Source organism: Mixophyes fleayi, chromosome 3 (assembly GCF_038048845.1).
Source record: "Mixophyes fleayi isolate aMixFle1 chromosome 3, aMixFle1.hap1, whole genome shotgun sequence".
In the NCBI taxonomy this organism is placed as follows: Eukaryota; Metazoa; Chordata; class Amphibia; order Anura; family Limnodynastidae; genus Mixophyes; species Mixophyes fleayi.
Genome location: NC_134404.1, coordinates 240,877,797 through 240,949,885, shown reverse-complemented (window position 1 = coordinate 240,949,885; position 72,089 = coordinate 240,877,797).

The window sequence follows — 72,089 nt, the reverse complement described above, 5'->3', positions numbered from 1 at the left end:
TGTAGATAGGGGGCCTTTATTACAGAGAGGGATGAGAGAGAGGGGCCTTTATTATAGATAGAGGGGGGAGAGATACATTTTTTTTTTTTGAGAGGGGCCTTTATTACAGTGAGGGGAGAGAGAGGGAGGGACCTTTATTACAGAGAGGGGGGGAGAGAGGGGCCTTTATTATAGATAGAGGAGAGTAAGAGGGCCTTTATTAAAGAGAGGGAGGGGTTTTTATTACAGAGGGGAGAGAAAGGGGGGCTTTTATTACAGAAAGTGGAGAGAGGGGCCTTTATTATAGATATGGAAGAGAGGAGGGGGCCTTTATTATACAGAGGAGAGAGAGAGAGGCCTTTATTTCAGAGGGGGAAGAGAGAGGGGCCTTAATTACAGAGGGGGGAGAGGGAGGGGGGGGGTCTTTATTGCAGAGAGAGGGGGAGAGACATAAAGGGAGGGGGCAATTTTATTATAGACATGGGAGTATGATAAAGTGGGGAGAAAGTGAGAGACCTTGACTACAGAGAAGAGAAACCGAGAGATTGGCTTTTTTTACAGTGAAGGGAGAGCGAGCAGTGCCTTTATCACATAGGGTGGGGGGGCCTTTATTGCAGAAATCATAGAGAGAAATAGAGAATGGCCTTTATTACAGAGAGGGAGTGCATCTTTACTTGAGAGGGAGAAAGAAATCTCCAGTGCTTGAGTCCAGATTCGTTAATTAACGTGACTTTAACAGTTTTCAGTTTTTGTCTTCACTAGATTTCTTGAACATTGAAAGAAAAAAAATGTTGCAGTAAATACACTTTAAGTTTAAAGTAGTTCACTTTGTCAGCTGTATTCAGCAGCTCACAAGTAGATAGTTTAGAATCATTAATGTAGGCTTATCTTGTGCCACAAGGTGGTAGAAATGTATTAATAATTTGCTGCTTATCTTACCATCAATTTGAAGTTCTTAATTTAAGAATTGGATGATTTATTTTAACTAAGTATGATATATGTAGGTTAAATTAACCTGGTTAATTGGCTTCTGATTGAAATTTAAACAGAAGCCAATTAACCTACATTCCCTATTATATGGATACACACACTAGGATGGTTAATTTAAACTTTAACTACAGGTTGAGATGGTCCCGCCCAATGGGCGGAGCTGGTCCCGCCCAGTGGGCGGAGATGGTCCCGGCCAGTGGGTGGAGCTGGCCACACCCATGGGCGGAGTTGGTCCCGCCCACAATGGTTTTTACAATCTCCCTTAAATGAATTTTCAAAAGTTGGCAAGTATGTTCTTACCCCACTTTGTAACTGTCTCTGAGTCCCCCCTGCCCTGTCTCTTCTCCCCTCTTGTGTTTTCCTCTATGTATGTGTGGTTCTGCCCCCCCCCTTTCTGTGTCTGTTCATCTGTGTCTTTCTCTTTCTTACCCCCACTTTTTGTCTATCTTTAATTTTGTTGAACTCTGTGTCCCCTGTTGTGTTTTCTTCTCTGTCTGCAGTTTTGTATGTGTGTCTGTGCATCTCTCTTATCTGTCTGTGCATATCTTACCCCCATTTTGTGTCTGTCTTTAATTTTGTGCAACTCTGTCTCCCCCTGTGTTACTTTGCCCACCCTTTGTTTTATCTATCTCCCCACCTTCTACCATTTTCCCCAACACCCACTTTTTCTCTGTGCCCCTCACAGCTACCCCTTCTTCTCCCATCTTACCTTCTTCGTCCTCTTCTGCTGATGTTGATGGAATCCTGGTGGCTGCCGATTGGAAGAGACATGGACAAACTTGAGTATGGCAGGTAGGCACAATCTTCTTATTATAATAATTTTTTTGTACATTATGAGGCATATTCAATTGTTTAAAAGTTCGGCTGCGTTAAAACTAGTACAGTTAATACGGTATATTAACTGTTTTTCCGCGCACGATTACTGTAATAACAGTAATCGTGCGCGACAACAATTGAATATGCCCCTATGTGGCAGATTCAATTACCCGCTATGTTTTGAGGAACATTGCGGCTGTGCATTTTTAATGTTACTACAGTAATTGCTCAGCTGACTTTTCCTTACACCTCAATGGGGGCGTGAGAAAAAAATCAGCGGATATTTCTTGTAAAAATTCTGCGGCCGCAATGTTCTGAGCAACATGGCGGCTAAATGAATTTACATAGCATATTTACTTTGTATAGTGATACAAGCTTCCCACATGAATGGACTACACTCCCCTGCACTGCTCTGTAGAAGCTACAGAGGAGAAGCAGACACGCCAGAATACCAGCTGCAAAGTAAGTGGGCCTTCAGTCAATGACTTTTATAGGTGCCTCTGGCTCTTCAGTGTTGTGGAACTACAAAGCACAGCATGCCCTACCAGAGGGCAATCTGGAACTTGTCGTTCGACAAAAGCTGAAGAACCATAGTTAACACTGTATTCAGCCAGCCACATAATACACTTGTGGAACTGTCATCACAGAGATGAGCCGCTGGTTGTGCAGGCTTGTTTTGTGATTGCTAACATTATTTGTTGTTAGAAAGTTTTTTGTGTTTTTCTTGTTTTGTTTTTATCTATTATACAAATTGGGTTTGTAACTAGAGCACTGTGATCTCCCAGGGCGCAATGCCGAGCTTTCGTCACGGCTGGGAGAGACCACTTACACCTACCAGGGTAAGGAGTAAAATTCCTAGTTACGGCTCTGGGCCCTACACACACACACACAAATATATACATGGCCCCACACACACACACACACACACACACACACTAATATATACATAGCCCCACACACACACACACACACACACACACACACACACACACACTAATATATACATAGCCCCAAACACAAACTAATATATACATGCCCCCCCACACACACAGTAATAAATACATGCCCCCCACACACACACTGATATATACATGGCCCCACACACACTAATATATATATATATATATATATATATATATATATATATATATGTTAGGTCCAGACTCCACACGATGTACTGATACACACACAATTGCCAGCCAGACACACAGCCCCCCCCAATGAGACACAGCCACCCCCCTGCCCAGTGAGAGACACACTTACCTTGTCACCTTGCTGCTCGGCGGACAGTTTCCATGTGATGTGCGGCCAGAAGTGTCCGATGGCCAATCCGGCCCTGTTATGAGGTTACACATGATTCCAGTGGTCAATCTTTTTCATGCTTATTAGAAAGGTTATAGATTTGCAGAATTGCCCTTAAACAGCACTCAAACATCCGCACATACTCGGTTCTGCCACCATCAGTTGAATAAGGGCACAGGGACCAATATAATGTTCCATACTGGCACACATTGCTTGTTACACACTTGTTAGCACTGCCCGTGGCAGCAATCAAAGGGTTCCCACATAATAGCTCAGGACTTTGTTACACAAATGTACTCGCTGGACCCCATGCCTTAATAATTTTCTTGCCAGCATTTCAAGGGTTCACTTGGTGAAGCAATGCTCTTCATTCTAGATTCGTAGAGTGTCCGGGACAGAACTTATTGTACAGTAGATCTGATATACAAAGGTACAGGGCATTTGGGTATGGTAACATATAAATACCTATTGACATGCCAACTTAACTTACGTATGGTAATCTGTGTGCCTGGGCCAGCAGTAGAATTGGACAGTCCTTCAATTGGAATGAGACTCATGAGTTGACGTCATCATGGGAGTGGTCTCCTCTGTTAAAGATTCTTTGCACCTTTTCCCTCCCTCAAGAGTTGGTCTTTGGGGAGACCTGTGGCACAGTGTCGCAACCCCAATTTGCATCTTCCCTATTTTCCCCCTAATGCTCAACTGTAACATATTGTCACACATTAGACCCGCTGATCTCCGCTGTTGCTCACCTTTTTACCGGCTGCTGTACTTCACTGGGACAGACACCATGGCTCTCCTGACGGGACGCCATCTTGTCGGGTGAACTGCGCATGCTCAAACCGGCATTTCATTCCCTCCAGGCAATCGGCTGCCTGCTTTCACTATTTAAACACACATCTTACCTGTGTAGGTTACCAGATCTTCATGTCTCATCTCCTGTTCAGACATACTGTACCCTGGCTACTGTTTGCTTACCTGTCATCTGAATCTCCAGCATATTGGTCCGCAGACCATCGCAGCCTCTGTGCCTACTCCACTGTCTTGATGGTAAACACTCCGCAGATCATCGCTACCTGCCTACTGAGTCTCCAGCATACTGCTCTTCAGACTATCACACCCTGTGTATCTACCACACTGTCCCTCGTGAAAACGACCTCTAAGGTACTCAGTTATTCCTATTCAACTTATCTGTGGTATCCTCTTTTGCAGTCTTTGGTTCTCATCACAGACCTGCTCATCACTTCCTAAGAGAACCACGACCTGCAGTCTGGGAGCCGGGAAGTTCAAAGTCTCTGTGAAAACCTCCCTCTCCACTAGACTTCACGCCTCTTGGGAGGTAGTACCAATTTGAACAGACAGTACGGGCAGTCCTATGACCTTAGTGGACGTGACACATACTTTCTGGGAAGAGTCACGCAGACCTAATCTTATCATTCTGATATCCGATAAGAATTTCTGTTACTGAGCGGAGATCGGTCACAGGGTTTAGTTGAGCTCATGTGCCTTTCCCCTCATTCTCTGTGGAACAGACAGCATGCTTCGAAGTATGATATGCCCTTCCTTCTCCTAGTCATGAATATCAGTTTGATCACTAGTTATATTGATGGCAAGGGTATTTTGGAGCTGGAATTTTAATGTCTATATAAATTCAGCAAGCCATCATATGGTCGGTTTCTTGTAGTGTCATCAGTTGCCAATGACCCTCCAGTAGCTCACCCTCAGACATTGCTCACCCTCGGTAGCCTTTGAGGCTGCTCCGTCCCCACTACATGTGGCATTGTTATCTTGTAGTCATTGGGTCTGCAGAGCCACGGTATAAACACAGTCCAGTATTTCTGGCCTCATATTTAAAGATTGGGTGAGGTCATTAACCCTGTGAGAGTGAGCTTGGCTTTAAGTCATTGGCCTGCACCCTAGCCTGCACCCTAGTTTGAATTCACTTGTTATACAGTATTCAGAATGCAGTCCCCTTTGGCGCTGCAGTTCCTTAGGATTTCTGCTTTGTGCACTACAGTAGTGTTGTTTGATGCACAGTTTTTACGCCACTGTCCCTTAAGGTTGTGCTTTATTTCCTGCAGGCATACTAAGGGTAATCCTTTTGGCAGTTCTTAATTCAGCACCCATTCCTTCAGGATTGGGGCCGCCATGTTCTCAGCGGTTGCTGGTGCTTCTGTATATTAAGCAGCGGGTCAGATGGAAAACTAATGTTTACAAGCATTGTGTGTGGCCTTCTCTTCTTGCTTTCTCTCTCTGCTGTGGTGACACAGGGTTTCGGCTGCTTGTTGCCTTTGGAGGCAACAAGAAGGGTCAATTTTTTCCTCTAAAATGTGGGCTTGATTAGTACTTGGCACCACAAGATTTTATGGTTTTACCTTCGCTTATGTCTTCCACTCCCCCCCTTTCTTTCCTCTTTTGCTTAGTAAATGTGTGTGCCTCTGGTATGTTACTTGCTGGGTGTCTCAGGTTCTCCACTGTCCTAACTATTCTTTTCTTTTTCTTTCCATTTAAATTCTCGCGCATCCTCTACCCCGAGTCCCTGTTCCTCCTGTTAATTTGCCGCTGTTTATGTATGCTAACATTTGTTGCTTTCCTTCCGCTGCAACTTTGGGTACTGGAACACTCATATCTCCATGGGGCTGCATTGTATAGGGCAGCTGGGACACCTCTTCTTTCCCGGGGTCAATAGTGGTCTCTTGGATAGGTCATAGGGGTTTACGATGGCCCGGGTTTAGGGAGCATCTCCTGGCTGAAATAGCTAGGTGAAGGGTGCCTCATATATTGGTGATACATTTGGGGGAAAATGATTTTTGCCACTGTAAATCGTGGACCTGATTTTATTGAATCTATCCAGCCTAGCTTGAGTCCATGCGTTCTGGCCTGCCCTTCTTCTCTACTGGTCCGATGTAGTGCCTAGGAGGGTCTGGCACTCCTTCCCTGAGGGTTGTGTAACGGATGAGGTCCAGAAGAATTCCGTGGAGTCCAGGTTCATGCGCCCTTTAGGTGGATTACAGTTTGAGCACCTGAAAATTAGATTCCAGGGGCCCTTCCTCTTTAGGTGGATTGGAGTTCACATTAACGATGAGGGCATGTCTTTGTTTATAGGAGATGTCTATAGGAATTTAGCATTGGTAGGTGTAGGTATGGTGGCGTTTTCAGGCCAGGCCCGGGTCCTCAAGGCCCGAGGCCTGGCCTGAAAATGCAGTGCAGTCGATAGCGCACATTACGGTAGTGGGCACGCTGAATTTGCCTCTCTACGATGAATCGGCTATAGTCTTCATCATCATCATCATCATCATTTATTTATATAGCGCCACTAATTCCGCAGAGCTGTAAAGAGAACTCACTCACATCAGTCCCTGCCCCATTGGAGCTTACAGTCTAAATTCCCTAACATACACACACACACACAGACAGAGAGAGGCACACACAGACTAGGGTCAATTTGTTAGCAGCCAATTAACCTACCAGTATGTTTTTTGGAGTCTTGGTCCAAGTACTGCCCCTGTGGGTTGGCTTGTGGTTGCGTTCCTCTGGCCTAGAAGGGTCCTGTAGTGCCCAGGAGAGTTGGTCCCGGTAAGGTAGATATGTGCGCCCGGAGTTTTGGTTGTCCTTCCATTTGCGGATGTCCCATGGCTAATACTGGGCCATCCTGGTTGCCTGGAAGGTACTAACTGCTCTTTTCTCCACCACCATATTTGCAAAGAAACTCCTTTTAATTTTGCCACATTTATTATATTTTCAATCATTTAAAGTAGTTAAATAAGTATTAAGAGGTTAATGTAAAGTAAGGGATATCAGATGTTAAGCATTTTAATGTAGTAACAGGCTGCAGTAGGTGAAGTTGGATACTGGCAGGCATCAGGTTGTTCCCTGTTTGTTCATCTCTGCCATTTAACTGTGCATTTTTTAACCATTTGTGATGAAAACCACTTAGGGTCTGATTAATTTTTCGCATTACTGAAGCAGGACTCAAGACTCAAATGCAAAGTATAGTACCATTACTTTACAATAACAACAAATCATGTTAAAAGATCTCCAGAATTATTTGTATGTTTGGTTTCATATTGCTAATCTTTTGTATTTTCTCTTTCTTGTCACCCTTAATAGGAGACAACATGCACCCTTTCTGCCCTTGGTTTCTCGCTACACTTTTAAACACACACACACAGTGCAGGAAGTCACTTAGAAATCATATTGCCACCAGATCAGTTGTGTAGAGGGCATTAGGCCTTTTAAAGGCAAGATTTAGGTGCCTTGACCGGTCTGGTAGCAATCTAATGTATGCGCCTAGGACTGTATTGTTATGGCAATAGGGTTTCTGAGATCCGTCTCAGGACCCTTGGGACTAGCTGTGGCAGGAATGTAGTTGAAACTGGGAGGCTGATGAATGTCTTCTCAAAGTAGTTACTCTATTCCTCTATACTGGACATTAGGAGTAGGAATGCTGGACTGGACTCCATACTGAAATAGATGCCTGGAATCTGGACCTGATATACTGGAACCTTGATGTGGGAACAGGGAGGACCTGAACTCACGACCAGAGACTCAGTACCTCCAAGAACTCAGAAACTCACACAAATATAGTACCACAACTGGGACTTTGGAAGACTCAAAACTCAGGCAGTGGATATACAGGGGTGGCAACCTCCTGAACAGAATAAGCCTGGAACTGGCCCTGGACATTTCTGAACTCAAAACCTGGGGTAGGCCTGGATCTGGAAGTCAGTACCCTGAGACACAGAGATGGCTCCAGAACATGGATGACTCAGAACAACAACCTACTACCCGAGATAGCCAATAGGAGAGACAGGAAGAGATTGAAGAGAGGAAGATCCAAACGGAAGGTAACAGCTGGAATCTGTACACTAGCAGATAAAATGAAGTTATATCCACATGTGGAATTAATAGCCAAAGTCTTTATTTCAGCAAACAGGAGGAATCTCAACTCACTCAGAGGGTTAATGGTGAAAGTCTGTATCACAGCAAACTGGATGAATCTAAACTCACTCAGAGGGTAAATGGTTAAAGTCTGTATCGCAACAAACAGGATGAATCTCAACTCACTTGGAGGGTAAATGGTTAAAGTCTGTATCATAGCAAACAGGATGAAGCAGCAACAGTGGTGAACTGGAACCAGGAAGTGTTGCACTGACAATTAACTGAGTATAGGAGGAGACTCTTATAGTCTGCAGAGGAAGTTAATTGGTGGATGAGATCAGCTGTTCTAACGCAGCAGGATGTTTAGCAAACAGCTGGAGCCTGCCATCTCACTCATGATGGCAGCCTCCAGTGCAGCAGACAGAAGTTACACTTTGTCCCAGGATTTAGAATGCTGCATTCTGATAGAAGGGAGATGCACCATGTTATGATACCACTGAGTGGCGGAAACAGGACTAAAACCCTGATTCATGACATGTATGCAACATTATTGCTCTCTATGTGGTATGGCATTAGGAGTGGGTTTCCTTGGATGGAAGAGGCCAAGGTTGCTGGCCAGGAGAGAGGAAGACGTGTACCCCAAGCCTTTTCCGAAATGGTGGATATTGTAGTATTTAAAGAATATGTCCTTTCCACCTACTTTTAACGTAAGTAATTTTAGGATATTATCAAAAATCTAAGCCTTAAAATAAATGTACAAAAGCAGTAGAGAAATTTTTGCTGGATTCTAAAAAAATTGTCTACTATTGCAAACACAATCCAAACCACACGTGCAATAACTTTTAAATACAAACAAAACAAAACATCTTTTTCGGGCTCTCTTGGCCCTTGGTCCTAATGTCAATGTTATTTTAAGCCAGACCTGGCTTCTAGTTACCCATGAAGTGGAAGACAACAGTGGGGAAGAAGCAGAGGGCAGTGGGTCATCAGTGGGTGAAGGTACAGCAGAGAGTGGAGGTGCAACAGACGACAGTGGGGAAGAAGCAGTGGGCAGTGGTATAGCAGCGGGTGAAGGTGCATTAGACAGTGGAGATGCAGCAGAGAATGGAGGTGCCTCAGACAAAGATTTTGTTGCAAAGGTGGCTAGGGGGGCAGAGTGGCTAGGATGACTGAGGTGGCTAAGGGGGCTGAGGTTTGTTGGACAAAATATATTGGTTGGTTAAAAGTGTGTTGTTTGGAAAAAGGGATTATGACCGAAAGGGGGTTGTTAGGAAAAAGTTTGTTGTTGGACCAAAAAGTGGTTTTGGGAAAAATAGTTAATTTGGGTTGAAGAGGGTAGTGGGGCAGCATGGTAAAATTGAGCAGTGTTATGTGTCGATGGTCTTGTATGGGAAAGTTTTGACGATTGACAGGACTGAGGAATTGTGTTAATGGGAAAGGAGAATAAACTTGTGACAATAGGGCAGGAGGCTTATTATTTACATATTGGGCAAGAAAGTTGGTGATATGGGACAGGATATTTTGAATGTCGGTGAAACTGTGATTCATTGTGGTGAAGGAAGTATCCAACTTGTGTTCAGTACGTGTGAGTGAAGTGCTCAACTCCTCTGTTGAGTTTTTTAGTGTAGTGTTGGAACCGTAAAGTTTGCTATTAAAAGTGCATAGTTCCTGCTGGGATCTGACCCATGCTTCCTCTTCCATCTCAGTCTCTTCCACAACACAGACCTACTACACCAGTTCCACCCAAGCATCACCCGTATTTGCATCATCATCTAAAAATTAAAAAAAATAAGAAAAATTACTTAATCAATGTCAAAACGTGTTAGATCGCTTTTTGGCACCCAATTTGGTGTGTATTTGTGTTGAAATATTACCTCCATATTTTGTTAAAAGTTCAGATAGCACTGTATCATCCAGCATATATGATGTGTGTCTGTTAACTATGCATCATTTTGAAATCGCAAATTGATCTTGGCAGAAAATAATCTTTAATCTTGAACACCATGATCTGATTGCACACTAGGATTATGTTGCAGAATAAGTGCCTGTGGCGATTATGTTTTGCACCTAATCACTGATTACTACTTTCCCATGAATATTCATGTATGACAATGTGTATATTGTATGTAACTTTGTAATCTAAAGTGTGCTTTACTGATTGACACCAGTGACCTATTCAAGTGTCAAGAGTCTTTTGAAAGTAACCAGGCTAGACAGGCTAGATAGATACAATGTCTGAGAAGCTCCAGAGTTGTTCAAATAGTCCGGCCAGGAGAGCATAGGTGAAAATCATGCTCTCTAAGATGCCAGACATTTATCTCAGGGATAGATAACTCAATTGGAAAGCCCTGTGTCATTTTGGGAATCAACCTGCAATGACATTGAAAGAGCAAAGTTGGGGTGGGAGCAGTGTAAGAAGTTAAATCTGTTGCCTGACCTGATAATGTTGTCCATTTCTCTGAGGAGACCTAAGTATCTAGGATGAAGTGTGCCATTCTTCTCAAAGTGTACTCCTCTAATGCCAAGTCTAAAATTAGTAAGTCACTGACTCTCTCATTTCCTATTTTATTTCTGTAACTTGTTTGCGCAACTTATTTTGTCTTGTTATTAACTGTTCTGTAATTAAACCTTGGAAACATTTTTCGGATTAAATACATTTAACCTAGCATATTCTCTGTAATTCTTTATGAATTTACGACGCCAAGTGAAGCTCATGCTTCATGTCAATAAAAAGAGGTAAAGAAAAGTGGCAGCGCTGATGAATCTTTAAAACAACATGTTTATTACATATAAAATTTTCATGAACGCATAGCGGGCAAATAAAGCAGCACCTAAACAATAAAATTATAAAAGTAGGAAAAGAGCACTATTATTGACAGCTGTAAAAACCCAATGTCTAATGATGACATATGATACAGGAGAATGTCCAGCAAAGAACCCCTAGGTACAAATATATTGTGAGTGCACCCACACAATTGCGACCTTAGTAAGGAATGATTCCAGCGATAGTGAGCTGCATATATGGAGCTCGAGCACACTATGTATGCCAAAATATCTCCTCTTCAACAAACAAACATCTGCTGCACCTTACAGGGACTGATGAGTATTCCTGGTATTCTCCTTAGAGTCCGTAAACGAATTTTTAGGGTTAAATGTAGCTGCAAGCATATAGTGCAAAGTAGGGATGAGCGCGCTCGGATTTCTGAAATCCGAGCCCACCCGAACGTTGCGGATCCGAGTCGGATCCTAGACAGATCCGGGTATTGGCGCCAAATTCAAAAGTGAAACTGAGGCTCTGACTCATAATCCCGTTGTCGGATCTCGCGATACTCGGATCCTATAAATTCCCCGCTAGTCGCCGCCATCTTCACTCGGGCATTGATCAGGGTAGAGGGAGGGTGTGTTAGGTGGTCCTCTGTGCTGTTTAGTTCTGTGCTGTTTAGTTCTGTGCTGTTTAGTTCTGTGCTGTGCTGTGCTGTTTAGTGCTGTGCTGTGCTGTGCTGTGCTGTGCTGTGCTGTGTTCTGCAGTATCAGTCCAGTGGTGCTGTGTGCTGTGCTCTGTCCTTCTGAGGTCAGTGGTGCTGCTGGGTCCTGTGCTGTGTCCTGTTCAGTCCAGTGGTGCTGTGTCCTGTGCTCTGTGCTTCTAAGGGCATAGTTATTTCCCCAATATTCCCCTGTGTTTAAAAAAATAAAAAAAAGTTTTTTTAAAAAATACCAAAAACTACTTTAATATTTTTTAATTACCACAAAATTTTCACAACCAATCCTGCAGTATAAGCCCATTGGTACTGCAATATTACCAAGTTCACACATTCAGCAGTAAAAGTCCAGTGGTACTGCAATATTACAAAGTTTACACATTCTGCAGTATCAGTCCAGTGGTGCTGTGTCCTGTGCTCTGTCCTGCTGAGTTCCGTAGTGCTGCTGGGTCCTGTGCCGTGTCCTGTTCAGTCCAGTGGTGCTGTGTCCTGTGCTCTGTGCTTCTAAGGGCATAGTTATTTCCCCATTATTCCCAAGTTTTTAAAAAATAAAAAAAAAGTAAAAAATAATAAAAAATTTAAAAAAAAAAAAATATATAATAATTATAACCAAATTTGCAAAACCAATCCAGCATTATAAGTCCATTGGTACTGCAATATTACCAAGTTCACACATTCTGCAGTATCAGTCCAGTGGTGCTGTGTCCTGTGCTCTGTCCTGCTGAGTTCCGTAGTGCTGCTGGGTCCTGTGCCGTGTCCTGTTCAGTCCAGTGGTGCTGTGTCCTGTGCTCTGTGCTTCTAAGGGCATAGTTATTTCCCCATTATTCCCAAGTTTTTAAAAAATAAAAAAAAAGTAAAAAATAATAAAAAATTTAAAAAAAAATAAATATATAATAATTATAACCAAATTTGCAAAACCAATCCAGCATTATAAGTCCATTGGTACTGCAATATTACCAAGTTCACACATTCTGCAGTATCAGTCCAGTGGTGCTGTGTCCTGTGCTCTGTCCTGCTGAGTTCCGTAGTGCTGCTGGGTCCTGTGCCGTGTCCTGTTCAGTCCAGTGGTGCTGTGTCCTGTGCTCTGTGCTTCTAAGGGCATAGTTATTTCCCCACTATTCCCAAGTTTTTTAAAAAAAAAAAAAAAGTAAAAAAAAATAAAAAAAAAATAAAAAAAAAAATATATAATAATTATAACCAAATTTGCAAAACCAATCCAGCAGTATAAGTCCATTGGTACTGCAACATTACCAAGTTCACACATTCTGCAGTATCTTGTGCTACATATAATGGAGACCAAAAATTTGGAGGATAAAGTAGGGAAAGATCAAGACCCACTTCCTCCTAATGCTGAAGCTGCTGCCACTAGTCATGACATAGACGATGAAATGCCATCAACGTCGTCTTCCAAGCCCGATGCCCAATCTCGTAGTACCGGGCATGTAAAATCCAAAAAGCCCAAGTTAAGAAAAAGTAGCAAAAAGAGAAACTTAAAATCATCTGAGGAGAAACGTAAAGTTGCCAATATGCCATTTACGACACGGAGTGGCAAGGAACGGCTTAGGCCCTGGCCCGTGTTCATGACTAGTGGTTCAGCTTCACCCACGGATCTTAGCCCTCCTCCTCCTCCCCCCCCTACAAAAAATTGAAGAGAGTTATGCTGTCAGCAAAAAAACAGCAAACAACTCTGCCTTCTAAAGAGAAATTATCACAAATCCCCAAGGCGAGTCCAAGGGTGTTGGTGGTTGTCAAGCCTGACCTTCCCATCACTGTACGGGAAGAGGTGGCTCGGGAGGAGGCTATTGATGATGTAGCTGGCGCTGTGGAGGAACTTGATGATGAGGATGGTGATGTGGTTATTGTAAATGAGGCACCAGGGGGGGAAACAGCTGATGTCCATGGGATGAAAAAGCCCATCGTCATGCCTGGTCAGAAGACCAAAAAATGCACCTCTTCGGTCTGGAGTTATTTTTATCCAAATCCAGACAACCAATGTATGGCAATATGTAGCTTATGTAAAGCTCAAATAAGCAGGGGTAAGGATCTTGCCCACCTAGGAACATCCTCCCTTATATGTCACCTGAATAACCTTCATAGTTCAGTGGTTAGTTCAGGAACTGGGGCTAGGACCCTCATCGGTACAGGGACACCTAAATCCCGTGGTCCAGTTGGATACACACCAGCAACACCCTCCTCGTCAACTTCCTCCACAATCTCCATCAGATTCAGTCCTGCAGCCCAAGTCACCAGCCAGACTGAGTCCTCCTCAATACGGGATTCATCCGAGGAATCCTGCAGCGGTACGCCTACTACTGCCACTGCTGCTGTTGCTGCTGTTAGTCGGTCATCTTCCCAGAGGGGAAGTCGTAAGACCGCTAAGTCTTTCACCAAACAATTGACCGTCCAACAGTCGTTTGCCATGACCACCAAATACGATAGTAGTCACCCTATTGCAAAGCGTATAACTGCGGCTGTAACTGCAATGTTGGTGTTAGACGTGCGCCCGGTGTCCGCCATCAGTGGAGTGGGATTTAGAGGGTTGATGGAGGTATTGTGTCCCCGGTACCAAATCCCCTCGAGATTCCACTTCACTAGGCAGGCGATACCAAAAATGTACAGAGAAGTACGATCAAGTGTCCTCAGTGCTCTTAAAAATGCGGTTGTACCCACTGTCCACTTAACCACGGACATGTGGACAAGTGGTTCTGGGCAAACGAAGGACTATATGACTGTGACAGCCCACTGGGTAGATGCATCCCCTTCCGCAGCAACAGCAACAGCTGCATCAGTAGCAGCATCTACAAAATGGCTGCTCATGCAAAGGCAGGCAACATTGTGCATTACAGGCTTTAATAAGAGGCACAACGCTGACAACATATTAGAGAAAATGAGGGAAATTATCTCCCAGTGGCTTACCCCACTTAGACTCTCATGGGGATTTGTGGTGTCAGACAATGCCAGTAACATTGTGCGGGCATTAAATATGGGCAATTTCCAGCACGTCCCATGTTTTGCCCACACCATTAATTTGGTGGTGCAGCATTACCTCAAGAGTGACAGGGGTGTGCAGGAGATGCTTGCGGTGGCCCGCAAAATTGCTGGACACTTTCGGCATTCAGCCAGTGCCTACCGCAGACTAGAGGCACATCAAAAAAGCTTGAACCTGCCCTGCCATCACCTCAAACAAGAGGTTGTGACGCGCTGGAACTCCACCCTCTATATGCTGCAGAGGATGGAGGAGCAGCAAAAGGCCATTCAGGCCTACACAGCCACCTACGACATAGGCAAAGGAGTGGGGATGCGCCTGAGTCAAGCGCAGTGGAGACTGATTTCCGTGTTGTGCAAGGTTCTGCAGCCATTTGAACTTGCCACACGAGAAGTCAGTTCCGACACTGCCAGCTTGAGTCAGGTCATTCCCCTGATCAGGCTGTTGCAGAAGCAGCTGGAGAAAGTGAGGGAGGAGCTGGTAAGCCATTGCGATTACAGCAAGCATGTAGCTCTTGTGGATGTAGCCCTTCGTACGCTTTGCCAGGATCCGAGGGTGGTCACTCTTTTAAAGTCAGAGGAATACATTCTGGCCACCGTGCTCGATCCTCGGTTTAAAGCGTATGTTGTGTCTCTGTTTCCGGCGGACACAAATCTACAGCGGTGCAAAGACCTGCTGGTCAGGAGATTGTCCTCTGAAGAGGACCGTGACATGCCAACAGCTCCACCCTCATTTTCTTCCACATCTATGGCTGCGAGGAAAAAGCTCAGTTTTCCCAAAAGAGGCACTGGCGGGGATGCTGATAACAACTGGTCCGGACTGAAGGACCTGCCAACCATTGCAGACATGTCTACTCTCGCTGCATTGGATGCTGTGACAATAGAAAAAATTGTGGATGATTACTTTGCTGACACCATCCAAGTAGACATGTCAGACAGTCCATATTGTTACTGGCAGGAAAAAAAGGCAGTTTGGAAGCCCCTGTACAAACTGGCTCTATTTTACCTGAGTTGTCCCCCCTCCAGTGTGTACTCGGAAAGAGTTTTTAGTGCAGCGGGGAACCTGGTCAGTGAGCGGCGAAGGAGGTTGCTTCCTCACAACGTTGAAAAAATGATGTTTATAAAAATGAATAATCAATTCCTCAATGAAGTACAGCACTGCCCTCCAGATACTACAGAGGGACCTGTGGTTGTGGAGTCCAGCGGGGACGAATTGATAATGTGTGATGAGGAGGAAGTACACACTGTAGGGGGAGAGGAATCAGAGGTTGAGGATGAGGACGACATCTTGCCTCAGTAGAGCCTGTTTAGTCTGTACAGGGAGAGATGAATAGCTTTTTTGGTGTGGGGGCCCAAACAAACCAATCATTTCAGTCAAAGTTGTTTGGTAGGCCCTGTCGCTGAAATGATTGGTTTGTTAAAGTGTGCATGTCCTATTTCAACAACAGACCTCTCAACTGCAGCTCATCCCTCCTCTGCGGGGATAATGTCTCCTGTGCTCTGACACGTCACTCTGTGTACTCTCAGCCTCAGGATCTGACACTACAGCTACCATGCCTCTTGTAGCAGCCCTCACTCCAGGGCCTCTTCCATGTGCAGTGTCCCCCTCTCTCTTGGGTTCACTATAGTGGCATGGAGTTCTCCCCCTCATCCAGGGCACACATTCCTTGCCCTGGCTCAGTCACCACGCTCAGACTTCCAGGCAATGCTGGGGGAGCCTGGGAGCTTCCACCCCAGGTCCCCAGCTACAACTCTCCTCTCCTGTGTCTTCTCTCTCTTTCTGACACTTTAAAGATCGTGCCTTTAAATGAAAAAGTCAGTCTTCATTGCACGACTATGTGCAAGTGCAACAGGGACATTTTTTTGGGTTTACAAAGTCAAACAATAACACTACGACCCTGTCTGTCTGGGGTCTGTCAATGACGAATTGTCTGGAGCATGTTTTGAGGAGGTATTGTGGCCCCGGTATCAAATTGGGTACTGGGGCCACCCCACTATGCAGTCCAGATACTTGTTTGGTGGAATTCCGACACGTGGAGGGTTTTTTAATTATATTGTGGCCTCGGTACCAAATTGTGTACCGGGGCCACCACACTACGCAGTCAAGATACTTGTTTGGTGGAATTCAGACCAGTTGAGGGTTTTATTATTATATTGTGTGGACCACTCTATCTATACCACACTACAACTCTATACCACTCTATTTCCTACTTTAATTCTATTTAATTCTATTTCCTACTTTAATTCTATTACTAATTAATTAACATAAAGAGGAACAAAAAAAACCAATTTTACCAAAAGTATAATATGACTTAGACTTACAAACACTACACTTGAAAGATCGTGCCTTTAAATGAAAAAGTAAGTCTTCATTGCACGACTATGTGCAACAGGGACAGTTTTTTTCTTTACAAAGTCAACTAATAACACTTGGACCCTGTCTGTCTTTAACATACTTGATGGGATCTCAATGACGAATTGTCTGTAGCATGTTTGGAGGAGGTATTGTGGCCCCGGTATCAAGTTGGGTACCGGGGCCACCCCACTACGCAGTCCAGATACTTGTTTGGTGGAATTCTGACACGTGGAGGGTGTATTTATTTTATTGTGGCCCCGGTATCAAATTGGGTACCGGGGCCACCCCACTACGCAGTCCAGATACTTGTTTGGTGGAATTCTGACACGTGGAGGGTGTATTTATTTTATTGTGGCCCCGGTATCAAATTGGGTACCGGGGCCACCCCACTACGCAGTCCAGATACTTGTTTGGTGGAATTCTGACACGTGGAGGGTGTATTTATTTTATTGTGGCCCCGGTATCAAATTGGGTACCGGGGCCACCCCACTACGCAGTCCAGATACTTGTTTGGTGGAATTCTGACACGTGGAGGGTTTTTTAATTATATTGTGGCCTCGGTACCAAATTGTGTACCGGGGCCACCACACTACGCAGTCAAGATAGATAGATGCGTATCATAGATAAAGTACATTCAGTGGTGTGGGGCAAATTGAAAAATATTCAAAATGCACTGACATTATCAAAAACAAGAGGTTGTCACACGCTAAAACTCCAACATGTATATGATGGAGAGGATGGAGGAGCAGCCGTATGTGTAGTGTAATGCAGACCTGTTGAAGGTTTTTTATATATTTTATTGTGGTGCCCAGTGCCCACTCCTCTAGGCAGTCCAGGTACATTTATTGGTGCGATTCATAAAAGTTCAGGGTTTTTAATATATTGTGGTGACCCACTCCTCTACGCAGTCCAGGTACATTTATTGGTGCGAATCATAAAAGTTCAGGGTTTTTAATATATCTTGTGGTGACCCACTCCTCTACGCAGTCCAGGTACATTTATTGGTGCGAATCAAACAAGTTGATGGTTTTCTTATTATATATATTGTGGTGACCCACTCCTCTACGCAGTCCAGGTACATTTATTGGTGCGAATCAAACAAGTTGATGGTTTTCTTATTATATATATTGTGGTGACCCACTCCTCTACGCAGTCCAGGTACATTTATTGGTGCGATTCATAAAAGTTCAGGGTTTTTAATATATTGTGGTGACCCACTCCTCTACGCAGTCCAGGTACATTTATTGGTGCGAATCAAACAAGTTGATGGTTTTCTTATTATATATATTGTGGTGACCCACTCCTCTACGCAGTCCAGGTACATTTATTGGTGCGAATCAAACAAGTTGATGGTTTTCTTATTATATATATTGTGGTGACCCACTCCTCTACGCAGTCCAGGTACATTTATTGGTGCGATTCATAAAAGTTCAGGGTTTTTAATATATTGTGGTGACCCACTCCTCTACGCAGTCCAGGTACAATTATTGGTGCGAATCATAAAAGTTCAGGGTTTTTAAGATATTGTGGTGACCCACTCCTCTACGCAGTCCAGGTACAATTATTGGTGCGAATCATAAAAGTTCAGGGTTTTTAAGATATTGTGGTGACCCACTCCTCTACGCAGTCCAGGTACAATTATTGGTGCGAATCATAAAAGTTCAGGGTTTTTAATATATTGTGGTGACCCACTCCTCTACGCAGTCCAGGTACAATTATTGGTGCGAATCATAAAAGTTCAGGGTTTTTAAGATATTGTGGTGACCCACTCCTCTACGCAGTCCAGGTACAATTATTGGTGCGAATCATAAAAGTTCAGGGTTTTTAAGATATTGTGGTGACCCACTCCTCTACGCAGTCCAGGTACAATTATTGGTGCGAATCATAAAAGTTCAGGGTTTTTAAGATATTGTGGTGACCCACTCCTCTACGCAGTCCAGGTACAATTATTGGTGCGAATCATAAAAGTTCAGGGTTTTTAAGATATATTGTGGTGACCCACTCCTCTACGCAGTCCAGAAAGATACCTTTTTGCAACGTTTTGGACTAATAACTATATTGTGAGGTGTTCAGAATACACTGTAAATTAGTGGAAATGCTTGTTATTGAATGTTATTGAGGTTAATAATAGCCTAGGAGTGAAAATAAGCCCAAAAACTTGATTTTTAAACTTTTTATGTTTTTTTCAAAAAAAATCCGAATCCAATACCTTAAATCCGAACCGAGACCTTTCGTCAAGTGTTTTGCGAGACAAATCCGAACCTCAAAAATAACGAAAATCCGGATCCAAAACACAAAACACGAGACCTCAAAAGTCGCCGGTGCACATCCCTAGTGCAAAGGAGATATAATGCTCCAATTCGTTGTAATGCCTCAGTAAAAAAAAAGTATATACACGGAAAAGAAAACAAGGACCATCTGTGCTCGCTGGTGTCTTCCTGACACGTATCTCCGCTCCTTGAATGGGCGGTTTCATCATAGGTGTCTGACATCATGGACCTAATACATACCTCCCAACCGTCCCGTTTCCAGTAGGATAGTCCCGATTTCAGTGGACTATCCCGCTGTCCAGCCCGACTTACAGTTTGTCCCGATATTGGAGAGTGTTTTTCTTTTTTCTTCAGTGTAGCTGCTGCTTATCAACGTCCCTGTGACATCACCAGGGCCGGATTTACCACTAGGCAACCTAGGGCCCAGTGGTTGCCAGGGGGCCTGGCTGGTGGTGAAGGCGCGGGCAAACAAAAAATAATATTGTGTCCAAGGGAGGGAAAAAAAATAAAATAAAATCACGATTGCAGTGGCCCCCGGCAGCCTCCTCTCCTCCTTCCTGCTCAGCTGTGTTCCACTAAATCACGCCCAACTGATATTCACTGAAGACTCTGAGAACCAGTCTCTTGCTTAGGGCACCATGAGGTCTAAATCCGGCTCTAGATATCACCAGGTCATGTAGCTGCAGCAGTGTCACATGGTACACAGTGCAGACAGACTGCTGAAACTCTTATTGTTCCTGTGTAACTGGAACTGTTACTTGTAAAGAAAAAGGTAAGAAGAAGGGTAATGTAATGAGGAGGGAGTATGTGTGTATAAAGTATGTGTGCACAGGGTGTATGTATGTGCAATGCATGTGGGCAGAGGGGGCATGTTTGTAAAATATGTGGGCAGAGCTGGCATGTCTGTAAAATATGTGGGCATAGGGGGCATGTGTGTGATGGATGTGGGCAGACGGGGCATGTGTGTAATACATGTGGGCATAGGGTGTAAAATATGTGGCCAGAGGGGTCATATGTAATACAGGTGGATGAAGGGGGCGCTCTCACTGGTCCACCCACCCTCCCGCCTGCCAATCAGCGCCACTTCCAGCCCACGCCGCAGAGCATGTAGTCCTGACCCAGCTGCACAGGGACCCAATGTATCCCACCCCTCGCTATATCCCCTGTACCCCATCTAAATATATTCTGTACACCTAATCTATCCAACCCCTGCTTTATCCCCCTGTAACCCTCATCCTGTACCTACTAAATATATTTTGTACTCCTAATGTATCCCATGCTACATACTCCTGTACCCCTATTATATCCCTCTATACTCCTAATAAATATGTCCTGTACTCCTAATGTATCCCACTCCCTGCTACATCCCCCTGTACCCCATCTAAATATATTCTCTATTCCTAATGTATTCCCTTCTAAATACCCTTGTACCCCTATAAATGCCTCCCGACTGTCCCGATTTTGGTGGGCAAACCTGATTTGCATGAAAGTGTGTGGAGCTTTATGGAAATATACCATTTGTGGGTGGAGTTTGTGTAGACCGGGCGGGGCTTATTTTGTCCCTCTTTTGGGATCCTAAATGTTGGGAGGTATGCTAATAAGTGTTTGTTGCCAAGCAACTCCCCCAACCCCCCCACCAACCAATATATATCTCCATGTGCCTCCACAAAGTAGGAGTCCTCTAGCAACTATTGTGCTCAGTTTCACGTGAACCTTTGTAAAGAGTTGCTGTTAATATATCACTTCAAAACTCTGATGAGCTTTGAAAATATGTAAAAAAAGTACAACCATTCAGAAAGAAAATGTTTTATGAATGTACCAAGAGAGACAATTTTAAAAATGTTTTTTTTTTTGCCAGCTAACAAAGAGATCTTCAACCTGGCCAGCACCATAGCCCCAATTGACATCGCCCCAGTGCGAGTTGTCATTTCTCAAGATTTACATTCCATCCCTCCTGCCCATATGTTATTTTAAAAAATAAAAACATAGAAGAAAAATAGAGAAACAATATAGAATTACAAGGCATTATTTTCAAATCTATTTTTTTTTTAAATTAATGTTTCAATTTTGGTTATGTCTATGATTAAAAAAACTTACATTCACAAAAAAAATTGGTTGTGTGTATTTATTTTCGCCACCAACTGGGGCTGGTGGCATTACAGTAGGGGGACCCTCTGCATGAGGTTCCCCTGCCATAATGGCAATCAACCTCAGACTGGTCAGCATGGGTCTGGATTCCCTAGGAGATGGGGTTCGCCAAAAAAACAAAAAAAAACCCTCTCCCCCCTAAGGGTACCCAACCGCCTGGGTGGAGGGTGTGGGATAATATTAATGTATAAAAGCATTTTTTCCCAAGTGCACTACATGTCCTAGCATGGGCAGGCTGCAATTAAGTGTCTGGCATTTGTAGTACTACAAGAAGCAGCACACCCATAGCTGCCACTTGGGGAATCACAAGTGCCAGCATGCCCTGGCACCAAGTGCACCAAAGAATAGTGTAAATAAATCACAGTCACAAGTGTTACAATAATTTTTAATAAAATAAAATCACCCCATACGCAACCCTCATTTACCATATTATATTGCTCACCTACATAAAGGGGCTTTTATCTTTAATTCATCCATGGATTCTTCACAAAATAAAAAACCTTTGTAAGAGACATTCAACTAGCTCATGCGAGCTCTGCTGCCAAGTGACCTCTTAAGCATGAAAGGTCCTATTTATAACATTGTAATTTTCCCATGGCTCTCAATACAAATGCTTAGCATACTTGAACGTACATGTGCCCCTGAAGTACCTAGCGAGAAATATGCAGAAAGACGCAGTGGTATCCATGTCAGCTTTTAAGTCACATAAATTACTTTACGGAATTAATCTGGCAAAGAATCTTCAGATCCATTCCTTGTTAAATTTGGGAGTATAGGGGCAGCACAGTAGCATAGTGGTTAGCAATACTGCTTTACAGCACTGGAGTCATGAGTTCAATTCCCAACCATGGCCTTATCTGTGAGGAGTTTGTATGTTCTCCCCATGTTTGCATGGGTTTCCTCCAGGTGCTCCAGTTTCCTCCCACACTCCAAAGACATACTGGTAAGTTAATTGGCTGCTAACAAAATTGACCCTAGTGTGTGTATGTTAGGGAATTTAGACTGTAAGCCCCAATGGGGCAGGGACTGATGTGAGTGAGTTCTCTGTACAGCACTGCAGAATTAGCAGCACTATATAAATAAATGGTGATGATGATGATGATATACAGAGCCAACTTAACTTGGGTTTTAAAGCAAACGCATGTTGCACTCAGTATGCATGCTTTTTTGATGAATCAGGCCCAACATATTTACCAACTTGAATCTGACCATGGGCTACCTTTAACTTTAGGGTTGCCATTGGAATTATAAGAGGGTGATGGAGTGCCAGCCTTATGGATGCTTTTATCATCCTCTTCACCATTCTCTACCTTCCATTTGTTACTCTCCAGGCACCACAACTCTAAACAGTCACCTTGTTCTACTCGCTTCTTATATGAAAGCACCAATCTTAGGAAAAGGTTTCACGCAACTTTTAGTCATCAGAGACCACTTTGCACAAAACTCCAAAGCATTATTACCATATTTCATTTTCATAACATCAGGCACTGTCCCTTCTAGTCTATTCACATCCTGCCTTGTCAGTCCAGCTCCCAATTGTCACACGCCGGTCCCATAGCTAGGTACTGGTGTTGTGACTTGCCCTTTAAGAACTATGTTGGTGCTTGCTTTCGCTTCAGAGTCTCTACCTGTCCATAGGTGTTTCTCATTATATTGATTGGGACCTCCTTCTGAAGCCTATTGGTCCTAGAGGACTATTTCAAGTTCCTGTAATCATAGACTCATTGCCTGATCTTCATGTTACTCACACTGCCGTGGGTTTGGCTGCACAGCTGATCTTTTGCCTTTCTGCTGGATACTATCGGTTGCCGAAGTTACCTGTCATCCCTGCTCTCCATCGGCTCCGCTGTATGCCAGTTTGTGGTTCATCGACAAGCTGAAAATATGTGGTGTTATCATCTGCACACAGAACTATTCGTGAGTTGTCTGCTACACCTGCGCTCATGTTGATTGGCTCCAGTATATTCTATTCGGCTGTTTATGTTGCAGTATGCTATGTTGAACTACAATCAAGTTCTCTTGTCAACTGTGGTTCTATGTCTGGCACAGCTATTATTATTCTGCTGACTATTATTGCTGGACTCTTATTATGAATATACTGCTAGCCGGGAGCCTTTACTTTAATACAAGTTGTGTGCATTACCAGCTGTTGTCTAATTGTGATGAACCCGTGTTACCTGTTTACCGGATCTCCTGTGACCTGTAGTTCTACGCTCAGTTTGAATTTCGTTATCACGCTGTACTTCTAGGCAACATCTTCCTGCATGTTTCCAGTTATACCCAAGTTCCTGGATAGCATATAACGTTCCTTGTTCCGCTATATGAACTATTGTGATACCTATAAGCAACTGCTAAGTGAATCATATTATTTGTTGGATCAGCCACGTCTACATACTATTCTTATCGGACTTCTAGCTGTGTCAGTGGTTCACCTTTATCTGCTGTGTGTTTCATGTAGGATCCAAGTGTTCTATTACCATTTAGCGTTGAACTGTTATATTGACTATTTCACATGCTGTTGCCATTGGTTACCAACTGAAGTGCATCTGTGACTACAACTGTATTTTATTATAACTGCTGTTGTATCTTCTATCAATATATCAAGATGCAACACTACTACCATCGTTTGTGTTATTGTTCCCTGTGATGCTCTCAAGTTGAGAACTTTAATTCCACTGTGTCCTGTCTCCACCACCCTCTACTATTACCATCTACGTAGAGGTTGGGGATTCATAATTATCCATAGCCGTGACACCAATGTATGCTACTGGAACTTTGAGTATTACTCAGTTAAAACAAAAACCACAGGCACTAAGTAATTTCAATATACACCACAACAATTCCTATACTCAACCAATATGGATCAGACTGTAAAGGTGGCACTTCCTCTGTGGAATCTGAATGCTAACCCAGAAAATGAAGTTCCTTGTTACTCCTGGAAAGCAAACCAGAAAACACCTCAAAATTCTATTCATCACAGGAACACCGTAATAACCAACTTATAGTGATTACAGGAAACCAAACTAAAGAGACTCCTCTAACTAACAGAAAACTACCATAATTAGACAAGCCACAGGCTAAAGAAAAGCATGATAACTCTTACTATTAGAATTACTGTAACTATTAGAAGGGACTAAGGGGTTATATTTACTAAACTGCGGGTTTGAAAAAGTGGAGATGTTGCCAATAGTAACCAATCACATTCTAGTTATCATTCATTTAGTACATTCTACAAAATGACAGCTAGAATCTGATTGGTTGCTATAGGCAACATCTCCACTTTTTCAAACCCACAGTATAGTAAATATATCCCTAAGTGTCAACACCACAACATAATGTCCTCAATACCTCTTCAAGCATACAATCAAGCGTGTCTCAAAAAATTTTAAAAATCATACACTACCAGTTCCTCTCATCAGTACTTTTGATCATAGCCAGTACACAAAAGTTTTTAAAGTAACAAAATTTTAAACTTATGGCAGTTCTGGTAAGCAACAAATATGATCATACTTCAATTCAACAAGTTAACTGTCACATACCCACAAACCAGCCTGTCAGTTTCTGGCTACTGGTTATCTAAGGGTCATCATTACTTCTCCCAGTGCTGAGCCGCCACATCCGGCCACTGGTGGGCACCATCTTAGACCTGTCTTTTATCTTCTATGGCATTGAGGCATAATATGATTGTATTTCCTCCCACTCACCTCTCTCAGGTATTTTAATTCACCTGTGTCTCACTTGAATTACCAGATCTTCTTGTCCTTCATCCTGTTCAATTGTGGATAAGTTGGCTCTCTGCAGTAATCCAGGATTTCTACATTTGCAAGTTACCTGTTAACTTGGAAATCCAGAGTCTCCAGCTTCTCAGCTTAACCTGGCAATCCAGGCATCTTATTCCCACAGTTTACTGATCTATTCGTAAAACCAAAGTCTTCCAGTCATCTATACTGTTCCAATATCCTCTCGCTCTCCAACTGGTCTCACCTGGTGCTCGTCTGGAGAACTGCGACCTGCGGGGCTGAAGCAGTCAACACCAAACCTCCTTGAGGTGAACACTTTCACCCCATTAGATTCTGCTTCTCCATGGAAGGCAGCGCAAAAACACACAGATCGTAAAGCATCCAGAAGTTTTGTCTGCAGACGTGATATTAGTCTTTTTTTTTCCCCAGGTTCCTTTCAGCAGCTTAGCAACTTCACACAGCAGGATACCAGTTTACCAACACAAGGTGATAAAATTACAGATCCCTAAACAGGATTTAACTTAGTAACGCCCATTATTCCCCATATTTTGGTTGATTGGAGTTCGTAGGTCTGTGAGAAAATCAGAGAAAGTTCTGCATTTTCAAGCCCCAATTCTTAAAGTAGAATAATTTATTGTCTGATCTAATCATTGTATTAAAAAGGTAAAGTGATCATAGCCATAGCTTCACAGGGTACAGTGATTATTGCATAGAAACAAGCTCCTCTGACAGAAAGTAGATTGCACGTGCACATCGAAAGTCAATGTAAGCCCTTAAATCCTGAAAAGCTCTGCTGTCCATTAGGCAGAGTGTACATTTATACACATAATACAAAAAAGCAGGCAAGTCATACATAAATTATAGAAAGAGCAAACATTGTTCCAAAATCAAACAACAATGGTACCGGGTGGTGGATTGGATTGAAAATGGACATTTACATAGGTGTCCATTTAACTGGTGCCAAGTTAACTGGGCTTCTCCAAGGCAAAAGTTTTAATATGTTGATGAGATTATGTGTCACTCCTAGGGGCTGATTTTGAGTTTGGAGCAAAGCAAAGAAAATGAGCAACTTTGCACCTGGACAAACCAGGTTACATTGCAAGGGGTACATATTGACTTATTTTTTTGCACGCAAGAAAAATACTGGCTTTTTTGTCATGTAGCACACAAATACTTGATAGCTTTATTTTTACACTGAAATTAAAGTTGATCTATGACAGGCTGTATCCCAACTATAAATCTGTCCCTACATTTTAAATTTACCTCCCCCTAATGCAACATGGTTTTGCCCAGATGCAAAATTACTCCTTTTCTTTGCTTTGCTTCTAACTCAAAATCAGGCCACTAATGAGTAAGATCTTGTCCTTTCATGGTCATGTAATCATCTCTATCAGCCATCATAAGTGTTGAACCTCGGGACAAGTTGTATTAGCATTATGCAAAGAAATGTACAGATTTATAGCTTATGCGATATTACTATAACTAACTAACATTACTACATCGGTGACACATTAGATAGATTTATATAGCCATTATTGTCATTGAGGATCCAATAGATCATCAATCAATTCTATATAAAGTATTTTTAACTTTAACATTGACTTTTCAGGAGGTTCTCTATCTTCGTCATCACTATCACAGGGTTCTGGGACAGTGGTATACCATGTACAGCTCTCATAATGAAAAAAAGAAACGCACATTAAAATCCTGTATGTTTCAGCCCATTACATTCCATTTACATTGGGCATAAATATTATAATATGGTTTTTGAAACATTTGGCATAATACATACTAAGGTAACATTGAAAATGTATACACTTTTTAACACGTATGTATACAATTAGGACCATATACAGGGTGTTTCAAAAAGATAGACCCAATTTCAAAACAATATATTTCACAATGGCAGCATGTTACAATTACACAAAAAGTTGCAAACAGTTTAAAGAGTTATTAAGAGGCTATACTAAGGCTAGTGTCTGTTGGTGCGCTGGGAGAGGCCTCGAGCGGTTGTTATTTTAACTGTTTATCAAAACATATTCAAGTTACAGCTATGTAATGAATTTGGGCCTAAAGTGCAGTTTTAATTTGAGCATATTCACATCTAAATTGGAGGAAGGGTTTAGCATTTACAGCTGTTTCATATATAGTCCTCTCTTTTTCAAGGTACCAAAAGTAATTGGACAATTGACTCAAAAGCTGTTTCATGGACAGGTGTGGGCTATTCCTTTATTATTTCTTTATCAATTAAGCAGGCAATATTTCTGGAGTTGATTCCAAGTGTGGTATAAGCCTTTGTAAGCTGTTCTTGTGAACCCACAACGCGTGGTCAAAGGAGCTCCCAACACAAATGAAACAGGCCTTCCTTAGACTGCAAAAACAAAAAATAATCATCATAGAGATAGTGGGAACTTTAGGAGTGGCCAAATCAACTGGTACATTTTGAGAAAAAAGAACGGACTGGTAAGCTCGGCAACACAAAAAGGTCTGGACATCCATGGAAGACAGGAATAGTGGATGATCCCAGAATCCTTTCCATGGTAAAGAAAAACCCCTTCAAACATCCAGCCAAGTTAAGAACACTCACCTGGAAGCAGGAATATCATTATCCAAGTCTACCACGAAGACAAGACCTCACAAGAGCAAATACAGAGAGTTCAACACAAGGTGCAAACCATCCATACGCCTCAACAATGGAAAAGCCAGCTTAGACTTTGCCAAAAAAAAATCTAAAAAGCCAGGTCAGTTCTGGAACACTATTCTTTGGACAGATGAAACTTAGATCAACCTGTAACAGAATGATGGTGAAATCTTAGAATGGCTCATGATCAGCATACCACATTATCTGTAACACATTATAAAGGCAGTGGCATGGCATGGGCATGCATGGCTTCTAATAGCACTGGGCCACTAGTGTTTATTATTGATGTGACAGAAGACAGAAGCAGCCGGATGAATTCTGAAGTATAAAGGGATATAGTGTCTGCTCAGAATTAGCCAAATTCAACAAAGTTGATTGGGTGGCATTTCACAGTACAGATAAACAATGACCCAAAACATACTATGAAAGCAACCCAGGAATTTTTTGAGGCAAAGAAGTGGAATATTCTACAATGGCTGAGTAAATCACCTGATCTCAACTTGATTGAGCATGCATTTCACTTTCTGATGACAAAACTGACTGCAGAAAGATCCACAGAGCTGCCTGGCAAATCATAAAAAAGAAGGTAACCCAGTATTTGGTGACGATCATTGTCTGCAAAGGATTCGTGAAAAAGTATTAAAAATGAACATGTTATTCATGATTAAGTTAATTTCTCCAATTATGTTTGAGCCCATGAAAATTGGGGACTGTGTATTAAAATGGTTTCAATTCCTAAGCATTTCATATGATGTGTGAAGATACCGGGTTTATCTGGCCCAATGCTACCCACTTCACGCTGGCTGGCCACCCACGGGTGCCTTCTTATGCCAGGGAAGTCTACCCAGTACCTTCTAGGATTCGTATGGTCACTCAGGCAAATGCAGTTATAAAAATACAACAGTATATTTATTGTCATACAATCAACACTAGAATATTATGTACACACAGTAAATAAATGCCAGGCAGGATAACAACACCATCTGTCCCTCACCCCAATAGCTTAAGGAGCAATAGTCACCTGGCTGTCCAGACTTCACGACCCATGGATCTCTCTCAGCTGCATATATAGACTCTAGTTAGAGAACGACAACTCAAAAGCTAGATCTTGCAGTCTTCATGAATGAAATCCCAGAATGAACACCCTTCCTCCCTTGAGTCGTTCCTTATATCTCAGGTCTAATTTCCACAGTCTTTCCCATCCCTGGGAAAACCCCTGGGACTATTCTTCTTAACCATTGGTCAGTGCAGGACTAGGGTGTTTGGACAGGGCAGTGAAGATGAGCTGTCCTTTCACAGAAGCCCCCTGCTGGGATGCAGACAGAACATCTTGACTAGTTCTAAGGAGAACAATTGATGCTAATTGGCTTCCCCTACTTTCAAGGATAAGGTAGAAGTGAGCCCTTCCTAAAATTAACCCCTTACACTACTTTGTGATGTCACAGGGTCCCCAGCTGTTCCATGCTTCCTGTAGAGGAAGGAGGGGGAGACTGCAGCTCCCGCCCTCTCACCTGTATTGTAGACACCACCTGATCTTTACCCATAACCCTCCTGGCTTCAGTTTTAGGACAATGAATAACATTACTGCAAGTCATCAATATATAATACACAATACACATATTTACATAGAACTACAATGTCCCCTTAACCACATGTAATTGGAAAATGCAGTTGTAGTCTGATGAGTTGGGGAACAAAAGCAAGGGCTATAAAAAGTATTTGCTATAATCCACATTATGTGAGAAACGAGAAACAGAATGATTAGCGTATCACACTCATTTTGTCACATATACCTCCCCTACTTTTTTAGCCCTTGTTCCCCAGTGACTCCCTAGCCCCAAGTAAACCTTTCTTCCAAGTACAAAGTCTCTGTCCTGCTGTGGTTTCTCCTGGGTCTGATGGCAAGGTAGACAGCAGTACACAGTTCCTCAATCTCCCACCAGGGTCCCATGGCTGCAGGCATATCTTCCCACCCAGCTGGCGTGGGGGTTTATGCTGCCCTGTGTTATAAGATGAGTCAATAATAAAACTGGGCCACTCCGGTGCACACATCCATGGTAGGAGAGTTGTAGTCCAACATCCCTTGGGTGTCTTGTCCACCCTTAAATGCCCAACTGTAAATAGTCCCTTGGCCTGTCCTCTGTTTCTGGACACCATGCTCCCCTCCCCCACATATTCGAGTGAAAACTGCCAAGTGGCAGGCAAACTTTCTGGCTCCTTTTCTGTTTGTTTCTGGCAAAGATCCAATCCCCCCTCCCCCAAACACTCAAGGGACAACTGCCCAGTGGCAGGCAAACGTGGTGGCTCCATTAATTTTTTGTTTATGGGGAATCCTCTGTCCCCCTCCCAAACCACATGTGGGTGCCCCTGTAAGTATGTTGGTGTGCATCTCCCCTCCCCTGCTACCACATCCAACTGTTGCACTACTTCCCTTGCCTCTGGAGCATCGGGGTAGTGTGAATCCTCAATGGACACAGACTTGTCCTCCTGGCAGCAAAACAAAGTGGATGGTCCAGTGCAGGCCTCTGGTATTGGGTCCTGGATTACCAGATTTGGAGCTGGAGTGCGATGCTTTAAAGCTTGTGGGGCTGGTGAATCTTGCTGTGCTGGTGCCCTCTCAGATACCCACTCAGTCAACATCTCCTCATCTGCCAATTCTGCATAGGGAAAGGTATAAGTCTAGTTTTCCCAGGGCCCCATGGTAGTGGCCTCTGACATGACAATTCCTTTATTCTCTCCCATTAATTCTGTCATACAATCTGCAATCATGATTTCTGCTGAGATCATATGTTGAGCAAGTTTATGATTATCTTCTGCCACAATTGGGTACAGCTGTACATCACTTGCCCCGGAGAGCATGTGGGGGTCTAGGTTCATATGTTCATATGAATGATGGAAAAATTATCCTATTATTTAGGGCCCTTAAGCTATAATCATAAACTAAGCTAATCAGACATAAGTTTTAAGGTATTAACAAATATAATGCTATGTATGCTTTTAACATATCCAATGTTTTCTGTCAGATCAATTAAAGATGGTTTGTGTCCTTTAAGTCAAATTCAGATATTTTGTGTTAATTTCCTGTCCGGATAAAACAGACAGCTGCAAAACATCTACTTCAGCGAGAAGTCTGCAAAAAACGAGAAGTGCGCCAGACTCAAAACTTCCAGATTAAAGAAATAATAAGAATCAAATGATATTGAGAAATATCAGAAATCACCATGCTGACAGCAACAATATTTTAAGCTTATGTTTTCAAAGTTTTATAAAAGCTTACAATTTTAAATAATATTATACACTGATTTAATTAATTATTTTCCACTGACGTGATTATGACGTAATTTTGTTATAAATATGAGCTATTTTGAATGAGTAAACTAGTTCAACTTGGACACCAGACAAGGTTGTGTGGTCTCTTCTTTTTGAGCTCTGATCGATCATATACATCACACTGCTTATACAACATTATACATATTAACTTTGGCATGTCAATTGCAGGTTAAATATACCTTTGTATAACAACACAGGAGTAAGCCCTAACATTTTGGTGGCAAAAGCCGGGAATCTCACATCACCTGTCAGGAGTACAGAACTTTCCATAATGATCCACAACAACTGACTACAGATCCATGGTGAATAATCAATTGCATTGTGATTTACACCTTTAATTGCTCAGTTTTCAGTACTTGTGGTTCATGGAAATACTCCTTTCTAGTTTTTGTTGAGTTCCACGAACCCAATTGATGAGTCATATTTTTTATTAGCTAGAATTGTAAAGTTTTTGTCTTCAGTTTAAAAGTTCAGTCTAATTGCTAAGATATAAGTTTATTGTGTATGCAAAATGTGGTAATAATGGGATAGAATTATTTGGTTAGAACAAGAGTTTATCCTCATTGTCATATCTGTGTAGAGAAAAAAGAAAAATAAAGTTTTTATTTTTGTTGTTTTTCTTCTCTTTCTTTCTTTCCTTCTTAATTACTGTACTGTTTAGTTATTTCACAGTATATGGGGTTAGGAATGTGTCAAAATTGTACGTGTTGTGTAATATTGAGAAAGTTAAGTATATTTAAAAGGCCACATTTAGAAGCTGTAACAAGTAAGGATGTACAATTTGGTTATGTAGCAAATGGGCCAGAATACTATGCTACATTAGGCTGTCACTTAAATCCAGAATATTTAAAGGATCAATTGGAAAAGGATTGGTCAGATTTAATCCTTGAGTGGCCCCATAATTATTTTCCCAAACATCATAGAACCCTTTGTCTGCACAGCTTAAAGATATTGCCGAAAGGTCCTGAAAGGGAAATAATAATTAAAGGTTATCCTGTAAATCGTTGTAAGAGGGACAGCAGATGGTTAAGATATTGAGTGGATAATAATATTGAATTGTAAAGTGAATGGTTGACGGATCAACTGATTGAGTTGAGTTGTAGAGACTGTACAGGTCGCATTGTCTTTCAGTCAAGGGGAGATCGCGTACTCACATTAACTGGGATATTGCTTCAAATAGGACACACAGGAATATATTGGGGATTAAATTCAGACCCCTGGGAAAATTTGACAACTATAGTGGGAACTCACGTTGAAGATTTTGATTATTTACATCGTGTTCTAGGAATAACCTTGGAACACTTGTTAGAAAATACGCCAGAAATACAAAGAGGGACAGGAAACATTGTGAATCCTATTGTGTGTCCCCGCAGTAATTTAAGACAGACTCTGAATCAGATTGCAGAAAGAAGAGGCTTGTTTGTTTTTTTATGAGTCAGATTGTTGGCATGTGGAACTTCTTGGGTTTAATGAAAAGGAACTGAAAGTGTTGTGACTAAGTAAACTAGCCTGTAATAAAAAAATATCAATGTCCAGAATTTTCACTCATACAGAGAGAATTGGGGTTGTGAATATTGAACAGCTGAAGTTGTGTGGTATTGCAAAACATATGCTCCCGAATATATTATAGTTGCTTCTGTAAATTATTGTCAATTAAAGTTATGTCTTACAAAAGGAATAGATCATAGACCTCAAAAAGGAATTTGGCAGATAGTTTGTGCAAATGGATTTCACACTAACAGTACTACTTGTAAAGTAATCTCCAGACAGACATATCCTGAAGTAGTTAAAATCTTTCATCAAAAGCAGAGAGTCCATTTTGCCCTAATTCAGATCTTCATTGTATGTTAACCTTTATGGTATTAACTGAAAGATTTCAGTTAGGGGAGTGCACCGGCCACTTTTAGTGTTTTGGGTTTTGGGTTCTGATTAGCTTGAGGTTTTGGGTTCTGATTTGTTTTGCCAAAACACCTAACGAAAGGTTTTGGTTCTGATTTATTTTTAAAAAAGCATAAAAAGTGCTAAAATACAGTTTTTTGTTTTTTTTCCACTCCTACGCTATTATTAACCTCAATAACATTCAATAACAATCATTTCCACTAATTTCCAGTCTATTCAGAACACCTCACACCTCACAATATTGTTTTTAGTCCAAAACGTTGCACCGAGGTAGCTGGATGTCTAAGCTAAGCGACACAAGTGGGCGGCACAAACACGTGGCCCATCGTAGGTGGCTGTGTAGGCTTGAATGGCCTTTTTCTGCTCCTCCATCCTCTGCAGCATATAGAGGGTGGAGTTCTAGCGCGTCACTACCTCTTGTTTTCGATGATGACAGGGCATTTTCATTATTTTTTTATTTGGCAGCAACAGTGAACGTAGTTTAATATTTGATACGCAGCTATCTGGACTGCGTAGTGGAGTGGCCCCGGTACCCAATTTGGTACCGGGGCCACAATACCTCCTTCAACTAGTCTAAATTCCACTGCACAGATGGCGGACACCGGACGCACGTCTAACACCAACATAGCTGTGCCGGTGACATGGCCTGCAGGACTCAATCTGATGAAGATCGTGGAGGAAGTTAACGAGGAGGGTGTTGGTGGTGTGTATCCAACAGGACTAAGGGATTTAGGTGTCCCTGGACTGATGACGGTCCTAGCCCCAGTTCCTGAACTAATCACTGAACTATGAAGGTTATTCAGGTGACGTATAAGGGAGGATGTCCCTAGGTGGCCAAGATCCTTACCCCTGCTTATTTGAGCTTTACATAAGCTATATATGGCCATACATTTGTTGTCCGGATTGGGATAAAAATAACTCCAGACCGAAGAGGTGCATTTCTTGGTCTTCTGGTTAGGCATGATGATGGGCTTTTTCATCCCATGGACAACAACTGATTCCCCCCCTGGTGCCTCATTTAAGATAACCACATCAGCATCCTCCTCGTCAACTTCCTCCACAGCGCCAGCTACATCAATATCCTCCTCCCGGTGTACAACATTGACACCTTGATTATCCAAATCTGGATCTACACTGTGGGTGATCCTTCCAGCATATGCAGAGGGTGTGCTGCAAATGGTGGAAGGAGCCACTTCTTCCCGTACAGTTAGGGGAAGGTCAGGCTTCGCAACCACCAACACCCTTGGACTCGCCTTGGGGATTTGTGATGACATCTCTTTAGAAGGCAGAGTTGTTTGCTGTGTTGTTGCTGACAGCATAACTCTTTTAAATTTTTTGGAGGGGGGGGAGGAGGAGGGCTTAGATCCTTGGGTGAAGCTGAACCACTAGTCCTGAACACGGGCCAGGGCCCAAGCCGTTCCTTGCCACTCCGTGTCGTAAATGGCATATTGACAAGTTTTCGTTTCTCCTCAGATGTTTTTAATTTCCTTTTATTGGTAATTTTTGGGACCTTTGGGTTTTTGGATTTTACATGCCCTCTACTAGGAGATTGGGCATCGGCCTTGGCAGACGACGTTGATGGCATTTCATCGTCTATGTTATGACTAGTGGCAGCAGGTTCAGCATTAGAAGGAAGTGGGTCTTGATCTTTCCCTACTTTATCCTCTTTTGGTACTCCATTATATGCAGCACACATTGTATTACAGTACTATTTTTTAAATACTGCTGGAACATTGAACAATTTTTTATAGATTGCAGTACTAATGTTTCTGGACTGCAAGAACAGTGAACAATTTTTTATAGATTGCAGTATATTAATGTTTCTGGACTGCAAGAAAGAACAGTGAACAATTTTTAATAGATTGCAGTATATTAATGTTTCTGGACTGCAAGAAAGAACAGTGAACAATTTTTAATAGATTGCAGTATTAATGTTTCTGGACTGCAAGAATTTTTTTTAGACTTTTTTTAATTTTTTTTATTTTTTTTAAAATGATTTTTGTATATTTTTTTTTTTTTTGAAGATTTTTTAATACTTTTAAAATAACTATGCACTTAGCAGAACAAAGCACAGGACAAAAGCACCACTGTACTCAGCAGCACAGAGCACAGGACAAAAGCACCACTGGACTCAGCAAGGAGAGAGCAATGGACTGATGCACCACTGGACTCAGCAAGGACAGAGCACTGGACTAATGCACCACTGGACTCAGCAAGGACAGAGCACTGGACTGATGCACCACTGGACTCAGCAAGGACAGAGCACTGGACTGATGCACCACTGGACTCAGCAAGGACAGAGCATTGGACTGATGCACCACTAGACTCAGCAAGGACAGAGCACTGGACTGATGCACCACTGGACTCAGCAAGGACAGAGCACTGGACTGATGCACCACTGGACTCAGCAAGGACAGAGCACTGGACTGATGCACCACTGGACTCAGCAAGGACAGAGCACTAGACACAAGTAAAGAGCACCACTACACTATACACCCTCCCTCTTCCCTGATGTCAGGCGAAATGAAGATGGTGGCCTCAAGGTGAGTATTTATGACATCCGAGTCTCGCGAGATCCAACGCAAGACTTGGATGTCATAGCCTCGGTTTGGCTTTGTTTGGCGCCCGGAAGTTCCCGAACAGTGCTCGGATCCCGTCGGATCCGCACTGTTCGAGTGGGCTCGGATTAGCGGAATCCGAGCCCGCTCATCCTTAATTTCAGTGAAAGATTATTAAAGTGTTTGAAGCAATACAGGTGTAATTTATTATTCACATAGTAAGCCAGTGGAAATGAGGGCTTCTAACATAAAAAGAACCAGCGCACACCTATAGAAATAATAGAGGAAAAAGAGGGTAACCACGCAATAAAAGAAATGGATAAAGTTTTTAAAAGGGCTGGATTCCCTCCAGAAGGTTTGTTGGATTCACAAAAATGGAGATCAAGTGTATATATGGTTAGCCGCTAGTGAAATCTTGGAATAACAAAGAAAAAGAGAGAGAGATCTTGAAGATGATGATAACAGGGGTTACGTTGCATCTGCCCCTACAGCACACCTTCATCTACCCCCTCCTGTACCATGATGAAGATATAATACAGGACCACAGCACACAAGAAGTGACAGCAGCACAAGGAACAATAACTGGACCATATAAAGCTGCACAAGATGCATTAAAGGCAATGACAGAATACCCAGAAGAAAGGAGTGACCACAAGCACATGATAACTCAGTCACCAATGAGGGCTGAATACCTTAAGCCCACATCCCAGATAAAGCCTGAATCATATGAAGAACCTGGAGGCAGTTTTCCCCCAGAAAGAGGATGTACATTCTGCCATAAATGCGTAACACGAGGATCCTGATATTGCTGGGATTGCCAAAATTTGGTAAATGAAAATGAAATGATTTGTGAAAAAATAGCATTAGAATCATATGAGCCAGGAATAACTCTATACAGAAATATGAAGAGAATGATGAGAGAAATTCAGGATTATAATCTACCAGAAAAAAAGAACTGCAAACACCACCAACCAGAAGAAAAGGCATTTTATCTGACATATCTGAATTGGGCCCATATCCGACATTAATTGCACCTGTACGAACACACCAATATCCCAATCCCAGATTTGACAACACACGTGCGGCAGGAGAAATTAACCCTCGCATGCTGACAGCGACACAATATGTGCCTTGGTCCAATTATGAAATGAAAGGAATAATTAAGGATGCTCCGGATCCATACAAGACTCCAGTGGGCTTTGCTGCATATATGAACACAGTACTGATGGTGTGGACCCCATCATAGCTCGATATGGACTTGATTATTAAATAAAAAATGAGAGCTGGAGACAGAGCAGCAATGAACGCCTATAATGAAGGGGATGAGACAGGACAAGGATATTTACCAGTTGAAGCAGTCCCAGTGATGGATCAACAAAAAAGTGCTGGAAGTGGAACAGCATATTTGAGCAGAATTCTGAAATGGTGTTATGAACAGCAAAAGAAATCCCAGGGTCCAGAAACAGTGGTACAGAGACAGGATCCAATCAGAATGTACCTAGACAGAGTGACCAATTCCCTTACAAATGATGGCATAGACGTCACCACGGATGCAGGGATAAAGCTGTTGAAGAAGTGTTTCCTTGAAGGATTGGACCCTAGAGTCAGGATACTGTTATATGAATGTGAACCAGCATGCTGATCTTTGCCAATGGTACAAATAATTGAGACTTGTGAAGGCATTGAAGACAGGTAAAGGGAAAAAAAGGAAAAACAAAGAGCCAAACCAATTACTGTCCATTTGGTACAAGAACAAGGCCAATGGAGTGTGAAAGGACGGCCTGACCAAGGGATGAAGCCCAAGTTTTTCCAATCTCCAAGTACAGGTAAATGCTTCTTTTGTAATTAGCCAGGATACATGAAGAGGGATTGCCTGGAATACAAGAATTGGCTGAAGAAAAAGGAGGAGGACAAATCCAAATCCCCTCCCTCTCCCAAGCTGGACTGAAGGTATGTCACCCCCCGTATACACACTCCAAGACACTCCTGGTGATACGGATTCAAATTTGGTCTCAATAAAATGACCCAATAGTTACCAGGTGGAATGTCTAATCGATACGGGGGCGAGCCAAACAGTTTTGAGGGAACAAGATGTACCAGCAAACCTGATAACAGAAGAAGAAATACAAGCAAGTGGTCTAACAGGAACAAAGGTGATGTTGAAAAGAAGTAAGAAAATTATCCTGCAAATGAATGACATAACACCTATACCAGTTGAAATCTTGATATCAGCCACCTGTCCAGTGAACTTATTGGGAGCAGACATTCTACAGCTGCTACAAGCAGTAATAGAATACTGAGAAGACAAGGTAATATTTACAAGCAGGCTTCCAGAAAAAATTAAACAGAAAATTGAAGTTTTCCTATCAATGGATGAAATTAACGGACCTGATGACCCATATCCAGATGAAGACTCAACCAGCAAGATTCCTTCCAAGCTATGGTCAAAAGGCAAGAATGATGTGGAATTATTAAGGGTAACTCCTGTGACTATTACCCTTAAACCTGGAACAACTCAAGTATCAGTCAAGCAATACCCACTCAACAAAGACCAAACAACAGCATTGAAGGAACAAATTATAGAATATGAGGACAATCAAATAACATGGAAATGCAAGTCGCCATTCAATACGCCCCTTTTCCTAGTCAAGAAACGATTAACAGTAGATGGCGCTGTTGCGTACCGGATGATTCATGACCTCCGAGAGATCAACAAAAGAATGGTGATTCCAACGCCTATATTACCAAATCCACATACTTTACTGAACTCTATCAAACCAGAAGCAAATTGGTTTACAGTCATAGACATAGCAATGCTTTTTTCTCAGTTCCAATTACACCAGAGTCACAGCTATATCTGGCATTTACATATGAAGGACAACAGTACTGCTGGACAATACTACCACAGGGAGGAGCCACAAGCCCTTCAGAATTCACTGAGGCAATGGCAACAGTTTTAAAGAAATGGACCCCACTTTACTCGTAAAAGACACAACTATTGCAATATGTGGACGATTTACTCCTTGCAGTAGAAGGCATGGAAGAATGCCAACAAGAGACTGAACACCTGTTAATTTTCTTGGCAGAAGAGGATTGTAGAGTCTCTAAAAATAAAATACAAGAAGTTTGTGAGACAGTAACATTTTTGGGACATTGCATCTCTCAAGGGATGAAACAACGCACACCAGAAAGAATAAAGGTGATAATGGAGGCAAAAGTACCTGAAACACAAAGAAAAATCAGAGGACTGTTGGGAATAGTGAGTTACGTCATAGAGTGGCTACCAGGAGCCTCATTACTCATGCAACCTTTATACATCCTGATTAAAAAAGGAGAAACCTGTAGTGATGCCAGTTATCAAGAGAGGAAAGAAGCACTTCAAGCTATTAAACAAGCTATATGCTCTGCACCAGCACTAGGACTACCTAATTATAACAAACAGTTTTTATTATTTTGCCATGAACACAAAGGGCATGCTTTGGGAGTCCTTACGCAAGAACACAGGAAAAAGCAGAGACCTTTAGCCTACTATTCAACAATGCTTGACCTCATTGTATTGGCATTACCAACCTGCATCAAGTCAGTTGCTGCAGCCGCCATATTAAAGGATAAATGTGAGGATATTGTTTTGGATCACCCACACAATCCAAGTTCCACATGCAGTCATGGAAATACTACATCAAGCAACCACAAGACATATCTGCAGTGCCAGATTGACAAAATATGAAGTAGCACTTCTCAGCTCATCGAACGTCACCATAAAACGGTGTACAGTCTTAAATCCAGCAACACTTCTACCATTATTGTATGAATCTTGCGATTCAAGAGAAGGGAGACTGGAGCAGGAAGACTAGGAACAGAACGGGCAATGGACAGATCTGAGTGCCGTGGATGATGAGGACAACAAGGAACATCAGGAACATGAGCATGGTTGTGTGGCATTGATGGATCTGGAAAGAGCGTATCCGACGCATTTGACTGATCAGCCAATAAGTAACTCAAATTTTTCTTTTTTCACTGATGGCTCTAGCTATTATGTTGATGGAATCAAAAAAGCAGGTTATGCAATCGTTACGCTGTATGATGTCATGGAAGCAGAACCACATCCCCCGGGTACCTCAGCACAAGCAGTGGAGTTAATGGCAGTATTGAGAGCACTGTAAATTGCGGAAGGTGAAACAGTAAACATATATACTGACTCAAGATATGCATGGGGAACAGCCTTGGACTATGCGAACATCTGGAAAAGCAGAGACTTCAGGACAGCACCAGGCAAGACTATTCAAAAGGCTGCCTTAATAGAAAGACTGACAAGAGCATTGGAACTACCAATCAAAGCAGGCATCATAAAAGTTGCTGCCCACACCAAAGAACAGACGCAAGAAGGAAAAGGCAATGCCTTTGCGGACAAGCCGGCCAAAGAAGCAGCACTAAAACCCATTGTGCAATCATTGTATGTCTTAAACATAGAATCCTCTGTACAAGAAGAAGAAGTCACGACAAAAGACCTGGCAAAAATGCAGAAACAAGCAGGACCATTGGAGCATGCCAGTTGGGAAAAACATGTAGTTAAGGAATCATGCACAGGCCTCTGGACCAAGGAAAACCTTGTTTGCCTGCCACGAGCCTTATATACTCCTATGATACAAATAGCACATGGTCTGGACAGGGGCGGATTGGGAACATAAAGTGGCCCTGGAAAAAAATCTGGAAGTGGCCTCATGTGGGCGGGACCAAGTCAAGTGTAGGCAGGGCAAACACAAAAAGAGGCGGGGTTAATACAAAGTTGATTATGCAATCAGAGGGCTGAATATTGCTCATACCACTGTTGTCCCAACATTCCCACTCATGGGACAGAGCCCTAAATCAGGACTGTCCCGCTGAAACATATTCATGTTTATTTAATAACATGTTGCAGAGGAACTGTCAATATAGAAAAATACAGTTGGCAGACTGTCCTACTCTCTCCTACCTGTTCTTGATGCTTTCCCTACCTGTGGTTGCTGGTGCCTCTTGATCAGTTGCTGCTTGTCTGGATCCTGGAATGCTGGGGGCCCTATTTTGAAAAAAAATAGTACATAAAATTTAGAAAACTCCAACCAGCGCCGGTTTAAATCAAAAGCACCCACATTTAATAAATAGGCTTCCCTCCAGCCCCAACATTAAAATGCTAGAATTCACATTTAATTAATAAACATATTTCCCTCCCTCCAAACAGCCCCAGCAATAAATCAACAGCATTTACATTTAATAAATATAAATATTTCCCACGACCATGCTGGCATTAAATAATTCATATTTAATAAATAGCCCTCTTCCCAAACTCACCCCCACATTCAATAGCCCCCAAATCATCCCATCTTAAATAGTCCCGCTATTAAATTGCCCCACCATCAATCCACAAACCAAATAGCACCCATTAATTAGCCACCACCTACCTCACACCTATATTACATTGCCACAAGCCCCCTTTGCCAACACACACCATTGCCACAAGCTCCCTTTGCCAACACACACCATTGCCACAAGCTCCCTTTGCCAACACACACCATTTCCACAAGCCCCCTTTGCCAACACACACAATAGCCACAAGCCCCCTTTGCCATCACACACACATTGCCATCAGCCCCCCCCCCTGCTGCCTTCACATGCACATTGCCATCATCCCCTCCCCTGCTGCCTTCACACACACATTGCTATCAAACCCCCCTTGCTGCTGCCTTCACACACACACATTGCCATCATACCCCCTGCTGCCTTCACACACACATTGCCATAACCCCCCCCCGCTTCTACCTTCACACACACATTGCCATCAGCCCCCCCTGCTGCTGCCTTCACACACACATTGTCATCATCCCCCCCTGCTGCTGCCTTCACACACATTGCCATCAACCCCCCCTACTTCTGCCTTCACACACACACACATTGCCATCAGCCCCCCCTGCTGTTGCCTTCACACACACATTGCCATCAAACCCCCCCTGCTGCTGCCTTCACACACATTGCCATCAACCCCCCCCCCCGCTGCTGCTTTCTGTCACGGGCACTAGGAGTCTTTACCCAGGGATCACCAGGATAGGCTTACCAGAGCAGTATAGGTGGTAATATGGTACTCTGGTAGCAGGGTGATCACGGAACAGGAAATAGCAGATGATGAGATGCTCAGGAAAGTCTATGACTAGCAGCACTGGCAATATGGAGGTAGTAATACACGAGGAACTGTATGGACAAAGGACACGTGAAGGTAGTCAGTGGTCTGCGGTAGCAAGTTGTACCACTGCTATAGTGAGGAGGAATGTCCAACAGAAACGAGGAGGTGATGAGAGTCAGCGGTCTGCGGATAGCAAGTTGTACCGCTGTCTGAGTGAAGGAATGGAATCCAAGTGGAGGTATCCGGGGAGTCAGTGGTCTGCGTTAGCAAGTTGTACCACTGCTATGTGAGAGGATACTGGAACAGGTGAAACTGTAAACAGGAGTCAGTGGTCTGCCACTAGCAAGTTGTACTACTGAATATATATGTGAGGAGGTGCACGGGGAGAGACTGCAACACAATATATACACGGGCACCTTGACTTTGATCCACAGTAATATGCACAATATAAATGTATAAATGACTGAACAACACTGCCAATATAGAAAGTCTCTTGAAGTAATCCGGCATGAGATAACACAGTCAATGATGGCAGTAGAGTCAGCAGATAGTACACTCCAGAGGAGAACCAACACAGTCCAGCAAGGTATGCAATACACAGCACAGTCAATGGGAAGTATGCATACCGTGGTTCAGGAGAAGGCAGTCAGACAGGAGTGCAGAGATACCTGAAGGGCAGGAGGCCAGCAGGATACAAGTCCCTGGATGGGTGAAGCAGGGGTCTAGCAGGTGCAGCGCACAGGTAGGTAGACCAGCAGGGAACACAGGAAGGCGTGGAGAGCGGATCAGCAGTAGATGGATGAGTAGCGCTGAGAAGTAACAGCAGCGGGTCTCTGCGGGAACACGGAGGTAACCAATAGCAACCAGCAGGTGCAGTAACGATGGGACACCGGAGCAGAGTTGAACTGGAACAGATGATCACGGAGAGTAGCGGGTAGCAATAGTGGCAGCAGACTCAAGGAAACACGGTAGAGTAGACAAGGACTGAAGACTGAAGCGCACAGAGGCAGCGGATAGGAATCAGCTAAACAGTCACGATGAAACACAGACGGGTTGCAGGTTGAAGACTGTAGTGCACGGAGGCAGCGGATAGGAATCAGCTAGCAGTCACGATGATGAAACACAGACGAGTTGCAGGTTGAAGCCTGTAGTGCACGGAGGCAGCGGATAGGAATCAGCTGGCAGTCACAATCATGAACAGGTGAGTGGATGTGGTTGAAGCCTGTAATGCACGGAGGCAGCGGATAGGCATCAGCTAACAGTCCCAATGATACATGGTAGAGTTGAAGTGATTAGAAGACTGTAGTGCACGGAGGCAGCGGATAGGAATCAGCTCACAGTCACGATGATATAGTAGATGGTAGAAGTGGTATGGGAACCACAGTAGCAGAAGTGGTTTGGAAACCACAGAGGTAGAAGTGGTTTGGAAACCACAGGAATCAGCAGGGCTGAGTGAACAAGGAAACACAGGAACACCTTCAGAGACTCATGGGGAATGAGACTCCAAGATCAGGCAACGTGGTGTTGACCACAGGTGCTTAATATAGGGAGGTTGCCTGATCTGCCAATTAAGTTAAAGGAACATACACTGAAGGTTTGGAAAGGGCTGCGCATGCGCAGTCCCTCAGGATAGAGGACGTCCACGGTTCCTAATAGTCCGGGAAGAAGCACTCACAGTCCGGTGAGTGACAGTACCCCCCCTTTTAAAGGTGGGCACAGAACGCCTGGAACCGGGCTTGTCCGGATTTTTGGAATAAAACTTCTTCAGAAGGGCAGGAGCATTAAGATCTTCAGCTTTGATCCATGAACGCTCTTCAGGACCAAAGCCCTTCCAATGAACGAGGAAACGGAGGACTCCTCGCGAAATTTTTGCATCCAATACCTCAGTAATCTCGAAATCCTCCTCCTGATGAACTTGAACTGGCTGCGGTGCTGAGGGAGGAGTCGAGAAACGATTGATAATAAGAGGTTTGAGTAAGGACACATGGAAGGCATTGGAAATCCGAAGATTCTTAGGAAGAAGAAGTTTAACACATACTGGATTGATAACTTGAATGATCCTATATGGACCAATAAAACGAGGGGCGAATTTCATAGATGGAACCTTCAAACGAATATTTTTGGTAGATAACCAAACCCGATCTCCAATTTTTAGTGGTGGAATAGCCCGCCTCTTCTTATCTGCGAAAGACTTATATTTGTTAGATGTCTTCTTTAAACAGGTTTTGACCTGAGACCAGATATTTTTGAAGGTCTGACAAGCAGTCTCCACAGCAGGAACTTGGGTGGGTGGGAGGGCAGGAAATTCCGGAAAAGACGGATGGTGACCGTAAACCACAAAGAATGGAGTTTTGGATGATGACTCATGGTACATGTTGTTATGGGCGAATTCAGCCCAAGGGAGCAATTCTACCCAGTTGTCTTGGTTGGCTGAAGAGAACATCCTAATAAAAGTCTCAAGATCTTGATTGACTCGTTCCGTTTGTCCGTTAGATTGCGGATGGTAAGACGATGAGAGTGCTAATCGTATGCCCAAGGTTTTACAAAGGGCCCGCCAGAATCTGGAAACGAATTGTACTCCTCTATCTGACACAATCTCAGACGGACATCCATGGATGCGGAAGATTTCTTTAATGAAATGTTCAGCCAGAGTAGACGAGGAAGGTAAACCGGACAGAGGGACGAAATGAGCCATCTTCGAAAATCTGTCTACCACTACCCAAATAGTATTGTGATTCTTACTTGGTGGCAAATCAGTAACGAAATCCATACTAATATGGGTCCAAGGCTTGGACGGAATGGGTAGTGGTCGCAGCAACCCTGCTGGAGTTCTGCGGGAGGATTTGAACTGAGAACATAAATCACAGGAAGCAATAAACTCTTTGACGTCTCTCCTCATTGAAGGCCACCAGTAACTACGAGAGAGAATCTCAAAGGTCTTATGTTCACCGGCGTGTCCAGAAAAACGAGAGGCATGGAACCACGAAAGGATTTTCCTCCTCAGAGTAGGAGGCACGAGGGTCTTCCCAAATGGTAGCATTTTGGTGGATGACGCAGCCAGAGAAATACATTTGGGGTCTAGAATAGCATGGTTGGGAACCTCTTCTACATCAGAGGACGTCACAAAAGCTCGAGATAGAGCGTCAGCTTTCTTGTTCTTAGCAGCTGGTTTGAAGGTTATAATTAATTCAAAACGGGAAAAGAAAAGAGACCATCTTGCTTGACGAGGGTTCAAGCATTGAGCAGATTGCAAATATGACAAGTTCTTATGATCCGTGAAGATCGTCACAGGATGGCGAGCTCCTTCCAACAAGTATCTCCATTCCTCTAATGCAGCTTTGATGGCCAGCAACTCCTTGTCCCCGATAGTATAGTTTTTCTCTGCGGGCAGAAGACCCCGAGAGTAGAAGGCACAAGGATGTAATTTTTGTTGCTCCGAGCGTTGGGAGAGAATAGCTCCTAAGCCCACATTAGAGGCATCTACTTCTAGGAAGAAGGGGAGTGTCACATCAGGTTGTCGCAGAATGGGAGCAGACGAGAAGGACTCTTTGAGGATTTGAAAGGCTTGGAGAGCCTCAGATGACCATTGCTTAGTATTAGCCCCTTTCCGAGTTAAGGCCACAATGGGAGATGCAATGGATGAGAAGTCTTGAATGAAGCGTCTATAGTAATTGGCAAAACCTAAAAAACGCTGGATGGCACGAAGAGTAGTTGGCTGAGGCCAATGTAGTACAGCATTTACTTTGTCTGGATCCATCTTCAGGCCAACTCCGGAAACTATATACCCCAAGAATGGAATCTGGGGTAACTCGAATGAACATTTTTCCAATTTACAGAACAATGAGTTTTTCCGTAGTCTGGAGAGGACCTCTGCCACATGTTGGTGATGAGAAGGCAGGTCCTGTGAGAAGATCAATATGTCGTCCAGGTAGACAACGACACATACATATAATAAGTCCCGAAAGATCTCATTGATGAAACCCTGGAAAACCGCGGGGGCATTACACAGCCCGAAGGGCATTACTAAATATTCGTAATGCCCATCTCTGGTGTTAAACGCGGTCTTCCATTCGTCACCGGAACGGATTCTAATTAAATTGTAGGCACCACGAAGATCCAACTTAGTAAATATCCGAGCTCCCTTGATGCGATCAAATAGCTCAGTGATCAGCGGAATGGGATACCGATTCTTGATAGTAATGGCGTTGAGTCCACGAAAATCTATACAAGGGCGTAATGATCCATCCTTCTTTTTGACGAAGAAGAACCCAGCTCCAGCGGGAGAGGTGGAAGGTCGAATGAACCCACGCTGGAGATTCTCCTGTATGTACTCAGATGTGGCTTGAGTTTCAGGTAACGAGAGAGGATAGACCCGACCCCTGGGAGGAGTCTTGCCAGGTAGAAGGTCGATCGGACAATCCCAAGAACGATGAGGAGGAAGACGTTCAGACTGAGCTTTATCAAACACATCGGCAAATGAAGCATACTGAGGAGGGAGTCCCGGGGAGGACGATGAGATGGAAGATTGCTGTACTTTAAGAGGAATAACTTGAGAGAGACAACGATGGTGACATTCAGGCCCCCAAGACGTAACTTGAGGGGTGCGCCAGTCAATCTGGGGAGAGTGACATTGAAGCCATGGAAGGCCTAAGACAATCGGACTTGTCGTAACAGGAAGAATTAAAAACGAAATTTCTTCATGGTGTAGTACACCAATCTGAAGGGTTACTGGAGACGTACTCTGGGTGATGAGACCATTGATGAGACGTGATCCATCTATAGCCGTCACAGTAATGGGTGTTTTTAAAGTGATCACTGGTAGGGACCATTGATTCACTAGTGATTTAGAAATGAAATTTCCTGCTGCTCCGGAATCAATCAATGCCTGTGACTCAAAGGATTTGGTAGCAAAGGAAATCGTAACATCGAAAGCGCAGACTTTAGATTTCATAGACAATGGAGAGGACTCCAGGGACCCTAACTTCACCTCTCCAGAACTAGTTAGGGCCTGGCATTTCCCGATTTCTTAGGGCAAGAACTGAGCATATGTGTGGAATCAGCACAATAGATACAGAGTCTATTCTTTACTCTTCGTTTCCTCTCTTCTAAAGATAATTTGGAACGTCCTATCTCCATGGGAATCACAGAAGGTGAAACTGGACGAAATTGAGGGTTTAAACGAAGAGGTGCTTTAGCAGAAGTTGTTTTCTCAGATTCTCTTTCACGAAATCTCATGTCTACACGATGGCAAAGAGAGATCAAATCTTCTAGTGACGAAGGAAGCTCTTGGGTAGTCAGTGCATCTTTAATTTTATCGGAGAGCCCCTGCCAGAAGGCGGCAACTAATGCTTCAGTGTTCCACTGAAGTTCAGAGGCTAAGATCCTAAATTGAATGACATACTGTCCTACTGTATGGGAGCCTTGTCGCAAACGAAGAATGCTGGAAGCAGCGGAGGTCACACGACCTGGTTCATCGAACACACTTCGGAACGTGGAAATGAATTTGGCACTATCTTGTAGAATTGGATCGTTTCTTTCCCACAGAGGGGAGGCCCAAGCCAGGGCTTGTCCAGAAAACAATGAGATAAGATAGGCCACTCTGGAGCGATGGGTAGAAAAATTTTGAGGTTGGAGTTCAAAATGGACTGAACATTGGTTAAGGAAACCTCTACAAGTTTTGGGGTCCCCGTCATATTTTGACGGAGTAGGCAGGTGAAGCGTAGGAGCTGTAGACACCTGGGATGGCACTGGGGAAACGGAGGAAAGCACAGGAGCTTCAATACTAGCTGTAACAGTCTGTCCAGATGTTCCTTGGGAGGTTAACGATTGGTAACATTGAAGTAACAGCTGTTGGCGAGCATCCTGTTGCTCCACACGGCTGACCAGATGCTGCAGCATCTCTTTAGCAGTAGGTTCCGTATCTGGGTCTGTCATGGCCTGATCTTACTGTCACGGGCACTAGGAGTCTTTACCCAGGGATCACCAGGATAGGCTTACCAGAGCAGTATAGGTGGTAATATGGTACTCTGGTAGCAGGGTGATCACGGAACAGGAAATAGCAGATGATGAGATGCTCAGGAAAGTCTATGACTAGCAGCACTGGCAATATGGAGGTAGTAATACACGAGGAACTGTATGGACAAAGGACACGTGAAGGTAGTCAGTGGTCTGCGGTAGCAAGTTGTACCACTGCTATAGTGAGGAGGAATGTCCAACAGAAACGAGGAGGTGATGAGAGTCAGCGGTCTGCGGATAGCAAGTTGTACCGCTGTCTGAGTGAAGGAATGGAATCCAAGTGGAGGTATCCGGGGAGTCAGTGGTCTGCGTTAGCAAGTTGTACCACTGCTATGTGAGAGGATACTGGAACAGGTGAAACTGTAAACAGGAGTCAGTGGTCTGCCACTAGCAAGTTGTACTACTGAATATATATGTGAGGAGGTGCACGGGGAGAGACTGCAACACAATATATACACGGGCACCTTGACTTTGATCCACAGTAATATGCACAATATAAATGTATAAATGACTGAACAACACTGCCAATATAGAAAGTCTCTTGAAGTAATCCGGCATGAGATAACACAGTCAATGATGGCAGTAGAGTCAGCAGATAGTACACTCCAGAGGAGAACCAACACAGTCCAGCAAGGTATGCAATACACAGCACAGTCAATGGGAAGTATGCATACCGTGGTTCAGGAGAAGGCAGTCAGACAGGAGTGCAGAGATACCTGAAGGGCAGGAGGCCAGCAGGATACAAGTCCCTGGATGGGTGAAGCAGGGGTCTAGCAGGTGCAGCGCACAGGTAGGTAGACCAGCAGGGAACACAGGAAGGCGTGGAGAGCGGATCAGCAGTAGATGGATGAGTAGCGCTGAGAAGTAACAGCAGCGGGTCTCTGCGGGAACACGGAGGTAACCAATAGCAACCAGCAGGTGCAGTAACGATGGGACACCGGAGCAGAGTTGAACTGGAACAGATGATCACGGAGAGTAGCGGGTAGCAATAGTGGCAGCAGACTCAAGGAAACACGGTAGAGTAGACAAGGACTGAAGACTGAAGCGCACAGAGGCAGCGGATAGGAATCAGCTAAACAGTCACGATGAAACACAGACGGGTTGCAGGTTGAAGACTGTAGTGCACGGAGGCAGCGGATAGGAATCAGCTAGCAGTCACGATGATGAAACACAGACGAGTTGCAGGTTGAAGCCTGTAGTGCACGGAGGCAGCGGATAGGAATCAGCTGGCAGTCACAATCATGAACAGGTGAGTGGATGTGGTTGAAGCCTGTAATGCACGGAGGCAGCGGATAGGCATCAGCTAACAGTCCCAATGATACATGGTAGAGTTGAAGTGATTAGAAGACTGTAGTGCACGGAGGCAGCGGATAGGAATCAGCTCACAGTCACGATGATATAGTAGATGGTAGAAGTGGTATGGGAACCACAGTAGCAGAAGTGGTTTGGAAACCACAGAGGTAGAAGTGGTTTGGAAACCACAGGAATCAGCAGGGCTGAGTGAACAAGGAAACACAGGAACACCTTCAGAGACTCATGGGGAATGAGACTCCAAGATCAGGCAACGTGGTGTTGACCACAGGTGCTTAATATAGGGAGGTTGCCTGATCTGCCAATTAAGTTAAAGGAACATACACTGAAGGTTTGGAAAGGGCTGCGCATGCGCAGTCCCTCAGGATAGAGGACGTCCACGGTTCCTAATAGTCCGGGAAGAAGCACTCACAGTCCGGTGAGTGACACTTTCACACACATTGCCATCAACCCCCCCCCTGCTGCCTTCACACACACATTGCAATCAGCCCCACCTCCACTCACATACACACACTGGTATCAGCCCCCCTTCCTCTCATACATACATTACAATCAGCCCCCCACCGCTGCACACACATAGACTAGAATCAGTCACCCCCTCCGCTTACACACAAACACTGGAATCAGTCTCCCCGCCGCTCTCTCACACACACACACACACAGGAATCAGGCCCCCTGCCGCTGCACACTCTAAAATCAGCCTCCTCTCACAGACACTAGAATCAGCCTCCTCTTACACACACAAGAATCAGCCTCCGCTCACACACGCTAGAATCAGCCCCCGCTCACACACGCACACAGGAATCAGGCCCCCTGCCGTTGTGCGCACACACTAAAATCAGCCTCCGCTCACACACACTAAAATCAGCCTCCTCTTACACACACTAGAATCAGCCTCCGCTCACACACGCTAGAATCAGCCTCCGCACACACGCACACTGGAGTCAGCCCCCCCTCCACACACGCACACAGACCCTGCCATAAGCCCGCTGCTGCCGCGCTCACTTACCTGTCAGCTGCTTCCAGCTGCGCTTCTCTGCTCACATGGGACGGCACCTGTCACATGGTGCGCGTCCCATGTGAATGTGGAATAGGCCACTCACAGGGGGAGATCTGCGGCACTTGTTTAAAAAAAAACAACCAAAAAATAGACAGGCGGCCTCATTAGGTCATCGGCCTACCGGTAAAGTCCCCGGTAAGGTCTATGACCAATCCGCCCCTGGGTCTGGACCATAAAGGCAAGGGACTTACAGCAGCACAAATACTTCAACATTGGATAGCGCCAGGCATTCATACAGCAACCGACGCATTTGTGAAGCAGTGTTGGATCTGTGCAGAAAACAATCCAGGACAAAGAGTAAAAACACCAATCGGAAATACTCCAAGAGCCGAATACCCCTTCCAAAGATTACAGATTGACTATATTCAGTTACCCAAATGTGGCATATATGAATATGCCTTAGTTTGTACTGACATATTCAGTCGGTGGCCTGAAAGTTGGACGGTTAGCAAAACCACAGCAAAAAACGCTGCAAAAAATGGTGATAGCAGAAATAGTCTGCAGATATGGGTTTATGGGAGAAGTCATGCAGAATATAATGTCAGATCTAAAGATCACCCAAGCATTTCACACCCCTTACTGACCGCAGGACAGCGGAAGAGTAGAGAGGCTAAATGGTACATTGAAATAAAAAATCCAGAAAGCCATGTGAGAAACAGGAAAAACATGGGTAGAATGTTTGCCTATAGCCTTATTCGCTGTTAGAACCACACCATTGAAAAAACTGAAGTTAAGCCCCTATGAAATATTGTTGGGGTCAGTACCAAAAACAGGTTGTTTTTTTCCCCAAGAGTTACAGCATAAGCATGGGGACTTAACAGGGTATATGTTGTGTCTCACAAAACAACTTACTAATTTGCATGCACAAGTATTCTCCTCTCTTCCTGATTCAGGTTCCCTGAGTAACCCTCAGCAACTGGAAATTGGAGACTGGGGGGTAAATGTATCAATCTCCGGTTTTGTCAACTCGCGGGAGTTCGGCAAGATGACAGCTTAAATTTAAAGCGGCGCTGTCTTGTAAAGGGAATCTTTTTCCCCCAGGTGTATCTCAAAAAGCACGTAAGGGGAACCCTTACACCCAGATATATGGGACCATATCAAGTTGTGTTAACGACCCCCACATCAGTCAAGGTTCTGGGAAGAGACACCTGGATACACGCATCTCATTGCAAAAAGACCAAAATAACGATTGAACCCCCGGCAGAAAAATGAGAAATTATATCTTTTTGTGTGTTGCAATAATATACATAAGTCCTACAGGTGAACAGGAAAATGGGTCAATGCAGTTGTACTCAGAGAGATATGAAACACTCAAAAGAGTGGAGATATGTTGGTTATACATGTGTCCCCTCATAATAGAAGTGAGAAATCAATGCATTAAAGATTGTAGCAGAAATTTATCCATGGTGCCAACATCAACACTCGAGCCCATAGAGTTAAAAGACAAATGCTAAATAAGGGTTGTGAACACCTGCCCCCTATTCCCAAATGCATCTGCGAATATTGTAGAGCACCTCCAGAGGAAATATGCATCAGGTGGTGTAACTCTCCAAAATGGCATCCAGAGAACTTATTTTTATACATGCACGAGTCAATCAGTAGGATGACAAATCAGTCAGATTGCTGGGTATGCTCTCATTCCCCTGTTTCAGCAAATACAATGGCTTGGATGTTTCTATCCATGGCATGGAAAGAAGAATGGGTCACGTATGATTTCAATGACACTTACAGCCCAGAAGAGGCAAACAGATATGCTTTCCCCTCCTATAATAAAAGTTAAGTTACTCAATCGGAATACATCCTTTTGTATTACCATTAAACCCCCCAATACGGTGAAAGCATGGTAGATATAATTCCTATAAAAAGATATTTGGGAGGAGCACAGTGTAAAGAAGCTATGATCAGGGTAGGTAAATGGTCACCCCCTGGAAGATACCATAACCACAGTTCCACCAATCCAATGTACAGAGTATGCTGGAATAATAGAACATTGATATGGGTAGGGCTCTTGGTAGAAGGAGAATTGCCCTACTGGATGAATATGACAGGAAGCAACAAAACAATACTGTATGTAAATGCCACCATAGCAAGACAGGGAATACAGAACATTAAAAGGATATGGATGGCAGCACCCCCTTTGTTGCCAGATGGGCTTTATTTCCTATGCGGTAGCTATGCCTACAAATGGCTGCCCTATGGTGGATATGGTAATTGTACAGTGGGATGAGTGGTGCCAGCAGCATATATAATATCACATCAGGAATTATTACATAGATTTAAACCCGCTAAAAGTGGCCCTCACACACATCACTCAAATTAAAATAGTAAGACAGAAACATGTCCCATTATTGGAAAAATCAAAAGGCCATAAAGTGGCAATTGGTCTTGGTAATATAATAACTTTTAGAACCTGGGGAACTACGTCCAACTATAATATGATAATAAAGGGCCTGATTCATCAAGGTACGCAAACGCATCTGCGTTGCATACTTTGAGTGACGCAAGCACTCTTGCGATCGAAATAAGTCTCTCAAACAGCAAAAACACACCCCCTTGTGGTCCATTACAACTAAGTGACGGAAATAAGCAGTGCTAACGTTAGAAAACACACCCACCTGCGGATCTTTAAACATGCTACATGCACAAGCGACGGCTCTCAACTGATTGACGGTAAGCTAAGCAATGCATACTTCACGCTCACTGTGGGAGGGGCCAACAGTTTGTTTGTACACAACACAACACAAAAGCCTGGGGCATATTTTTACGAGATAGCTCTTTACTCATTAATCACTGACAAATAACAATGATGTGCAACACTCTGAACGGTTGTTTTTCCTTTGCTACTAATTAGCGTAATACACACTTGTAACAAACACATTGCTCACGATCTTTCTGTGTTTAGGATTTCAAGTCGCCGTATAGTATGCAAAATGGATGGACATGGCTATATTAAAAACACATGAATAACGAATGTATTAAAATGTATGTGGTGTAAATACATCTTGCCTTTTCAGCAAAATGCAAAGCATACTCTTCCATAAAGGATACACACAAGAGTGTATACAACCTCCACACAGAGGAAGAGTTTCTGTCTGGATCAGAACTCAGGAATGACTGTATGCAAAGTGGGACAGCTACCCACTAACCTAACCTCAGATGTAAGAAAACACAGACAACACCAACCATACAGCATGCGTGCTACACAGACACCTCACACTTAATACTACTCTTCATTATTCACACAAATTACTCACAAATTACTCACAAATTACGCACAAAATACCCATCTCACAGGTAGTTCACTGGTTAGCACTTTGGACTCACAAACTGCAGACGTGAGTTCAAATACTAAGCATACCCAAAGCTAATGTGTGGACAGGAATAATTATGCTAACAAGAAACGCAGGAACTTCACACAATGTATTATTTTTATTAAATTTTGATTTGTTATACACGCTCAACCACATTCAAAAAAATGCACTCATATGTGGCCTCTATTGTTTGAAAAATATTTTTGGGGGTGAACTTTAGAAAGGCCTCAGGGCTCACACTTCACATGTACATTATTATGTGCATGCTGACATTTATTACTATAAATGGACTAAGAGGGAAGGGGGGTTTTGTAGGGGTCAGCCTCCTTTGAGTTAAATGCAACATCACTTGCAAACCCACAGTGGCCTAGTGGTTAGCACTTCTGCCTCACAGCACTGGGGTCATGAGTTCAATTCCCGACCATAGCCTTATCTGTGTGGAGTCCTTTGCTTCACTTGCACTTCTGCCTTACGCCACTTCTGGGTACACTTTCAATGTTTGACTGGTTTTGCTAAAACACTTGAAGCTAACCTTGGTCTATTACTACAATGGCACATGATTTGGGGAACTAGTTAATGAGCTATGGCATTAGACATATACCTTTTGGAATGATTCTTGCCCCCAGGGTACATTATTTATGTGTCTGCTATTACTACGGGTGGCCTATCTCTTGGAGGGCTGGATTGGTGGTGGAGGGCACATGTTCCTTTTGGATGACATGCAAACAGCTAATAAAAAAACTTTTATGCTAGTGATTTGATGTTTGAAACAAACCATCTTGCTTAAATGTTCCTCTTTTCGGTTTATGATATATATTCTCTTTTATCCTTACACCCACATGTTGTGTAATGAGAATAATAAAGACACACACACCGCGGTTTTTGAAAAGAAAACATGTCTATTTTTCAAAGGCTTAAACTTGCCTAAACTATTTACATATAAGGACAAATATTTACAATAAATGATCCAAAAACAGGAAAAAAAATTATTTATACAATGAAGCCAAGTAGTCCAATGCGGCCTTCCAATCTTCGACCAATTGGGCCAGTTGCTGCATGTTGGCCTCCACGTTGCCAATGAAGTGGGCCATTTGGGCCAACAATTGGTCTGCAGTGGGTGTTAGGGGTTGGCACTCCCCAAATTCCTCCTCGGGTGCTGAAAGAAACCAAAATAATATAATAAATATACATTCCAACCTAATTTGCCAAACAGACTGGACTTACTATACATGTGTACTGTTACGTTACTTTCAAATGTAAGGCCTCTAACTACAATACCATTTGGACGCACATTAGACGTTCATAAGGCTTTGGAGTAGCATTTTGATAGATGAACTACATTCCGGTGATCCCCGGGGAGAGGGGCGTGGACGGGGTTGTCTTACCAGCATTATAGGCCACAGCCCAAAGCACTACAGTCGGCCAGTACCTACCAAACCACTCACAGGAACTAAGAATATTTTGGTTTCAATTTGATTATCCACAAACAAACAATACTGACAAGTTGACCAGGCTCTCGGGCCCATTTGTGTTGTCCCAGGCCTGTGTGCCTTTGTGTTAAGATGGCTCTGGCTGTTCTTTTTTGGTTTAGTAACATAATAACAGAGTTGATGAGGTTGAAAAAAAGACACCAGTCCATCAAGTTCAACCTATTTTGGATCTCCTGCGGTCCTGCACTTATATTTGAAATTAATCCAGAGTAAGCAACCGCCAATCTGTTTCAATTGTGAAAATCCCCCCAGACTCAATATTGCAGTCCTATTTTTACCCTATATCAGTGCTGGCTAACCTGTGACACTCCAGGTGTTGTGAAACTACAAGTCCCAGTATACCCTTCCAGCAATAAGCTGCTATATATTAGCAAAGCATGCTGGGACTTGTAGTTTCACAACACCTGGAGTGTCACAGGTTAGCCAACACTGCCCTATATCCACTACTATCCTTCATTTTAAATTAACAGTCTTATCCCTGGATACACCTTTCCGCTAAAAATTTGTCTAACCTTTTCTTAAACACATCTATTGAATCTGCCATCACAACCTTCCCTGGCAATGAATTCCATATCTTGACTGCCCTTACTGTAAAGAACCCCTTCCTTTGCTGGTTGTGAAATTTCCTCTCCTCTAACCTTAGGGGATGACCACGTGTCCTGTGTATGGTCCTTGGGGTAAAAGCTCACATTTGGATGTCCATTATCATTGCAACCTGTGTCATAAATGTCATCTTTTATTCAACATGTGTTCAAGCAGGGATTAGTTACAATGTGTAACTACATTGAAGTGGTATCAAATTCTAAAATCACTTTATTGTAAACACTTACTATCTACTCTGGCCTCAGCAGCTTGAGGCAACACCAGCTGGCGGAAAGCCTCCTCCAACTCTAGGTCTGGCTTTGGATCCTCCACCGACCAGACAGCAGGCCCAGAGGCGCAGGGAGCGAATAGTTCCTCAGGCTGGAAGCCCTCCTCCACTTCCTCCTGGCCCTCGACCTGCTCCTCTGCCTCTGCGTAGACCTCCGCCTGGCCTGCCACCTGCTGGAGCTGGATATCCTTTGCCTCCTCCTCCACCACAGCTGCCTCCTCCTCCTCCTCCGCTGCATCCTCCTCCTCCGCCGCATCCTCCACAGCTGACACCTCCTCCACCTCAGCCTCTGGCTCTACCGCTACCGGCTCCACCACAGCTGGCGCCTCCTCCTCCTCCGGCTCCACCATCGCCCTGCGGCATTGCTGGCGTTCCCAGCGTGCCCGGTCTGTTTGACAAAACGATATTGTTAAACATGGTAATGTAAACACATTCCCCAGCTTTAAAATCCAATTGTATTATGACAATCAGGTGATCATACATGTTTATTAAGCTTTGCATTGGAAGCATTGACAGAAATATTAGCTACTACCAAAGCAAGGAGGTAAACATGACGAACACAAAGCATTTCACATGACCTGTCACAAATGTTTGTCTTTTGCATAGAGATGTGGAAATTCTCAGTGGCCTAGTGATCACCACTTTGCTCTCACAGCACTGGGGACAGGAGTTCAAGTCCCCGATTATTTGTTCATCTGTGTGGATTATTCCAGTTTTCACTATACTTGCAAGTGTTGTCTCCCACACTTCCAAAACATATTACTGGCATGGTAATTGGGATTTGTTCGAAATTGCCAGTACTCTGTGTAGGAATCTTTGGGTATTTAAAGTCTGCAACCTACTATGGTGCAGGTATAGATGTGAATGTGTTATCTCAGTACAGCGGCAGGTAATTAGTTGTGGGATATCAAATACTGTGGATGATGGCAATAATATATAAATAGTCCTTTCTTGGGACACCCTCACAGTGCAAATAGCCAGTTGGACCTTCCACATCTTTGAAAATGAGCTAAGGTGTTTTGTTTATCAATGCTGCCTTTCAAACGTGTTGCCAATAATAAAAACACTTCTGGCACTCAATTCTGCAAATGGTTTTGAAGCTTAGGTCAGCAAGTTACAGCACTGGGGTCAAGAGCTTGAGAGCTTGAAACCAAATCCTGCCTTAATGTACTTAAGTTTCTCAATAAATCATGTGGGAAAGTAGGCAAATGTAGGAGACATGACCCAAAGCAGGTTTGGTGCATTGGAAGGGGAATGACTTGTCCAGTGTGGAGAAAAATTGTTATGTAGTGTAGTGGTCGCCATGTCAGGTGATTTGGGTGCACATAGTTGGATACATATACCCCACAAAATATCTTTACACACAATTTTGGCGATTAATAGAGAACTCACTTCTTACAATCTCCTGCCGTAGCTCGTGGAGCAGCTGGGGCTGACGCCGGCGGAGATCGATCCAGCGCCGCTGAAGTTGAACAGTGGTGCGGTGCCTGTGCAAGCGCCTGGCCAGGTATCTGCGGACCCTGTGGTAGGCCCGCATCTTCACTTCGTTGCTAACATACCGCCCAGAGGGTATGTCATCCATAGCCTCTGTGAGCACCCTCAACTCCTGGCGAGTGAAAATAGCAGCCCTCAAGTCGCAAACTGCTATATACCGATTGTCACAAAATGGAGGAGTCTGCACTGTGATTGGTTCTCTCAGCACGTATGGCCGTGCTAACGTCACACGCAGATCCTCCTGACACCTGTGTGTTATGGTTTTCTCCCCCACCAAAAATATGGCGTCCGCCGCAGACAAAATGAGTACTCTATGCTCTGCAGTGAGGAAACATCAATGTACACCTGGCTTCTCAATTAAATCAGTTATTTCATCCCACATGTTCTTTTTCTTCTCTCCTGCAAATTAGCAATTTCACTGAGCAGGCTCTGGCATACTGTGAACAGGACAGGTATTTGGGCCAGAAATTTGACCCAACAGGTGTCAATATTGTTAATGCCAAATGGGCGTACCTGGAAATGCATGTTATTGATGTGTTTTATTGGGAATACACATACAATTACCCATTAGGCATAAGTGAACAATAGAAAGTCTCATACTAACGCAAATAACACAGTGTATCTAACCAATTGTAAGCATCAAATCCAACCCCAGTGTGGAACTAAGCTCAGAGACACTATGGGAATGTGCACCAACATAATTTATTAATAGTGTTAGTTAGAGATGAGCGCACTCGGATTTTGTGAATCCAAGCCCACCCGAACCTTTCCGATCCGAGTCGGATCCGAGACAGATCCGGGTATTGGCGCCATATGAAAACTTGAAACCGAGGCTCGGAGTCATAATCCCGCTGTCAGATCTCGCGATACTCGGAACCTATAAATTCCCCGCTAGTCGCCACCATCTTCACTCGGGCATTGATCAGGGTAGAGGGAGGGTGTGTTAGGTGGTCCTCTGTTCTGGTAGATCTCGTGCTGTGCTGTTTAGTTCTGTGCTGTATTCTGCAGTATCAGTCCAGTGGTCCTGTGTCCCGTGCTCTGTGCTTCTAAGGGCATAGATATTTCCCCAATATTCCCAAGTGTTTAAAAAATTATAAAAAAAAATACCAATTTTTTTTAAAAAAAAAATTAAATTACAACAAAATTTGCAAAACCAATCCTGCAGTATAAGCCCATTGGTACTGCAATATTACCAAGTTCACACATTCTGCAGTATCTTGTGCTACATATAATAGAGAGCAAAAATATGGAGGATAAAGTAGGGAAAGATCAAGACCCACTTCCTCCTAATGCTGAAGCTGCTTCCACTAGTCATGACATAGACGATGAAATGCCATCAACGTCGTCTTCCAAGCCTGATGCCCAATCTCCTAGTACAGGGCATGTAAAATCCAAAAAGCCCAAGTTCTCAAAAAAAAGCAAAAAGAGAAACTTAAAATCATCTGAGGAGAAACGTAAAGTTGGCAATATGCCATTTACTTTAGATTGTTCGCTCCTTTGAGCAGGGCTCTCCTACCTTCTGTTTCCATCACTTTTAACTGCGCTCTCCAGCTACTCAGCTCACCTCCTCTCAGTCCCTCTGCCCTCTATCTCCTCTCGCTTCTCTCCGCTCCCCTCAGTGACTCTTAACCTGTCATCCGTGCCCACCCTCTTGGGCCATAGTTACCTGCCTGTACTCACTTTTCCCCTCCCTCCCACCCTCTCTTTCATGCTGTGCCTGAGGCCCCAGAGTTATAGTGCTTACTGTTACTTGTTCTGTGCTGTTTCACCTTGTACTGTGCCATTGTTTGTCCTTGTACGGCGCTACGGATACTTTGTGGCGCCCTATAAATAAAAATTAATAATAATAATAATAAAAATTTACGACACGTAGTGGCAAGGAACGGCTTAGGCCCTGGCCCGTGTTCATGACTAGTGGTCCATCTTCACCCAAGGATCTTAGCCCTCCTCCTCCTACCCCTCCCTACAAAAAATTGAAGAGAGTTATGCTGTCAGCAACAAAACAGCAAACAACTCTGCCTTCTAAAGAGAAATTATCACAAATCCCCAAGGCGAGTCCAAGGGTGTTGGTGGTTGTCAAGCCTGACCTTCCCATCACTGTACGGGAAGAGTTGGCTCGGGAGGAGGCTATTGATGATGTAGCTGGCGCTGTGGAGGAACTTGATGATGAGGATGGTGATGTGGTTATTGTAAATGAGGCACCAGGGGGGAAACAGTTGATGTCCATGGGATGAAAAAGCCCATCGTCATGCCTGGTCAGAAGACCAAAAAATGCACCTCTTCGGTCTGGAGTTATTTTTATCCAAATCCGGACAACCAATGTAAGGCCATATGTAGCTTATGTAAAGCTCAAATAAGCAGGGGTAAGGATCTTGCCCACCTAGGGACATCCTCCTTTATACGTCACCTAAATAACCTTCATAGTTCAGTGGTTAGTTCAGGAACTGGGGCTAGGACCGTCATTGGTACAGGGACACCTAAATCCCGTGGTCCAGTTGGATACACACCAGCAACACCCTCCTCGTCAACTTCCTCCACGATCTCCATCAGATTGAGTCCTGCAGCCCAAGTCAGCAGCCAGACTGAGTCCTCTCCAATACGGGATTCATCCGAGGAATCCTGCAGCGGTACGCCTACTACTGCCACTGCTGCTGTTGCTGCTGTTAGTCAGTCATCTTCCCAGAGGGGAAGTCGTAAGACCGCTATGTCTTTCACAAAACAATTGACCGTCCAACAGTCGTTTGCCATGACCACAAAATACGATAGTAGTCACCCTATTGCAAAGCTTATAACTGCGGCTGTAACTGCAATGTTGGTGTTAGACGTGCGCCCGGTGTCCGCCATCAGTGGAGTGGGATTTAGAGGGTTGATGGAGGTATTGTGTCCCCGGTACCAAATCCCGTCGAGATTCCACTTCACTAGGCAGGCGATACCAAAAATGTACAGAGAAGTACGATCAAGTATCCTCAGTGCTCTGAAAAATGCGGTTGTACCCACTGTCCACTTACCCACGGATATGTGGACAAGTGGTTCTGGGCAAACGAAGGACTATAGGACTGTGACAGCCCACTGGGTAGATGCATCGCCTTCCGCAGCAACAGCAACAGCTGCATCAGTAGCAGCATCTACAAAATGGCTGCTCGTGCAAAGGCAGGCAACATTGTGTATTACAGGCTTTAATAAGAGGCACAACCCTGACAACATATTAGAGAAACTGAGGGAAATTATCTCCCAGTGGCTTACCCCACTTAGTCTCTCATGGGGATTTGTGGTGTCAGACAATGCCAGTAACATTGTGCGGGCATTAAATATGGGCAATTTCCAGCACGTCCCATGTTTTGCACACACCATTAATTTGGTGGTGCAGCATTACCTCAAGAGTGACAGGGGTGTGCAGGAGATGCTTGCGGTGGCGCGCAAAATTGCTTGACACTTTCGGCATTCAGCCAGTACCTACAGCAGACTAGAGGCACATCAAAAAAGCATGAACCTGCCCTGCCATCACCTCAAACAAGAGGTTGTGACACGCTGGAACTCCACCCTCTATATGCTGCAGAGGATGGAGGAGCAGCAAAAGGCCATTCAGGCCTACACAGCCACCTACGACATAGGCAAAGGAGTGGGGATGCGCCTGAGTCAAGCACAGTGGAGACTGATTTCCGTGTTGTGCAAGGTTCTCCAGCCGTGTGAACTTTCCACACAAGAAGTCAGTTCCGACACTGCCAGCTTGAGTCAGGTCATTCCCCTGATCAGGCTGTTGCAGAAGCAGCTGGAGAAAGCGAGGGAGGAGCTGGTAAAGCATTGCGATCCAACAAAGCATGTAGCTCTTGTGGATGAAGCCCTTCGTATGCTTTGCCAGGATCCGAGGGTGGTCACTCTTTTAAAGTCAGAGGAATACATTCTGGCCACCGTGCTCGATCCTCGGTTTAAAGCGCATGTTGTGTCTCTGTTTCCAGCGGACACAAGTCTACAGCGGTGCAAAGACCTTCTGGTCAGGAGATTGTCCTCTGAAGAGGACCGTGACATGCCAACAGCTCCACCCTCATTTTCTTCCACATCTATGGCTGCAAGGAAAAAGCTCAGTTTTCCTAAAAGAGCCGCTGGCGGGGATGCTGATAACATCTGGTCCGGACTGAAGGACCTGCCAACCATTGCAGACATGTCTACTGTCGCTGCATTGGATGTTGTCACAATTGAAAAAATGGTGGAGGATTATTTTGCTGACACCATCCAAATAGACATGTCAGACAGTCCATATTGTTACTGGCAGGAAAAAAAGGCAGTTTGGAAGCCCCTGTACAAACTGGCTCTATTTTACCTGAGTTGTCCCCCCTCCAGTGTGTACTCGGAAAGAGTTTTTATTGCAGCGGGGAACCTGGTCAGTGAGCGGCGAAGGAGGTTGCTTCCTCACAACGTTGAAAAAATGATGTTTATAAAAATTAATAATCAATTCCTCAATGAAGTACAGCACTGCCCTCCAGATAGTACAGAGGGACCTGTGGTTGTGGAGTCCAGCGGGGACGAATTGATAATGTGTGAGGAGGAGGAAGTACACACTGTAGGGGGAGAGGAATCAGAGGTTGAGGATGAGGACGACATCTTTCCTCAGTAGAGCCTGTTTAGTATGTACAGGGAGAGATGAATTGTTTTTTTGGTGTGGGGGCCCAAACAAACCAATCATTTCAGCCACAGTTGTTTGGTAGGCCCTGTCGCTGAAATGATTGGTTTGTTAAAGTGTGCATGTCCTATTTCAACAACATAAGGGTGGGTGGGAGGGCCCAAGGACAATTCCATCTTGCAACTCTTTTTTTGGCATTATGTGACCATTCAACAGTCGTTTGCCATGTTCAAAAAGTAAAACAAAATGTCAACAAATTCAAAAAATGTAATCAAAAGTTAAATGCCCTGTCATTATTTAAAACAAGAGGGTTTGACGTGCTAGAATTAGTGTAGTGTTAATATATTATAAACACTACACTTGGAACTTGGAGGAGGTATTGTGGCCCAGGTATCAAATTTAGTACCGGGGCCACCCCACTACACAGTCCAGAATTTTTTTTTTGGAAATTCAGAGCCGTGGAGGGTTTTTTATTAATTATATTGTGGTGACCACTCCTCTACGCAGTCCAGATACATTTATTGGTGCGAATCATACAAGTTCAAGGTTTTTAAATTATATTGTGGTGACCCACTCCTCTACGCAGTCCAGATACATTTATTGGTGCGAATCATACAAGTTCAAGGTTTTTAAATTATATTGTGGTGACCCACTCCTCTACGCAGTCCAGATACATTTATTGGTGCGAATCATACAAGTTCAGGGTTTTTAAATTATATTGTGGTGACCCACTCCTCTACGCAGTCCAGATACATTTATTGGTGCGATTAAGACCAGTTGATGGTTTTCTTATTATATTGTGGGGACCACTCCACTACGCAGTCCAGAAAGATACCTCGTTGCAACGTTTTGGACTAATAACTATATTGTGAGGTGTTCAGAATACACTGTAAATTAGTGGAAATGCTTGTTATTAAATGTTATTGAGGTTAATAATAGCGTAGGAGTGAAAATAAGCCCAAAAACTTGATTTTTGAACTTTTTATGCTTTTTTCAAAAAAAATCCGAATCCAAAACCTTAAATCCGAACCAAAACCTTTCGGCAGGTGTTTTGCGAAACAAATCCGAACCCAAAACATTGCAAAAATCCGAATCCAAAACACAAAACACCAAAAGTCGCCGGTGCACATCCCTAGTGTTAGTGTGAGCTAGGCTAGGCCACACACTCTAGGGGGACATGGGGATAGTAAGTAAATCTTACACCATATAGTATCAGTTTTGCCCTGGTGGTAGCTTCGTTTGGATGCTGTCATCACAAGGTGTTTGAAATAGAGTATACATTTGTAGTAGGGTAATGCCTTTTCAAAGTAGAACTGTACAAATGTTTGTGGAGTGCTTTGCCTACCTGTCATTTGGATTGGAATAGCTGTCTTTGATTTGGTGCATGCAATTTTTGGACTCTACATCAAGTGGTGTCATGGTTGTGCACAGTTAACATTAGCCCTCTTGGTAGTGCTTTCCTTTACAAACCACAGTGCCTGTTGGTCACAGAACCATGCAGACATAGCATATTCCTAGCCTATTAGGTACTTGGCCACACCAAACTCTGCTTATTGATTGAATATAATTCTAAATGCACCTTTGTGTCAACCACTATGTTTGGCCTGGTGTTTTGATTCTCACTACAGATTGTGTGCCAGTGTGCAGTACTTACTGCTTGCCAATCTGGAGGTATGGTCACTCTGCTGCATGAGGAGAATTACATTGTGGCCTCAGAGTGGTATTATGTGTCACACTTTCAAAGTATTTGAGCTACCACACACGTACACACACACACACACACACACACACACACACGTTAAAGCAGACATTGGTCTTACTCTTCACAAAATATGTCCAACATAGAAATTACTCACACACACACACTACTCGCAGATATTCCCAACATGATTGTGTTTTAAGGTTAGCTTTTTGCAAGCCCCATTAGCAATGTGAATGCTAGTGCAAAATAACTAATTCTTACACCCCAATCCAATATGAACATTTTAGTTCACATCCATAATACTTGTACCCCTGAATTTCAAGGCCACAAAATACACAATATGACAGGTGTGTGCAAACTAAAAACCTGAGATTCCACACACATTACTAGGCTTCAAAGTGTGTATATGGGTGCTGCTGCAAAGGAACATTGCATGACTGCACCAATACACAATATAGCTTAAGTGTAACACCCAACAGTGCTGTCCTAAAAGGAAATACAAAATTATGTGGAGACCAACTCCAACATATGCAGAACTTGCATCTGACACAAAGACCTTGGCCTTGAATAAGTGGACTTTGTGTGTAGCATTTGTCTGTGGCCACAATTCCAAACAAAGCTGTGTAAGTTCTACTATCAAAAACAAGAACGCAATCTATAAATTAAATGGAATTAATTTAGGAGAATCTATAATGGAAAAGGATTTGGGAGTGCTCGTAGACAGTAGATTTAGAAATAGTGCTCAATGTCAAGCAGCAGCTGCAAGGGCAAACAAAGTATTGGCATGCATTAAAAGGGGCATAGATGCAAGGGAAGACAGTAATTTTGCCACTGTATAAATCGTTGGCAAGACCTCATCTTGAATATGCAGTGTAGTTCTGGGCACCACTCTATAAAAAAGATAATTTGGAACTAGAAAGGGTTCAGAGAAGGGCAACAAAATTGATAAAGGGTATGGAGTCATTAAGTTATGAGGAAAGGTTAGCCAGTTTAGGCATGTTTACTTTAGAAAAGAGGCGTCAAAGGGGAGAAATGATTACTATGTACAAATACATTAGGGGTCAATACAGAGAGCTTTCATGGGAACTTTTTACCCCAAGGACCATACACAGGACACGTGGTCATCCCCTAAGGTTAGAGGAGAGAAAATTTCACAACCAGCAAAGGAAGGGGTTCTTTACAGTAAGGGCAGTCAAGATATGGAATTCATTGCCAGGGAAGGTTGTGATGGCAGATTCAATAGATATGTTTAAGAAAGGGTTAGACAAATTTTTAGCGGAAAGGTGTATCCAGGGATACGACCGCTAATTAAAATTAAGGATAGTAGTGGATATAGGGTAAAAATAGGACTGCAATATTGAGTCTGGTGGGATTTCCAAAATTGAAACGGATTGGCGGTTGCTTACTCTGGATTAATTTCAAATATAAGTGCAGCAGTGTGCTGGGGAAAAAATGTTGTGTGTATGTTCCTTGCAGGATAACCGCACCCTTTCAAGCACCTGTTATGGCCTATAAATTGATTTGAGCAGCTTCCACTTTTGTATTTGTCTGAGAGGCATGTTGGTGTCAGTAGCTGAGAGGGGGTACTGGCACTGAATTGCTGTTTGGAGGCTTCTGGGGTACCTCTGTGGTAAGTTGGCTCTCAATTTAAAAACACATATGTATGGCCCAAATATATTTGACTCTCATTGTTTAGAGTAGGACCATCCTATTAGTAAAAGCGCCTTGGCGTGGCAGGATGGCTTAAACATACATTTGCAAATGTGTGCAACAAAGACTTTTGCATTTTTATCTACAGTAGAAATGGCAGATCTGTTGCTGGCTATAGCAGTGTGCTGGGGAAAAAATGTTGTGTGTATGTTCCTTGCAGGATAACCCCACCCTTTCAAGCACCTGTTATGGCCTATAAATTGATTTGAGCAGCTTCCACTTTTGTATTTGTCTGAGAGGCATGTTGGTGTCAGTAGCTGAGAGGGGGTACTGGCACTGAATTGCTGTTTGGAGGCTTCTGGGGTACCTCTGTGGTAAGTTGGCTCTCAATTTAAAAACACATATGTATGGCCCAAATATATGGGACTCTCATTGTTTAGAGTAGGACCATCCTATTAGCAAAAGCGCCTTGGCGTTGCAGGATGGCTTAAACATACATTTGCAAATGTGTGCAACAAAGACTTTTGCATTTTTATCTACAGTAGAAATGGCAGATCTGTTGCTGGCTATAGCAGTGTGCTGGGGAAAAAATGTTGTGTGTATGTTCCTTGCAGGATAACCCCACCCTTTCAAGCACCTGTTATGGCCTATAAATTGATTTGAGCAGCTTCCACTTTTGTATTTGTCTGAGAGGCATGTTGGTGTCAGTAGCTGAGAGGGGGTACTGGCACTGAATTGCTGTTTGGAGGCTTCTGGGGTACCTCTGTGGTAAGTTGGCTCTCAATTTAAAAACACATATGTATGGCCCAAATATATGGGACTCTCATTGTTTAGAGTAGGACCATCCTATTAGCAAAAGCGCCTTGGCGTGGCAGGATGGCTTAAACATACATTTGCAAATGTGTACAACAAAGACTTTTGCATTTTTATCTACAGTAGAAATGGCAGATCTGTTGCTGGCTATAGCAGTGTGCTGGGGAAAAAATGTTGTGTGTATGTTCCTTGCAGGATAACCCCACCCTTTCAAGCACCTGTTATGGCCTATAAATTGATTTGAGCAGCTTCCACTTTTGTATAAGTGCAGGATCGCAGGAGAACCAAAATAGGTTGAGCTTGATGGACTGGTGTCTTTTTTCAACCTCATCAACTATGTTACTATGAGTTGCAAGTGTTTTTTGGGCCTGTTGGTTTCAATAGATCCTAGTCTAGGAAGTGTGGCAGCCAATGCCATCAACATTTAAGAAACGCTGACAGAGGTGTTTTGGACATCTCTATAAGTACTCAGACAATGTTGAACGTGCACAATACCACATTCTAAAATGTGCAATACCCAAAGAGACTATACTAAATACACAAATATCTCTAATATTAAAGGTTAAAACCACTACATATAGTGTGAATTCAGGGGAGGGCCATTATGTGGCTAATGGCCCAAAAACCAAACATGCCCTCAATATATTGAACAAGTAGACATGTGCCTAAACATGCCCCAAAGGACTATGTATGGAGTCTTGTGTATGACAATACAAAGCACAGCAGTGTAGTAGTCAGCAGATACTTAATTGGGAGTGCTTGATGATACTCATGCATGGTCACATTTATTGTTAACAAACATGATTCTATAGTTGCAGCAGTATACATAGCAAATAAGACAGTGGTCTGTGTGCCCAAGTTACTTGCATCAAGAGTAGACAATCTGGGGAAAAAGAAACATAAGCAGCATTGGAGAAATACTTCAACGTGTAGTGACACACGAACTGCTGAACTCCAAAAGGCACACCAGCTTGGCCTGTTGAATGTAAAAACAAAACATTGCTTCAGCAAGATTAGCTCACATACAACGTATAAGAATGTACTTAGTATATGCCTTGGTGCACATGAAGGTGTCCCCTGTAATGTAACCTGGAAAGTGTCTTGTAAGGTTCAACACATTACTCTCTGTAATACTGCCTTGTGAGTTTTTAATATAGCTTGATTTAGCTGTGTGTTTTGCATCATTTGTGCCTTGAAAGTCCCACCACAAAATAAAGTTACAAAATGTGCAAATTGCCTATAGTGCACAAGCCACAGCACCAAATGAACCTCACCAAAGTACTGTTTCTGTGACAGTAACATTTCGACCAGCAACAACCCTTTACTCTTACATATTATTCAAAACACTATAGATACTTTCATTCATCCACTGCATTCCCCATGGGCACATCCTCCCAAACATTGGGACAGCTGGTGTTCCATATTAATTGTCGAAGTCAGCATATTGCATACTTACCTACTTTCTTCAGCTTCCTTCCGGGAGCCAGCCAGTGGAGGGGGGCGTGAGGGGGCGGGATGGGCAAAATTGCGTCATTTGGCAGCGGGGGGGCGGGGCTAAACGCCACGATTCATCGGGAATCGCACCGTTTGGGATCTAATTCTGGGCACTTCCTAGTGAAGTGGACAGAATTCGGGAGATTGCCACACTCGCCCGGGAGTCTCTCGCAAAATGCGGGAGTCTCCCAGACATTCCGGGAGAGTTGGCAAGTATGGCATATTGGATAAAGTCATTTCAATTAAAATCGAGCAGACTTGGTTGTCTTTGTTTGAAAAGATGCGTACGGTACGCTACGCGTGAAAGGGCACGCTACGGCGTGGAAGAGCGTACGCAGCTGCAACACGTGGCAACAATAGTATTTAGTCTTTTACATACATTCGCACAAACACTCACTTGTAAAATAGTACACATTAAAGGTAGTTGCAACATAGTCATTTATGTCGAAATATAGTAGTATTTATATGTAATATTATAAGTTATATGCATATCAGTAAAACATATGGTACACGTTGAAGGAATCTTGTCATGTGTGGTATCATACTAATCCTCTTCGCATTTGCGACTGTCCGGTTCACTCTGCGAAGGAATCGCAGAGTGCATACACAAGTTATTAATGTTAAGGAATGATGGACTATTATGACTGAGTAATCTTGGCGGGAAGATCAGAGCTCATCCCCTGGAGAGATGACCCCCTCCTTTGAATTCCTGAGCTTAAACTAGCCAATGATTGACAACCCCTTGGACCTTCCTGAAACCTGGACCAATAGAAGCAAGCTATACCATCTGCGTTGTTTTACTGTATTTCTGTGTGCATATAAGCAGCAGCTCCTCATCTAGTGTTCAGACATCTTGTCCCCAGACTTCAGAATTGAATGACTGTACACTGGATCCAGAGCACCTGCGATAAGTAAAGGCTGTACTTATTATTACTTCGCTTGAATATATTCTGCTACCTTTTGAGAATAAATCTATGTGTGTTGGAAACACAAATCAAGATTTGACAATCGTTATAGGTTAGCGACAAAACGCTCATAATAATTTGGGGGCTCGTGAGCTTTGGAGATTTCGTTGCCGGACGATACGCAAGACCAACGGATTTCGGTTCCGCAACAAAGGGTGGAGACGCGTCATATACGGGTAAGAACGCAATGTGTTCAAAACCGAATGTCCATTTTGCATTGTCTAGGGCACGCTAACTAGAACCTAGGGACAAAAGAGAAAACTATTTTTACTGTCATTGTGCGTTTTAACTGTATTGCATTGCTTAGCGTATGTGTATTTCCTGCTGTGCGTACGCGAACTTCCGGTAGATTTGCCACGTGGTTAAACAATCGTTTGATAATTATTATATGTGCATAGTATAAGTACTTGTGAAAACCTCTGAGATATTATTACTATTGTTGGGAACTTTTGATTTTCTGCGCAGAAAAGGTGTATAGTGTGTGATGTTGTAACGTAGATACACTGTTTTATTGTGGATTGTGCTCAGTTGCTGTCTGACGAGGCAGGTTGCCCAACTGAAGGACGGTATACGGGGCAGGTATACCAAATGTGAAAACAGGGTTTCGCAAAGCGCCACCAATAGATCGCAAAGTTTACTGCTAATTAGAATCAGTAGGCGGTGCGATCTAACCGCACGGTAAAAACAACCGTGAGTGTAAAATTGGAAGTGAAGCTAGGAGGAATTATATTGGAAAGGCTGGTTGATTGTATTAACTTGGTGCTACCAGTTCTAATAAACTCAACAGATTTTTGTGGTTAAGCCAGGGTATCGAGGAGCTGATAGCCCTTAGGGCCCACAGTGATATTTCTGTGTTAGGGTTCCTCGCCGGGTGTGAGAAAAAGCGAGTGGACACGGCTAGTGGAAATACGTCCACCGGGCATTAGAGATCTCTAGCGGTGATTGTAGCAACAGGATTGAAATTGTTGGGTGGAAAGAACAGAGCACTGCGGTGTGTCTGTGTTCCACATAAAATGGTATTGTTGGCCGGAAGGAAAAGAGCATTGCGGTGTGTGTGTTCCGTTTAGAAGGTATTGTTCAACATGGGTGCTAAGCATACGCTAGAGATGGCCAGTGTACTGCCTAAGGAAGGGCCTATTGGTTCAGCGAGATTTCTCATGTGTAAGAAATATGGTGCATACGCAACTGTGTATTGTGACACGTGGGTCAAGATGACCAAAGATTGTGATAGGCCTTTCCCAACAGGAAGTTTTAATGAAGAGGTACTAAATAATGTAAAGGATAAAGTGTGGTTGATTAAGTCAACGAAAAAGAGAAATAGACATAATGATTGTTTAAAATTGTGTCAAATGGAAGGTAACACGTGGCAGAGCAGCGAATGCACAGCGGAAGTAGGCGTGGCAAAAAGTGCGCGCACTGCGGAAGTAGCCGTTCAGAAGCGTGGCGAACTCAGCGCAAGCGCGCCCCCGCCACCTTATGTGGCGGGAGGGGTAAGTACAGCCATTATTAAAACTGAAAAAAGAGAAATTGCTAAGTTATATCCTGTTTTAAGTCAGTTTAAAACAAGTGTATCAGAAGATGAAGATGAACCCACTGATTTCGGCCATTGCTCATGCTGTTAATATGCTAGAGGTTCAGCGTAAATATGGGAAAGGAGCAATGGCTGAGATAGGTGAGAGTAGTGTGATCACTAGGAGTGATAGCGTTCTAAATCTTGAAACAGCAGATCCGGTAGTGACTTCTGGAGCCAGTGAACCAGTGGGTGCGTACCCAGTCCGCACAATATCAGTTCCCAATGGGAAAGCGGAAAAGGATGGTGTAGTCCCTTTAAAGAATGTTACAATGCATTGTCGCTGGACTAGATCAGAATTACGTTCCATTATGACTGAATTCCCAGACCCTAGAAAGGAGTTGGCTAAGTGTTAGAAATTTGTCAAAGACTTAGAAAATGCACATGAACCATCCAATAAGGATTGGCGTGTAGTGTTGAGGACGTGTCTTCCTCCCCATATCGACATACAAAAATTTATTAAAGATTGTTTGTTGGATGAAGATGACACCTTGACGGATGAGATTAACCAAGAAAATATAGAACAAATTGTCAAACACTTAGCCATCTATTTTCCAGTAGTAGTAAATTGGAGTAAGATTTTCACCATAAAACAAAAGGATAGTGAAACAGCCTCAGATTACTTTAGTAGAGCTATAGCAGCGATAACACGGTTCACTGGGATATACAACATAGGTGAGGACCCACATCACAGAGAGGTAGCTGTAGGAGTATTAATGGATGGCCTCAGAGAAAATTTAAAGACGAGAGTACAAACCACATTATCTAATTGGAGAGGCATCACAGTAGATTCTCTTAGGGAGTCTGCTGTGGAGCATGACAAAAACCTTTTTAGAAAAAAGGAAGAGAAAAGTGATAGGTTAATGACGGTAAGTATACAGGCTCTAGAGGGGATGCATACACGACCACCAGCATACAACCCATATAACAATATAAAATGATCAGGTGTTTCAACTGTAATGAGGAAGGACATTACATGAGAGATTGTAAAAAGGAAAGATTCAATTCACAGATGGGTGGGTTACGTAGATATCCTCCAAGAAGGAATTCACATGGATTAGAAGATTCACATCTACCCGCACATATCATAGCAGCAAATATTACGCTTGAAAATGATAGTCAGCGCTAGGGGTCAGGTCATACCTGTAGTCTACAGCCAGTGAGGTTAACTGAGAGTCTGAGAGAAGAACCAACAATGATAGTTGACATAGCTGGTAGGAAAAAAACTTTTCTTGTGGATACAGGGGCGGCCAGATCTGTGATAACCTCTCCTTTCAATCTACAGGTGACCAGTAAAACTATTCCAGCTATGGGGGTAACGGGAAGAGTGTTACATTATCCTCTAACTAAACCCGCTGAAGTTACTATCGGGCCTCTGCATACTAAGCATTCGTTTCTCTTGGCTGCAGCGGCTCCTACTAACTTGCTAGGGAGAGACTTGTTATGTAAAATGGGATGTGTCATATACTGTACTTCCGATGGTGTGTTCCTAGATATACCCGAGAAGGTCGCTCATGAGGTACAGGACATAATGGACACCCCTCAAAGGTTAATGTTACACTCTACTGTTATAGAACCAAGTCCATCTCAAGTAAAGGGGATGTTGCTGGAAATACCAGGTTCACTATGGACCAGAGATGGACAGGACATTGGATTAATGGCAGACGTAGCCCCTGTCATAGTAAATCTAAAAAGTGGTAGGATAGCTCCAAAAATCCCACAGTATCCATTAAAACCAGTGGTGGAACTAGGGGTATATCCTGTTATTGAAAGGCTGTTGCAACAGGGGATTTTAATTCATACATCAAGCACAGCAAATAGTCCCATTTTCCCTGTGAAGAAGAGTGTGGGGGGGGAGGGGCTATAGATTAGTCCAGGACTTAAGGGGAATTAATAAAGTTGTTGAGAGCCAATTCCCCGTAGTGCCGAGTCCAGCTGTCATCCTCATGCAGATTCCACCCTCTGCTAGTCATTTTACTGTCATTGACCTATGTTCTGCTTTCTTCTCAGTCCCCCTTCACCCTGACTGTCAATACCTATTTGCATTCTCCTACCGGGGAGTGCAATACACATGGACCAGACTGCCCCAGGGGTTTATTGACAGCCCCAGTATTTTCTCCCAAGCCTTACATGACTGTTTGCAATCCTTTCAACCCCACAATGGGTCTGTTCTAATTCAATATGTGGACGATTTGTT